Genomic DNA, 72,089 nt, shown 5'->3' with positions numbered 1-72,089 from the left:
AAAAAGACCAAAAATGTTGAGAAAAAAATATTTTTTACTTTTTGTTATAAAACATATCAAACAAGCAAAAAAAAATTCTTCATAAATTTAGACCAAAATGTATTCTGCTACATGTCTTTGGTAAAAAAAAAATCCAGTGATAGCATATACAGATAAAGACTTCTAACTCGACAGTTGTCCAGAAGACAGTCATTGTTAGTTCCCTGGTCTCCTCCTCCCATGCCCGCCTCCAGGACTTCTCCAGGGTGTCACCCATCCTCTGGAACTCCCTGCCCCAACCCATCAGATTATCACCTACTCTCCTCTCCTTTAGGCGCACCCTGAAAACCCATCTCTTCAGGGAAGCCTACCCCACCCCCTGCTAACCTGCCGATCTCCTCCACTCTTCCTACCACTCCATCCCCCACAGCTATCTCCTCCTGTACCACTATCCCCTCCCTCCTAGATTGTAAGCTCGAAAGAGCAGGGCCCTCGATCCCCTCATGTTTTGCATTTTATTGGTATTGTTCTGTCACATGTTCTGTCCCCCTTTGTAATGTACAGCGCTGAGCGAACTATTGGCGCTTTATAAATACTGTATAATAATAATAATAATAATTGACACCCTCCACAAGGAGGATAAGACACAAAAGGTCATTGCTAAAGAAGCTGGCTGTTCACAAATTGCTGTATCCAAGCATATTAATGGAAAGTTGAGTGGAAGGAAAAAGTGTGGTAGAAAAAGGTGCACAAGCAACAGGGATAACCGCAGCCTTGAGAGGATTGTGAAGCAAAGGCCATTCAAGAATTTGGGGGAAGATTCACAAGGAGCAGACTACGGCTGGTGTCAGTGCTTCCAGAGCCACCACGCACAGATGTATCCAGGACATGGGCTACAAGTGTCGCATTCCTTGTGTCAAGCCACTCCTGAACCAGAGAGCGTCTTACCTGGGCTAAGGAGAAAAAGGACTGGACTATTGCTCAGTGGTCCAAAGTCCTCTTTTCGGATTAAAGTAAATTTTGCATTTCATTTTGAAATCAAGGTCCCAGAGTCTGATGGAAGAGTACAGAGGCACAGAATCCAAGTTGCATGAGGTCCAGTGTGAAGTTTCCACAGTCAGTGATGATTTGGGGAGCCATGTCATCTGCTGGTGTTGGTCCACTGTGTTTTATCAAGTCCAAAGTCAGCGCAGCCATCTACCAGGAAATTCTAGAGCACTTTATGCTTCTCTCTGCTGACCAGCTTTATGGAGATGAGGATTTCATTTTCCAGCAGGACTTGGCACCTGCCCAAACGGCCAAAAGGACCTATACCTGGTTTAATGATCATGGTATCACTGTGCCTAATTGGCCAGCAAACTCGCCTGACCTAAACCCCATAGAGAATGTTTTCAGGAGTAAGATGAGAGACTTCAAACCCAACAATGCAGACGAGATGAAGGCTGCTATCAAAGCAACCATAACAGCTCAGCAGTGCCACAGGCTGATCGCCTCCATGCCACATTGATGCCTGATTGGCCAGCAAACTTGCTTGACCTAAACCCCATAGATAACCTGTGGGCTATTGTCAGGAGGAAGATGAGGGACACCAAACCCAACAATGCAGACGAGATGAAGGCCACTATCAAAGCAACCATAACACCTCAGCCGTGCCACAGGCTGATCGCCTCCACGCCACATTGATGCCTGATTGCCCAGCAAACTGGCTTGACCTAAACCCCATAGAGAACCTGTGGGCTATTGTCAGGAGCAAGATGAGAGACACCAAACCCAACAATGCAGACAAGATGAAGGCCGCTATCAAAGCAACCATAACACCTCAGCCATGCCACAAGCTGATTGCCTCCACGCCACATTATTATTATTATACAGTATTTATATAGCGCCAAAGGGTTTGCTCTGCGCTGTTCAATAGCGGGGGGGACAGAACATGAGACAAGACAGTAACAATACAATACACGAGGGGTTAGAGGGCCCTGCTCTTTCGAGTTTACAATCTAGGAGGGAGGGGAAAGTGGTACAGGAGGAAATGGCTGTAGGGGATGGAGTGGTGGGGGGAGTGGAGGAGGTCAGTTGTTAGGTGAGGGTGGGGTAGGCTTCCCTGAAGAGGTGGGTTTTTAGGGTGCGCCTGAAGGTGAGAAGCGTAGGTGACAGTCTGATGGATGCAGTAATTCATGCAAAAGGAGCCCCAAACAAGTATTGAGTGCCTACTGTACTGTACATGGACATACTTTTCAGTAAGCTAACATTTCTGTATTAAAAATCTTTTTTTTTTTATTGGTCTTATGCAATCAAATTTTCTGAGGTGCTGAATTTTGGGTTTTCACTCGCTGTAAGCCATAATCATCAAAATTAAAATAAAGAAATGCTTGAAATACATCACTCTGTGTGTAACGAATCTATATAATATATGCGTCTCGCTTTTTGAATTGAAACAATTAAGTACTGTTCGTGATACTTTTTTAATTTGCACCAACATACAATTTTCAGGGCAAGCTTTTGGGGTACGTCCCCTTCTTCAAGGTCCAAGCAGTACTTTTTGATTTTAATTACAGAAATAAATGACTTTTTTGAGGATATTCTAATTTATTGAGGTGCACCTGTATACATATGTAAAAAAAATGAAAGCTGTTTATGACACACAACACGAGCAACCAAAACATCAATCAATTAAGATTTTCTTCTGCTTTTAATAAAAGGGATTGAATGCTTTGTAGCGTGTGAAGTACATTATTGCCTAATCGCTGAAACCACTAGACAGAAAAAATGATCCATCCAAGAAAAAAAATAACTTTATAAAGCATCAGAGATGAGATTTTACGTTACTATGTTTACCACACAACAGAATTGATGGGAACGCATGGCCATTAAGAGCCACGCTCGTGGCAAGATTATAGACCTCTCGCTACGCCTCCAACATCTTAATGCATTTTCTTTATCAGACTCGTTTCTTGTTTTATTTACGTAATGAAAGCAGACAAGCTTTTGACATTTGCAGCCTGTCTTTCTCTTCAGTATCCCCTCTGGCCAATTTAATCACCATTTTCTAAAGCGCCAATCTCATTTTTTATCTTCTGCACAGTTTTTTTTTTTTTTTTAAATCAATTTATTTTCTGCCTCGCAAAGTAGGAGTAATGCTGCCGAGATACGTACGCTGCCGTGGCTCACTTCTCTCATTAAGCCCTGGGTTCACACTGATGCGGTGCGGAATTTGCAGAGTTTTCAGTGCGAATTCCGCACCGCATCACAATCGCATCCCGTTCGCACTGACCGATGCGGGTGTGTATGTTAACGACAACCCCACTTCAGTCTGCGAAACGCGGTGCGATGTGCAGAATCGGATCACATAGGTGTGAACATCCGATTCTAGTGCAGACCAAAAAAGGGTCCTGCACCTTTTTGGTTCGGGTGTAGTGCAAATAGAGCCATACAAAATGTACGGCTCCTATCGCACCGCACACAAATCACGTGATTGGCACAGGAATGCAGTGCGGTTTCTGTGCGAATGACATGGGATTACCTGCACCGCTGCAGTGTGAACCAGGGATTAAGCTGCTAGCTTCCTGGCATTCATAAAGATTTACTGGCTACAGCACGTCCTGGGACAGATACAAAGACCAAGAATTCTATCTTTACTAGGGACACGCTTGTTCCATGTCGGTGACTCAAACTATGGAAGACTGAGTCAAGCAATTGGCATTTTCAACAATGGCAGTTCTGTATTTCAGTGCTGTGAGGAAGAACAAAAAAGAAAAAAGAAGCGCACCAACCTTGCGCATTACCTCAGTAACCAAAATTTATTAAATAAAAGAATGGTACTCACAAACAGCGAATAAAAACAGGCATGTCAGTCCTCAAAGGGACTTTAAAGGCAAGATGCAAATGCGAATCCCATCATGGAGGAAGCCACTCAGTACATCTGACGCGTTTCGAAGGACAAGCCTTCTTCCTCAGAATGAGTACCATTCTTTTATTTAATAAATTTTGGTTACTGAGGTAATGCGCAAGGTTGGTGCGCTTCTTTTTTCTTTTTTGTTCTTCCTCACAGTTCTGTTTGGGCTTCCCCAGCCTTGGTGTGGAGCTGCACGACCTTAACTATTTCGGTGGTCCCCTCCTTGCCTTTTTGGAGTCTGATTCCATCTACTTACCACCAGTCTGGGTCCCGGAGCGCAGGAGATATCGCATTTAGTTCTGTATTTCATTCAGATTTCATTAAAGTGATTGTAAACCTCAGACATGAAATATGAACAAAGCATATTGCTCTATGGTGTGTACTTGTTTCAATCCAGAGCACTAAGTGTCATTGCCCTCTGCTGCTTTGTTCCTCTTCTATTATTATTTATTATTTATTACATCGAGTTTATATAGCGCCAAAGGGTTTGCTCAGCGCTGTACAATAGGGGGGACAATACATGACACAGTACAACAAAAATAGACAGCGTACGAGGGGTAAGAGGGCCCTACTCTTTCAAGCTTACAATCTAGGAGGGAGGGGGTAGTGGAACAATAGGAAGTGGCTGAGGGGAATGAAGTGGCTGAGGGGGATGAAGTGGTGGGAGGAATGAGGGAGGATGGCCGTCAGGTGAGGGTGGGGTAGGCTTCCCTGAAGAGATGGGTTTTGAGGGAGCGCCTGAATGTGGGGAGGGAAGGCGACAGTCGGGTGGATTGGGGCAGTGAGTTCCAGAGGATAGGGGAGGACCTGGAGAAGTCCTGCAGTCGTGCATGGGAGGAGGAGACCAGGGAGCAGGATAGAAGGAGGTCCTGTGAGGAGCGAAGGGTACGGGTTGGGTGGTACTTGGGGATCAGGTTGGTGAGGTAGTCAGGGGCAGTGTTATGAACGGCTTTGTAGGTCAGGATTAGAAGTTTAAATTTGATGCGTTGGGCAATCGGGAGCCAGTGGAGGGAGAGGCAGAGGGGGTGGCAGAGGTGGAGCGGGTGGTGAGGTGGATGAGACTGGCCGCTGAGTTCAGGGTGGTCTGGAGCGGGGAGAGCCTGCACTTGGGTAGGCCAATGAGAAGAGAGTTGCAGTAGTCAAGGCGTGAGATGATGAGGGAGTGTACAAGAAGTTTGGTGGTGTCTGGGGTGAGGAAGGAGCGTATCTTGGCAATATTGCGGAGATGGAGCCTGCAGGTGTTTGCAAGTGATTTGACATGAGGGAGGAAGGAGAGGTTCGAGTCAAGAATGACGCCAAGGACTTTGGCTTGCGGGGCGGGAATGATAGTGGTGTTAGTGGTGGTGATGGATAGGCTGGGGGGGGGTGTGGGCAGGGGGAAAGACGAGGAGTTCGGTTTTGTCTTCTATCTATATGAGTCACTTCTGGCAGATTTTCCTGACACCAAGAGATAAAAGGTGACAGTGGAGGGAGCTCCAGGACACAGTCTGCGATTAAAAGCCTCAGCTCTGTTCTTGTATGCTGTGTAAAGGGGGGGGGTATCCCTTCCCTCCAATCAGCTCTCCTCACTGAGTGTAACTTCAGCTCCCAACCCCCTTCTTTCTGAAAGCTCAGACAAGCTGTATAAATTCTCCACTTTGAAGGGATGTAGAGGAGAGAAACTGCAGAGGAACAGGTACAACTTATGCAGGAGGATTTGTTTCATCTCTGTATATCGCCTGAAGCTAGTCACTGCACTGGGTATATGTAAGGGTTTACAAACCATTTTACATTAATGACTGCCAATTTGTTATGGATACTGTGTGAAAAAGTGAAAGCGGAACTAAACCCTCCTTACTTTTACAGGCAAGGAAGCAGCCATCATAGCCTTTGTTCGGTCTGCAGTTGCCATGATGCTGCACATGTAATCAGATAGAACACCAGCCACATGATGACAATTTGATGATTTAATGATGAGTTGGGTTGAGGGAACCAGCAACCGTGACAGTTATCAATCACGACATGCCTTGAATGTAACTGTTTTGGGAAACAGTTAAAGAGTAACTCCACTTTTGTTGAGAAAAAAAACATTCCCCCTTTGGGTGACCTATGTACATTGCAAGGATTTTACCAAACCTTGTTGCAGATTCCTACCTTTTGTTATTCTAAAGAAAGAGCTATTTGTTTGTCTGTGTCCATGTACAAAATGAATGTGAATGGGAGTGACTTCATAATTATCAATCAGCTGTAGCACCTGCAGGGCTCTAATGAAGAAAGTGGCAGGGTCTGCATCCCTTTAGACATCATTTTCCATAGGAAGTATCTTACCAAAAAAGACATTTTTGTTGCAGGGGATGCCTGAAATCTGACTTGGTGCAGGCTTCTGGGAAAATCAGTGAGCCAATCACAAATGTTATTTTTTTTTTATTTACAATTTTTTTTCCATGAAAGTGGAGTTACCGTTTAAAGCAGACTTATATTCACTTTCTCTGCAGCTCTGTGATGTCCCAGAGCTCCCAGCTGACATCTTTGGCCAGTCTGCTTGCTGGTATCGATCCCTGGCTGTGTTCACTAGCTGGGCTGCTGTAATGTCACCTTGGCATTGCTGAAATTCAGACAGGCAGGTAGGCAACTTTGGTAGGCAAAGCTGATTCCTTTAAGGGGTTTGTGACGCCGGGAGGAGGAGCGTGCTTTAGGGTCATATGACCGCTGTGATTGGCTGTCACAGCGGTCACACGATTGGAACTGTCCTAATTGGAAGTAGTGATCGGGACCTTTCCGTGAGGTGCTGGTAACTGTGACGGAAGCACGTAGGGCGCTTGTTTGTTTACTTTTGTTATGCAAATATGCAGCCACTCGGCGTCAATGCCCAGCCGGCAAGAGGGCCATTGCTAAATGGTTAGCACTTCTGCCTGGCTAGGGCCGTCGGTTCGAATCCCAACCACGACACCACCTGTCTGGAGTTGGCATGTTCTCCCTGTGCCTGCGTGGATTTCCTCTGGGTACTCCGGTTTCCTCCCACACTCCAAAGACATGCTGGTAGGTTATTTGGATCCTGTCTAAATTGTCCCTAGTATGTGTATGTATGAATATGAGTTAGGGACCTTAGATTGTACACCCCTTGAGGGTTAGGGACCTTAGATTGTACGCCCCTTGAGGGTTAGGGACCTTAGATTGTATGCCCCTTGAGGGTTAGGGACCTTAGACTGTACGCCCCTTGAGGGTTAGGGACCTTAGATTGTACGCCCCTTGAGGGTTAGGGACCTTAGATTGTACTCCCCTTGAGGGTTAGGGACCTTAGATTGTATGCCCTTTGAGGGTTAGGGACCTTAGATTGTACGCCCCTTGAGGGTTAGGGACCTTAGATTGTACACCCCTTGAGGGTTAGGGACCTTAGATTGTATGCCCCTTGAGGGTTAGGGACCTTAGATTGTACGCCCCTTGAGGGTTAGGGACCTTAGATTGTACGCCCCTTGAGGGTTAGGGACCTTAGATTGTACGCCCCTTGAGGGTTAGGGACCTTAGATTGTACGCCCCTTGAGGGTTAGGGACCTTGGATTGTACGCCCCTTGAGGGTTAGGGACCTTAGATTGTACGCCCCTTGAGGGTTAGGGACCTTAGATTGTACACCCCTTGAGGGTTAGGGACCTTAGATTGTACGCCCCTTGAGGGTTAGGGACCTTAGATTGTACGCCCCTTGAGGGTTAGGGACCTTAGATTGTACGCCCCTTGATCTGATGGGCGTGAGGAAGATTGTTAGAGTAATGCACATTCTCTTGCAGTTGTATCGCTCAATAGTGTAAAGATGGCTGAAGTCAGGGAAGGTCGATCTCCTGTGTCACACACAGTTCTTAGTGGTCCTGTCAATGGCAGCACAGGCAGCAGGAGAGGTAACTATACTCTTGCCTCTTTACAAGGGCCATTTTGATGTGGATTTTCACATTGGCGACGGGGTCCCTTGAAGACTAAGGCCTTACGGTTTGTGTTGCGGCAGTAAAGGTCTTATCAGAGGAGCAGGTGGGGGATGACTTACAGGAAATGCTTAAAACGATGGTGAGCACTCCTCTCTCTGTTCATAATATTATAATAAGCAGGAATTGTCTCATCTGGATGCAAAACCCGACCACAGATACAATCCAGTGAGTAATACTCATGCCTCTGCCTTTACTGCGCTCATTACTCAATATTTAAATGTATTTCCAGCCATCCGTAGAGACAACAAAAGGAAATTATGCCCTGCGCGTCTGAAACGGGAGCCCATATTTCCTCCGTTCATCTTTAAATCGTTATATAAATGAAGCTCGAACCAGATCACTTAGGCAGACAGATGATTTTGGCATTAGTGGCAATTTGCCCGTGAATGGTAATTATGAGGAACTGGCTCTGTTTTTCACGTCATTTGATCATTTCATGCACACTGACTCTGCAAATCAATGGACTCAGGGACGTATTGGCTGTGTGTGCCGAGAATTCTCTCTCTGGAATTATTCAACTTTGGACTAATAAAGGGTCATTCTTGCAGGAGGGAGGAAGGTCCCCCATGTATATAAAACGTATTTGACAAACTGCTTCACCTTTCATGTGTCCCATTGCCTGGAGTTTTAATCCCGCAGCTAATCCATCGCAGCGAAAACCCTGCCACATCACCTCCCATGTGTCCCGCTGCATGGAGTTCTATTCCTCCCAACATTGAGCTGAGAAACAGTGACAGCTAAAGCACAAAGTATGTAGGTGAAGGACCCTGTTATGTGGGCCATTAAAGTGACACTAAACTCTGGCTTTAAAAAGAATTATATTCAAGCATGTACTTTTCACTGAAAACGTCCATTCTATTGTTCCCAGACACCTCCAAATTCCTTCTTTTTTTTTTGCTGCTGTGATGACTTCCTGTTAGAGGGTGGCCACATTTGTTCTCCATAGTCCCACTGTATGTAGGAATGTAGCCACCCTTTCTTGCTTGCTCCTGAGATGGACCACAAGTTATATGCACTGTATGTAGACACTGTCCGGGATCCTGACCGCCTACACCGGCCGACATATAACCTGTTCCCCGGCCTGCAGGATCTGGAGCGGCCCTGTCCGGAGGCTTCTGTGTGGATCCAAGGAGCAGTGTGATCCGACCAGACCAGTATCTCCTTACCATTGAGGGACCACCTGGGTACTACCAAGCAGCGCCTACATGAGACCTCGGCTACATGTGACCTGTACATGCGCATTGAGATTGCGCTTCTGGTAAGTGGGCAATCTATCTACCCCTCGATATTGGATTGGATTACACCAACGTTTTTGGACGTTTTTTCATAATTGAACTGCTTACCACATCTGATATTATTGCATTGGACAATCATCTTTTCTCATGAGACATTTTAACATAAAAGTTATATGCACTGCTCATTCCAAACAAGTGAAGATGAGAAAAGGATAAATTTGAGAGCTCATGGAGGATGTTACAACAATTTAATGAAAAATAGATTACAGGGGCATTAAGTATTGGATGTGTATGAGTTATTTTTGGAGAATAAGGAGAACGTTTAATGTCACTGTAGCCTCCCTAGTTATCTGATTATGTCAGTATTTCTGTGCTCAAAGCGGTACATTTTTTTGCATGGAATTATTTTTTTTTTTATTGTAGGCCTGTAATTTTTAGGCATAACTTACTGAAATCTGTCCGAACAAGAGTAAACATCCCGGGTATGTTAAAATTTGAAACACAAAATCATAAATTATAATTTAAAAAAAAATAATAATATAATAATAATACATTTAATTCAATAATATAATCAAATCAAAAACACTGAAATGTGAAATAGAGCGGCAAGTTCGCACATCGCTGAGCAAAGTCGCAGAATCGTTTTCAGTGTCTGATGAGGAATTTCCCCCATGAATCATTATCACTCAATTCTGCAAGTGGTACTGATTTACTCTCGCTGTTCTCTAGCCGGTCTAAAACCGCGTCTGATCTAAAGGGACGCTTTTTGGACGCCATGGACGTTTCTCAGTTTCCAGGCAGAAAGAACAGAAAATTGCAGGCAGGGCGCCGGACAAAGCACTCGGGACAAAATGTATGTGAAATGGTTTGATACAGTAATGGTATACTATGTGATTTTAGTGTATTTAGTGAATGTCACTTTTTAACATTTTTAAATTTCCCGCCGGTTCTGTCCCCCGTACGTCCCGACGTTGCAGGGAACGGAACCTGGAAGACGGCTGCCGGCATCGGCCAGAGGAGATGGCCGGGGACACTGCAGGGGGGACATCGCGGGAGCGCAGGACAAGGTAAGTGCAGGAGGGATCCCGGAGCAACGCTGCAGTGTATTCCCAAGTGTAGCTCAGGGTTACCGCTTTTGGTGCTGAAACTTTACCCCGAGCTACACTCGGATATACCTCCAATGTTCTGCATGCAGCTCCCCCCCCCAAAAAAAATACTTATTTGATCCCAGTTGCAATGTACACAAAAGCATCTGCTCTCTCGGCTCTCTCTCTCCTCAATGGACAGAGAGTCAGCAGCGGGAAACATTGGCTCATATCCAGAGGTTGTCTTTGGGAAATAGACGTATGAGTGCTGCCAGCATTGCTGCAGAGGGTGAAGGGGTGGGGGGTCAGCCTGTCAGTGGTCAGATCATACGCCGCACACTGCATCGAATTGGTCTGCATGGCTGTCGTCCCAGAAGGAAGCCTATTCTAAAGATGATGCACAAGAAATCCTGCAAACAGTTTGCTGAAGACAAGCAGACTAAGGACACGGATTACTGGAACCATGTCCTATGGTCTGATGACACCAAGATAAACTGAATTGGTTCAGATGGTGTCAAGCGTGTGTGGCGGAATTATGGTTGCCCTCAAAGGGTCAGTTGTATCTGTAAGACTGGATGTCCAGACCATCCCATCCCTCCCTTACATCAGATGTCCACCATCAGAAGTCAAGAGTCCCCCACCCTCCCTTACATCACAGTGCCCCCCCCCCCCTTACCTTGTGCTGCTGCTGGGAAGAAGCTGGGGGCGAAGCTGGGAAGCAGAAAGTGCAGGGTCTGGAGGAGGACTAGAGGAGGGCTGGAGTCAGCTGCCAGAGTCTGCTGAATGCCAAGACCAGGGGAGGTGGAGATGAGGGAATACTGTGGCTGCAAAGAGAGGTGCAGGATTTATAGGAGGAGTTCTGTCCTCTCTGCTGCTGAGAAGAAGCTGAGGGTGGAGCTGGGAAGCAGAAAGTGCAGGGTCTGGAGGAGGACTAGAGTACGGCTAGAGTCAGATGCCAGAGCCTGCTGAAAGCTGAGACCAAGGGAGGCAGAGACGAGGGGGTGCTGTGGCTGCACAGAGAGGCACAGATTCAGTAGGAGGAGTTCTGTCCTCCTCTCTGATGCTGAGGAGAAGCTGGGGGCGGAGCTGGGAAGCAGAAAGTGCAGTGTCTATAGGAGGACTAGAGGTTGGCTGGAGTCAGCTGCCAGTGTCTGCTGAATGCTGAGACCAGGGGAGGTGGAGATGAGGGAGTGATGTGGCTGCACAGAGAGGTGCAGGATTTGTAGGAGGAGTTCTGTCCTCCTCTTTGCTGTCGACTGCTGAGATGAGGTGAGGAGACAAGAGGGGGTGCCGCAGCTACAGGAAAGGTGTGAAGGCCACATGAAATGGCCTTTATTGCATTTCCAGGCAGAAAAATCTATAATTGAGCTACTACCGCTATCCAGTAAATATTGTAAGTATATGAAAAGTAAAAACTCCATTGATTTTGCAGGCAGGTTTTTTTGAGTGGAACTCCTTATCACATAACTCTGTACAGTACAACTTTCTTTTCAGGGAATGGCATTGGTGGAGCTAGAACTAGAGAACACGCTGGTGGAAATTTCCGGTACTCTGATTCAGGACTATTCACAAGGTGAAGAGAAATGGCAACCATATGGGTTTAGCAAGCTAGTTTTTCCGCAGAAGAATGCTAGAATGAAAATTCAAAACATGTAGCTGGCAGGAGTTGGGTTTCAAAGGGTTAGTTCACATTTACTAAAAAACTGTCTATGCGGGTAAGGGGTACCTGCAAATAAAAAAAAACTGTGCATTTTTGACCGAAACTGGATAATGCCCTTGTTATAGGTGTATGTCCTTTACGTACCTCCTGAAACCTGGTAAAAAAACTCCCAGGGATGGCATCATTCCACTCTGCCTTGTTGCTAAGATGTTGCTAAGACACTCCCAGGCATTACTGCTCACCCCCTCACCTCCACCAGCATCACAGTTGCGAGCTCTCAAACCCTAACCCTCTGTCACAGCACTGCCATCTCTCTCACCATTATAGCTCATTCGACTGGTAATGTCAAAGCAATGTCGTATCAACAAGGCAGTGTGGGATGATGCCATCTGTGGGAGTTTTTCAGTCAAGCATTGGCAGGTACGTAAATGGCCTACATCTATAGCAAGGGTGGTATTTTTTAATTTTGGTCAAAGCTGCACAGTTTGTTTTTATCCACAAGGCACACAAAGGCATTTTTTGGTGAAAATGAATGAACTCTATAAGATCCCAATCCCATCATCAAGGGTTCTAGTGACCACCAGATACTCCAAGATCAGGGGCGGACTGACCATTTGGAAACTCGGGAACTGCCCGAGGGACCAGGGTCAGTAGGGGGCCCCATGAGATGCCCCTGGTACCTTTTTCATAGGCTTTTTTGAGTTTGTGCAAGGACACAGGGGCCCCATGATCCCCTATTGCCCGGGGGGCCCCATGAGTTGTCAGTCCGCCCCTGTCCTAGATATTGCACTTTAAAGCTGAACTTCACTCTCAGTCAACATTGACTATTTTTAATCCTTATGCTGCCAGCATTAGTAAATAGACAGTAGTATAGTATAATAAGTATATTTATTTGTTTTTAAACTTTTTTTTACATTTCTTTCAGTTACTTCCTGGTTTTCATGCCTAGGCAAATGATGTCATAGATCTCAGGAGTCATCAGGAGAGGTGGAAGAGTTTTCCCAGCAAAGCACATCCTCCTACCTGAGCCAAGAGCAATTGGATTCCAGGAAGCAACTACTACATGAATCATCTGCCCTTAGTCAAGTTGGCCATGGCCAGAAATGCTAGTGAGGTGTTTTTCAAAGTGAATTCTCAGCAAAATAAAGCATGGAGACATGGATGAATGGGAGAATTTGCTTTGCATATTAAAAATGAATTAAATAGCGTTTTTGATTTTGTGGTGCTCAGATACAGTGAAGTTCTACTTTAATGAATGTCTATATTTAACTCTCCTGTCGCCTTAAATATCCTCTGTCATCCTTACATCTCTGCTCGGATTTAATGGAAGATCATGTTAGGAACTCTTTAAATACATCGCGTCTTCCTTAATGAACGACATGCTATAACTTATTTTTAAGACAGCATTCAAAGTAAACAATGTATTATTTTTGTTACTATACTTACATTTGTCATTTTCATTCTTACAGTTGTTTTTTTTTTTTCCCCGCAGATTTAAAACTATCTGCATACACCAGCATACAGAACCTTCCACATTTTTCTTGTGTGCCACTTTGATGCTTACTAGGCACCATTGTGAGCACCCCCACTTCATCGCTGTGCGAACAATTAATTTAAGATGGAAAACTTGAAAAAAAAAAAAACTAGCAGGTAAAACACAAAAAACGGGGAGGCCGCTGTTTGGTTATAAATAATGCATTGGACTTAATAGTTTTCCGCTGTACTGCTCGGTTTCATGCTGATCTTTCCAGAGCTGTTTTCCAGCAAGAACATCTTGGAGAATTGGTGCTTCAAATTATGAGAAAGAAAACAGCCATAAAAAAAGATGAATAAAAAACAAAGCATACCAAGAAACAAAAATATAACTAAAGAATAGTAAAAATGGAAACAGACATAGTAGAATTGTTGTTATTGAAAATTAATTTAAAAAGGTGCATTCATGTGAAATAAATGTTAAGGCTAGCAGATGGTTATCTCTTAGCAGCTGCACTTTCTACCACCAAGGAAGCCTCTGAATTATGAAGCTCCACCTTACACCATGGTGATGGCTTACCACATCCCTTCCTTGTCATTGTGTTCTTGCAGGATATTTAAGTTTAAGACCAGTGGTCCCCAAACTATGACCCACAGGCTGGTTGTGGACGCTCTTTGCTGTAGACTGGCATAACAATGAGAAGGCCCTGTGTGCATGGCTTTCTCATTGCAAGCCACAGTGAGGGAGTCGATGTATACAGACTGGAAGTGGTTGGCAGGTAGAGCATTCCAGAAGCCGGCAATTAAACAGGTACCATAAGGCGTAGTGATCTTCTTCCCGATGGTGCCTGTATAGTCCCAGCCATGACATCACTGAGAAGAGCAGGACTTGGAACCTGTCCACTGGTAAATCTCGCTAAACAGCAATGATGGGGGGGGGGGTCATTTCCCACTGATATAAGGGCACCATTTCTACCACTGATGACCACCGACACAGGGGCACCATTCCTCCCACTGACACGGGGTCATTGTTTACTTTTACAGCTGCTGGGGCATTTTTTACTTTTAGGGACGCAGGGGCATTTTTATGCTGAAAAAGAAAAATGAAAAAAAGGGAGAAGAAAAAAGAAGAGAAGAAAAGAAGAACAAGAAACAAGAAGACAAAAGAAAAAAGTAAAAGAAGTAAAAGGAAGAAAGAAGAAAATAGAAGAAGAAGGAAAATGAAGAAAAAGAAAGAAGAGGAAGAAAGATAAACAAGACACACCATGTGACTTGAAGACATCCAGGAAATGTAGTATGTTAAAAAAGCTTAGCATGCTGCTTGAATGGTGACTGGCTGGCTAGGGACAAGGCCCTGAGTTGTCTGTGAACAGCAATTTTCAAGTCTTGCCACAGATTCTCAATTGGATTTAGGTCTGGACTGTGACTGGGCCATGAAGATGCTTTGATCTAAACCATTCCATTGTAGCTCTGGCTGGATTTTTCGGGTCGTTGTCCTGCTGGAAGGGGAACCTCCGCCCCAGTCTCAAGTCTTTTGCAGACTCTGACAGGTTTTCTTCTAAGATTGCCCTGTATTTGGTTCCATCCATCTCTGACCAGCTTCCCTGTGCCTGCTGAAGAAAAGCATCCCCACAACATGATGCTGCCACCACCATGTTTCACAGTGGGGATGGTATGTTCAGGGTGATGAGCTGTGTTAGTTTTCTGCCACACATAGCGTTTTGCTTTTAGGCCAAAAATTTTAATTTTGTTCTCATCTGACCAGAGCCCCTTCTTCCACATGTTTTCTGTGTCCCCCACAAACTGCAAATTGGACTTCTTATGGCTTTCTTTCACTAATGGCTTTCTTCTTGCCACTCTTCCATAAAGGCCAGATTTGTGGAGTGCACAACTAATAGTTGTCCTGAGGACAGATTCTCCCACCTGAGCTGTGGATCTCAGCAGCTCCTCCAGAGTTACCATGGACCTCTTGGCTGCTTCTCTGATGAATGTTCTCCTTGCCTGGCCTGTCAGTTTAGATGGACAGACATGGTTTGGTAGGTTTACAGTTGTGGCATTTTCGGATGATGGATTGAAAAGTGCTCAGTGAGATGTTCAAAGCTTTGGATATTTTTTTATAACCTAACCCTGCTTAAAACTTCTCCACAACTTTATCCCTGACCTGTCTGGTGTGTTCCTTGGCCTTTGTGATGCCGTTTGTTCACTAATGTTATCTAACAAACCTCTGAGGGCTTCACAGAACAGCTGGATTTATACTGAGAATAAATTACACACAGGTAGACTCTATTTACTAATTAGGTGACTGAAGGCAATTGGTTCTACTAGATTTTAGCTAGAGGTATCAGAGTAAAGGGGACTGAATACAAAAGCACGCTACACTTTTCAGATATTTATTTGTAAAAAAATGTTTTTCCTTCCATTTCACAATTATGTGCCACTTTGTGTTGGTCTATCACATAAAATATCAATAAAATACATTTACATTTTTAGTTGTAACATGACAAAATGTGGAAAATTTCAAGGGGTTTGAATACTTTTTCAAGGCACTGTAGTAGCCTCGAAAATCTGGGGTCAGGGTCCAGCAGAGCAGCAGACCCACAGCAAGATGATTAAAATTCAAGAAAACTAGCTGGAAGCAATGTCAAGACCAGTTGGGTCAATACAAGAGGAATCAAAGAACAAGCACACCAAGACTTCAGAACTGAACCACATCAAAGGCACTGAAGATATGACATGGAAGGGAAGTACATGAGTATGGTGTCAGATGCATGATCCTGAATAATGTAACTACTGCGTACACTTGTGACCATGCTTACAGATGGCATACCAGCAGGTAAATGTTCTACTCATCATCATTCAGAATGCATGCTGCCAACAGCTGCGACCAAGGTCCTTCTCACTGCTTCAGCCAGCATATGTAATGCAATGTGATAAGTAAACACTTATCAGAAAGAGTACACAACATTTTTGTACTGTTGAACTGCCAAAAGTGGGTGGAGCCTGTTCCTGGAGGTTCTACCAATAGAAAACCATATTATTTATCAAACACAAAATATGGAATTTTCATCTGATGAAACTCTTTGGTAGGTAGACAGACGATGCTGAATATAGGATGCCTTTGAAATGTAATTAGGAGCCGTGGTCTATGGTGTAATATGAAAAACAGCTGGGGGATAAAGAAATTACATTTTTGGGGTGTACATGAGATATACAATACCGCCAGTTGCCATGGTTGCAAGGAAGGAACATTTTGGCAGTTTAAAAACGAATAGCTCTCTATGGATTAATAAGGAAAGTTAATCTTCTAATAGCAATAAATTACAGAATGGCATCTATAGCAACTGTATATGTTATATCAAATTATTTTTAACCTCTTGGCTCCGACAGTACATGAATATGTGGCCTCTCGGTGGCTGGGCCTGGATGCTGAGCGGCCACAAATTTTCGTACAAAAATTAAACAAACTTGTGCCGAGAGTGCGCTGCCGGCACATTTACCAAAGCCTCACAAAAAGGTCCTGATCACTACTTGCGATCGGGACCTTTCCAATCACGTGACCGCTGTGACAGCCAATCACCCTGCCCCGCCTCCAGGCATCACAAACCCCAAAAGGAGGCATCACAAACCCCTGGGAGGCGCCGGCGCCAAGGGGTTAATGAAAGTAGAGTTTTTCCTTTAAATGATGCACATTTACCAGCTTCATCTAGAAGTCAGCATTACCTGAAATGAAATCAATACATGCTAATTTTCCAATTGAATCCCGATGAGCAGAAGCCGTCTTCCCCGCAGGGGCTACCCTGCTATGTATGGAAACAGAAGCATTCAGGTGAATATCAATGTGCTAAATTCTGCTCCTTAAACATGATGTCCAATTAGTTTTACAGCAAACAGATTCAATTTAGTTTGTATCTTTAAACGTTTTCCTTGATGAATATAGAGCTTGATATGCCAAATTTTAGTTTACATTTAAAAAAAAAAAAAGATTTTGCTGCAATACTCTCATTCAATCTAGTGCCATCCCTCGCAAAAGGTCTATTCTTGGCTGCTGCCATTGGTCTTCAAGGATGATCAATGTTGGCCCAGGCAGCCACTGACATACCTCCTGGCGGTGTGTCATTGTACCAGGACTCAAGGTACTCCTGGATGTAATGATGCATGAACACAGCTACCACTGCCTATAGGGAAGAAAGGGAAGCTCCTCTAATTTCTCAGAGGACACAAAACATCGATTTTTTTCTATCGCTACCAAAAACTGATATTTCAGTTTAGCACTACTGCCAGAAAATCCATTTTCTGATTTCTTATACCCCTAAGGACTAAACATGGCCTAAAACTACAGCAAATTAACCAACAGACCTTTAGCAGTGAAATAATAATTTAACACTTATTGAACAGGCCTGTGTGATTGGTCACTGATGTCCTTTATAGAAAAGCATAAAGCCTAGTCATGCATAGCGGAACTACCTGCTCTCTCCAACTGAAGTTTGGCCACATCATCCTGTGGAGTCTGATTAATACAATCTTGTAGAATTGTTCAGAAACCACATGCTTCTCATCACTGGATTCATCCCTTAGCATAAAGAACTCGACTCTCTTCTCCCTTGTCTCTAAACTGGCAGATAAAAAATTATATTCAGTCTTCACAGGGAATTAATTAGCGTCATGACAAAGTAATTACTGGCTGGTCCACAGGTAGTTTTATAGTTAATGACCCAAGAAAGGTGAGTTTAATTAAGCCCCTTTACTCTTGGGACACGAGCTGCGACCGTTTTGTTCCCCTCATTTCCATATTCTTCATTAAAACCCTACAGACCATTAACTCATTAATAATAAGGCCTTTCTGGGTCTACAGCAAGGGTTGCCATGACCTCATCATCAAGATAAGAGCTTTGCACCTGCAAAGATATAGAAAGTCATTTTCAGCTTGATCAATGGGGACATTATGGAGGAAATTAATTGAAAGAGTTTGTAAAGCATTTTTCTGCTTCAGCGGCTGGAGCTTTCAGGCATGGTTGGCCATACTCTACATCCCAAAACGTACCTCTCCACAGAAACAAGCGACTTCCAAGGGACTATTTGTGGACCAAAGTCAAAAGGCATTTGTGTAGCAATAATGACATCAAGTATCCCATTGGCCTAAAGGAGACATACTGGATCAACGTGTAGCTCTAAAACATCCCCGTGGAAGCTGGAAAATACTGTAGTAGACAACTCTACTCCAGTGATCTCCACTAACTTCCAGGTCCTTTGCCGAGCTGCTGCTCTGCTGTATTGTGAACACAGGAGGTCGCCCACTCAGCTTGGACACTGCTCAGAGAATGCTTTGTTTTCTCAATCGGAACAGCAGGGCAGCCTTTTTGCAAGGGACCCAGAAGCCAATGGGGATCACTGGAGTAGTGGTCTCTACTACATGGATTTCCAGCTTCTAGGGCCTTTCAGCCTTTCCCAACTTCTCCACCACAGAAGAACCTTTAAAATAACTTTCGGGTCTGAGGGAACCCTTGCTAAAAATTACTATAGTATTCAAGATACATAAGTGTGATGGTCAGTGGGAAGAATGCTCCTTACACTTGGGGTCAGTGGGAAGAATTAGGTAAAAAAAATCAATGGTGTCAGAGGGAACTTATCTGAGCGGCAGAAAGTGCTTGTTGCTCAAGGAACCCCTAACAACTTCTGGAGGAACCTCATGGCTCCATTGAACCCTGGTTGGGAAACCATGTTCTAGATGGATCCCACAGGTATGGTATAAACATAGTTATATTGGTCCTGGCTGGACCAATGTAACTATGTAAAAATATCCATACCTGGAATTCTTCCTTAAACATTTGACATCAACATCCATCACTTTTCTCTAAATAAAATTAAAATAAATCCTCTTGCACTGCCAGTAACCACCCTCAGTTTATGAATTGCAGCAAGCACCTAGTAGTGTTCCCACAAATAAATGATTAATAAAAAATATGATGCTGCGCTACTTGCTGGTTATTTATTTATGCAATACTTTGGATATTTTTATTGGTCAGTCATTTTTTTGCACGTTTTAGGTGTGTGTGTGTGTGGTGTGTGTGTTTTCTATTTTCTTTATTTATTTGTATTTTTTTTATTATTTTTTATTTATTTGTAGTTTTTTATTGTGCGTGTGTGTGTTTTCTATTTTCTTTATTTATTTGTATTTTTTTGGTGATTTTTTTAACTGTTTTATTCATTTACTTCACTGCAGGTTTAATATGTTTATGTGAATAATTATTTGTCACTATTATTACTTGTTGGTTTAGTGCCCTGTGGGGTGTTTACTATCTAAGCTTTTGAGTAGCGCAGCATCATATTTATTGGTCATCACCATTCTCTGTTTCCTCAAAAATATGAATTAATGGGGTTGATTTACTAAAACTGGAGAGTGCAAAATCTGGTGCAGCTGTGCGTGGGAGCCAATCAGCTTCTAACTTCAGCTTGTTCAATTAAGCTTTGACAAAAAAAACCTGGAAGCTGATTGGTTTCTATGCAAAGCTGCACCAGATTTTGCATTCTCTGGATTTAGTGATCTCAATGTGAATCCAAGTCCCAAAACAAAAAAAAAAAGTAAAATACTGCAGCTTTTATCCTTTTATTTTCACTTGGTGATCCTGCCACTAACATACCTTCTGTCCTAAAATGACAATGCTCATCACTCGTACTAGATCTGTGCCACCCTAAGCCTGAAAGTACATTATGACTACAGAAAGTGTAACCCTCCCCTCTTCTCCATAACACAGGGGTGTTCTGTAGTTCTAATATACTTCCTGATAACATTATTTGAGAAAAGAGTGCACAGGATAGCACTGGATTTCTGAGCAGATGTATAGGTATTTTCTGCACTTATTAACCAGCTATAACAAAACACTTTCAACAATTAATTTAACAGGTCAAAAGGGGGCAAGTAAAAGACGCACATTGGTAAGGTTAAAATACATTTAGGTTACTAAGAAAAAGCAGAACGTAGTATTTAGGACAGCAAGGTTGTGAAACCTCCAGAGAAGGTGTGACGGGAGTCACTTTGAGTGGGGGGCCCATGGAAACCAGCTCACTTTGGAGAGGTGGTGAGACCCCTGTCTCAGCTCCCCATATCCCTCTTATGTGTAAATCATCCTGTGCCTGTTAGGGGTACAGGGTGATCTGTCCTAATATTGTGTGGGGGTTGTTTGTTTAATGTCATGTGGTTGCATCCCATTGTTCTATTGTGTCTGGTTTGGGAGCAAACTAATATGGGATGTTTGTGTTTATGTGTATTAGCTTAGTGGGGGGGGGGGTCTCCAGCAGCCCACCCTCCTGATGGGACTGTCTGCTGGTGTGAAGTTTGAATACCTGTTTGTCCTTTGTTACTAAATGTAGATTGCCCCACCCTGTGTCATTATGCAGGGAGGGGGGACTGTCCCCCGAGTGTATATATCTTGTATCTGTGTTCAAGTAGACTAGTCTACCTCCTTGTTTACTTCAAGACTGGTGTTGTCTAGTCTTGTATGGTCTGCTGTGGAGTCTGTGGTCGGTGTTTGGACAGGGAAGAGCAGTCTGGGGTCGGTTCTGTTACAGAAGGCATGATGACATCACAAGAAATTGTACAAGAAGTGCGGCAGAGGAGCTCGACTGCAGTGGTGAATCACAGCGTTTCTCTTTTGGAATAGATACTGAATTACATGATGGCACATTCAAGAAAGTAAAAAAAAGCTTAGGAACAAGTGGAAGTGGGATGAATAGATTGCAACGGGGGGGTTTATGAATTTTGCTGAAGTTGGGCTTTAGGGCATTATACAAAAACCAGATAGGGACTGCCTGAGGAGGAAAATATATTTACTGTCCAGTTCTAAAAATTGTGTTTTGCTATAAAAGCTGTAAAAATGAGTTATAGTCATCTACAAGAACGGCTTCTAGCAGATATGTAAAGGAACAAAATGTAAAGAATTACCTACATTTACATAGCTACTTAGTAGAACGTGTATGCATTGATTTATCAGATTGTCATTAGGGGACGAGAAGGAATTTTCTCCCTCATAGTAGAAAACTGGGCCTTGCTTTCTAACGGTTTTTTTTTTTTTTTTTTTACCTTCCTCTGGAATTTAGAAGTATACTTTCATGGAATATTTTTTTTCAGGCTGGTAACTCCACCATCCATTAATCAGTGCGTAAAAGAATTGCTGTCTGGCCTTAGTCATTTCCATATTGCAGGTCCCCGAGCACAGTACACGTTTGCATATTAATGAGACGATGCCCTCGGGACCATTTCATTAAACATATATTGCAAGTAATTATTCCCTTAAACTCAGCCAAGCCATTTAAAATTACCTTCCATTGCTGCTTGCGTTTCCCATTTGCATAAAATATTGTGAGAGCAATCCATGAGACCGCAGGACGCATTCAATGACAAAAAGTTATGCGGGAACAGGGAAAGGGGTGGCTTTATGGGATGTGTTATCTCTTCCTGTAAAAGTCTATTTGACGAATTTTACGCTATGTTCCTGCAACATACATTTTGTGCATTCTACAATGTCCTATTAGACTAGATTCATTTTATTTCATCCTTTTCATGATGTTCACTTCAATGACTCCTGGATTCAGCCACTTCTATAAAATGTATCCAAGTGCATAGAACACACGTGTCAAACACAAGGCCCGCATGCCGAATTCAACCAGCCTGGCCAGCTGTAGACTAACAGACTGAAAGGAAGCAAATAGGAGAAGTTCATTGTTAGGGTTTACAAATTTGAAGGGGGGCAATATGTACTGGCAGCAGTATCTCATGCATGAGACGCCCAGGAATATTCCAGGACGGTTTGCACTGAACTTTTATTCTGCAAGGCAGCAAACAAAGCAGGAGAACTTTGGACACTGTAGCAAAAGCCAAACAAACATCTGATCAGTCAAGCTGCTAGCTAAACTCAGGTCAGCTCCTAGCTAACAGGGCATCTCCAATGGATTCCCCAAAACAAACAGGGCATGTATCTTTAGTGTTGTGTCAGCAGTCAACCTTTTTTTACCCAGCAGCAGGCTACCAGAGCAGACAGTGGGAGAGAAAGCCATAAACATAAATATATATATGTAACACCCTGCATAAATATAGAGTGCAGGAGGTTAAATGGACACAAGATGGTAGCATCCTGCATACTCCGCCAAAACTTCACTGTCTATTGTGGAGATGAAAAACTACATTTCCAAGAGGAGCTGGCTGATGGACAGGGGTTAGAAAAATACCAAAGCCCGGGAACTGGATAGGGAGGTGGGCAGTGTGAGCTGGAGAGGAAAGCCGTGTGGGACGCTGGAGGTCCAGGTTGGGCCAGAACCAGAGTGAGAGAGTGAAGGAGGGAAGAAAAGCTGGAGACCGCTGGCAAGCTGGACTGGCAACCTAGCAAATGAGCGGACTGGAGGAATCCGGAGAACACAAGGGGCCCCCATCTGAAGAGAGACTATACACTACCTGAACACAACCACAGACTCCAGCTCCATACCCCAAATTATCTACATTACAAAAGACAGTGCTAAACTCAGTTACTCTTTTCTCCGCTTAGTATTCCTCATTCTACAAGTTACAAGTGTTATGGCCTAGATTGTTTGGCCCATCTTGCCTTGCGGCCTACTGATCATTAGACACTCTCAACATAGTAAATCACAAGAGCCCAGTGCAATATCTGCACACTGCGGGTCAAGCTGCCTTGGTGCCTCAGACTCAGTTTGCACCACACACCAGGGAACCTTCCCATTTTACTACAGAAGTGTGTTCTCCCCCCCCCCCTTTTTCTCAGTCTCGCCTTATTCTATGGTTTCATCCCAGGAGTGTTTAGAAGACACCATCCTAATTCAGCATCATTTAAGGAAGCAGCTGGTCTTACTTTATGTTCACCTTCTTTGGAGAACTCCTAACCTTGTAACTAGAGAGATTTGAAGCTTTATGTGCACCAACCAGGGTCCCAACAGGCGCACAAAAGATTGAACAGTACAGTTTAAAAGGAGATTGATCCAACCTTTTGCAGAGCTCTTCCTCTTTCAGAATTGAACCCAGCCACGGGTACCTGAGGGCCCAAAATGAGCTAGTCAATTTGATTGTTCACCATTCTGCTCACTTGGGAAAAAACATCTCAGGGCTGAGGTTACTGTTTGAATTCAGAATTGCAGGACATACAAAAGAACTGATTTGAGTATGCTATGTTGCAACCCTTGTTTGTGTTTATTATTGCGTTTGTTATTTCTTGCACATATCCTCTTGTCATCCTAATGTGCTTAATTTTACTGGGCTAACCATTTAAACTCAAAGAGAACATAATCAAAGTGTCAGTTCACTCTAAGCTGTGTGTGAGTCTGTTTTTGGTAAAAGGCCAGAGGGTTTTTCTAGCCAAAGGTATAAGATGGTTCAGCAGGGGTTGGGCTTCCAAACAGGCTCAGGGAGACAGGGAACCCAAAAACAACTCAGAAAAGGTACACAAACTCAACCATGTCCTCCCAAAAACAGATCCACCAATGGCACCAATTGCATGAAATAGTACGTGTGGCCAAATTTCAGTAACAGTGAGAGGGTCTTATAAAGGCATTAAAAGGCATTAAGCCCACAATGCAGAACTGAGGAATCCACAGCTGCTTACCTCTGCATCTCCTATAAACATCTCACTTCCGCCCCACTTCAGCTCTGACCTCTGAACACAACTCCATCCACTCCACTCATCTTCTCCCCTACTCTTTAAAAGTTCCACCATCTTCCACTTATCTAACTTTTGTTGCGGTATTAAGCTGAAGCACTCAGTTGGCTCTAGTACGACTGCACACACTGTAGGTGGCTTCGCCTCTCTCACATTCTGGGATAATCCGGGGGGGGGGGCATCGGCATTCGGGCACCAGGGGAAAAAAGGAGATCACAGAGGGTGCAGCGTACCACTTGACCCCCCCGCACACCCAAGACTGCACTGCACCCGGGCACTTGCATCTCCCTTGCCCCTTTCCTGCACTCAGTGGGATTCTGCTCAGGAGATCTAATCTGTGGGAGCCACTGGGAGACAAGCTATCTGTCAGGGCTCCCAGGTGTGACCAGAGATGTGTGACTGACGCAGGGAAACGCAGACCTCAGATATGTTATAAACAATATAATTTATTAACACTAACAATACAAACATAAACGCAGTGCAATACTAAACATAATACAGTGCAAACAAACCCAACCAAACCACCCACAGATAACAGTACATACAAGCAAGCGTCGTCAGGCAGGCCGGGTCAATATCAATAGGGCAGGTAGGTACAGGGGGAGCAAGCGGAGATTGGTCAGGGTCACAAGCCAGGGATCAGAACAGGTAGCAAGCAGCGTGGTACAGAGGGTCAGACAGAGGGATGGTCAGGAGCGAGCCGGGATCAGAGCAGGAGAAATCAGCAGCGGTTCAGAAACAGGATGCAGGACAGAAACAGGATACAGGGCCCAGGACAAACACACACCAAGGCAGAGTCTGTGGGTCTGGCCATCCCTTAAATACCCCAGCATAATCAGTTACAGGTGTTAGCTGGCTGCAAAGTTGAGTCTCTGATTGCTGGGAACACCCGCTGGCCAGCCCTGGTACTGCAGATCAAAAGGCAGGCGAGTCCCACCATAGCTGGCCAGTCCATTCCTGACACTATCACATGTAAACACAGAAGCCAGACTTCTGTGTTAGTAAGTGATAGTTGTGAGCAGGGAGCAGAGGGCCTGACCAGAGGTGGCGGAACTGAGTTCCACCAGGTTCCAGCTAAAAAAAAAAGCCATATATATATATATATATATATGCCTGTGTGCAGGTGAGACTAATATTGAGGTCTGGCTACAAGGTAAGTTGTGCATCTAGAAATAGGCGCTTTACCCAACCCAAAGCTCTCAGGCGCCAGGACCCAGAAAAGAACTTTGTAAGGTTTTGAGAAAACAAAACGCTCACATCAGCCACAAACCCTGGAGCCCCTTACCATGTGTATGTGAGAAACCTAGATAATAAAAATATAAGTCCACATTCCTGCCAGACAGTGCCTCACAAATCCTTAAAATTTATTTAAATTCATCCCAAATAGTATTACTTTTGGCCACATGGTTACAGGGCACTACAGATAAGTTCATGTCTTATTAAAACCATTATTTCAACTTTCAGTTTGTACGTGGTAAAAAGAATTCAAATAATTAGACAAGTTCAATCAATAAAGAAATAATCTGTGCTATGGAGGAAAACACTGGTGAATTTACGGGAATTCTTATATACTTGCAGGAAGTTTTTTTTCTACAAGTATCTGTAAATATGGCTTCACGGTGGCACCATTAACACTTTATGGCTTTTCTGGATTCCAAAATGATTAAGTACCCGTCCATGGTGTCCACAGGATGCAGAGACATTAAATCTTCCAGTGGATGAGAAAATTAATTTATGTTTCATAATGATATTGATGCAGTTTCTGACAGGTCAGTGAATCATCTTCTGTGGAGCTGAAAAATGCAAATGTACTAGATGGAAGAGCAAGTCCGGGAATAAAACTGTAGTAAAGGTGGATTATGAAGAGTCACTCTGCTCAGAGTGGCAATATATGCTCAATCCCGTCACATATATTTATTCAGATTTGGGTGGTTTTTGGCTGATGGAGTCATTTAATGGTTTCCTACAGAAAACCAATCATAATATCACTCAAAGTATAACTAATTCTACAGCCTTTATTAAAATGTTGGATAAAGTAGGAAAGCGTCTTAATCCCGTCAGGTAAATTGCTATATGTCTTGCTTTGCTGGGTTTTTTTTTGCCTTCCTCTGGATCATCTGTGGGTAGAGGATTATAACTTTTTTTTTTTTTAATGGTTAAACTGGATGGACTTTTGTCTTATTTTCAGCCAGACTAACTATGTTCCATTTGTGAGATTTCTTTTCACTGCCTGTTCTATAGACATAACAGTAGAAGGGAACCGTGCCAAATTGAGACAAATCTCCTCAAGGGAACAAGTGTCCACATTAGATGATATCCTCTCTATTGCTATCCTGGTGACAACTAAAGATGCAGAATTTTCCCTCACTTTCAGTCCTGGACAAACAGAGATCATGAACTTCCCCAGAAAGGACACAACCAACATTAGTGATTATAAATCCTATTTCTTTTAAATAACAAACAGGTTTATACTTACCTGCTCTGTGGAATAGAATTGCACCGAGTGGCCTCGAACCTCCTCTTCTCCAAGCCCCCGCCTGCGCTCCTGGCCCCTCCCCTCCCCCGAGTGGCCCAATAGAAAGGCGCTCTCTATGGGGGCACCCGTGAGGGCTTGTTTCTGTCTGTTTCTACTGACACAGAGAGCAGGACTTGGCACCGCCCCTAGCTCCCTGGTCACTGGCTTTGATTGACAGCAGCGGGAGCCAATGGCTTCAGCAAAGCCTGTGAGACCAGGAGGTGAAGGGAGAGAAGAGCTACAAACGGGCACAGCAATGGATTAATTGAGGGCTCAGGTAAGTAAAAGGGTGGGGGGTGGTGAGGGGGAATACCGATGCCTAAATATTTGTTACCTTACCTGCAAGGAATGCAATACGGTAAAGAAAAAATATTTTGGCTTTACAACCGCTGTTAAAACCCAACTGTAATTCAAACTCCTCCCCACGCTCACTTTAAAAAAAATAAATAAATGTAGGCTTTAGATACAGTTTAAAGCTCAACTCCGGGCTGGGTAATTTTCATAGCTTTAGAGGGCTTAGCAGGGTATTGGCAAGTTAATGTCACTTTTCTTCAAAACAGCTTAAAAAAAAAGTTCCAACCCTCCGCCCACATCAGCACTGCGGGTATGACAGCAGTCATTGTTGGTACTGTGTGCCCACCTCTCCCACCCCTATTTACACTTGGCAAGCACAGTGTGTGATGACTAAGTGGTTGCGAATGGCCAAGGCTAGATAGGGGCAGACATGTAATCAGCATTGGTGTCTACCGTACCTGCAGCGCTGATCTCTGCAGGGGGTGGAAGTACAGCAGGAGCTGTAATATCTTGGGAAACTAGAAGAACTCTTTTTAAGTTGTTTGAAGAAAGCTGTCAAATTTCCGAGCAGCAAAGATAACTACCTGCTAAGCCTTCTTAGGCTATGATAATGATGGTACCCAGTGTTGGGCTTTAAAGTAGATGTACAGTAAAGCCACGATCAGAAAATCGTACAAAAAAATAGCGATCGTATGATAATCTGATCATTAGTACACAGTTTCGTCTGAAAGGGACAAGCATGAAAACTTTTCCTATACGATACCAGATCGTACAATGTACGTTTATTCAGTACAGTTTTGGTATGAAAATACAATACAAAGACAATACATGACATCACTTACGAGTTTTTATTCTGTCCTACGAGAATTTTTGCAACTTTAGTAACTTCTTCATTATCGATATGAGACTAGCATGCAAAAAAAAAATCCTATCTTCATCCGATATTCTCATCGTGTGTAAGGAGCTATAAACCTAATTGGATGACATTTTAGTTTGCTAAACAATGTGCATCAAACCATTGCCATGTTTTTTTCCCCATAAAATACTTGTTACCTTAATTCCTCCTTTTTTACATCTCAGTGCTGCCAATCTCATCCAACCAGCTCCCTGACAGTGGACTTCACCACACAACCGTGTACACGTACATTTTTCTGCCAATTCCCCCTCTCCCCCCATCCTTTCAGCTCACACTATAGTCCCCAATACGTGTCTGTGCTGCCAATTAGACGGTTCGTTTCATTCCGAATCGAAATCTGGACAAAATTTTCCTTATTCAGAGATTCAGATGAATCCGAGTGTCCAAATTACAATAGTAACGAATTTAAATGAATCCGAAATAACGAAATGAAATTTCATCGGAAATATAAACATATTGCTGAATATTGCTGATTTCCTTCAAAGTCAATATGTATTAGTGTTAAAATATAGCCGTCTTTTGAAATTCGAATTTCCAAAAAGAATAGAATAGAAAATAATAGAATAGAGTAGAAAAGAATAGAATAGAAATAAATAGAAGAGATTAAAATAGAAATAAATATAGTCATCTTCTGAAATTTTAATTTTAAATAAGAATAAAATAGAATAAAACAGAATAGAATAGAAAAATATAGACTAAAACAGATTAGAATGGAATAGAATAGAATACAGTAAAAGAGAACATAATGGAATAGAATAGAAAATAAAATAGAATAAAATAAAATAGAAACTAAAGGAATAGAATAGCAAAAAATGCAATAGAATAGAAAATAAAGGAATAGAAAAGAACAGCATAGAACCAAAGAGGTTATCTACATACAGTATACAGGGACCATTGATAAACAATCTCACTACACATGTGTAAATAAAGATATATGTATATCATACATGTACAGGGCAAAGGTGCATTTTGCCGCCCTTCCCAGTGACACCTGCCATGATCACACCGGGTCCAGGTGTCGCACAGGTGGGACAACAGAGCAGGGTATACATGGCGGGGAGTCGTCACATCAGAGCAGTTGTGGAAGTGATCAGCGGCTTCATACACTTATACCAGTTCCACATTGAAGATTGGCTTTATAAAAGTACACATTCTCTGGGCCGCTATTGCGGTAGGGGGGTGTTAAAAACAAGTCTGCAGCACCGTTAAAAATCCGAATCCCCAGCAAGTGGCTGGGGATTCAGATTTTACTGTCCCCTCTATCCCGGCGCCCTGAGGCGGCTGCCTATGCTGCCTTATGGTTGCAACAGCCCTGCACGTGTAAAGGATCGCACACAAAAAGAAAAGGGACATGTAATATAAATAACCTATGTATACCCATGATCACCATAATTCCAAAATTCCCTACTTTTTTTAAGATTATTTGTGCAGGGAAATGCTGTTCTTGTTTTTAAGTATTTAAGGATTACAAAATATATATAAAAAAAACTGTATAAAAAAAATACCAAAAGAAAAACAAACCCCCCAGGAACACGTACCCCCATCCATTTATTACAGAAAAGGTAGTTTAAAATTATGAATTTTATTTTGTCCTGAACTAAAATGTAGCTATGAAATGGACGAGGTCAATAGGATATTAAGAATGTCGAGAATTGAAAACAGAAGTGCATTATGGGGAAAGAAACATAAAAAAAACAAAAATGTATATTTAATGTAAAGAAAGGCCTGAACATTTCTAACGGGAAAATAGGAAAGGGAGCAGGAATGGAAAGGGGGGGGGTAAAGACATTGGGGGGGTGAAGAAAAAAAGGGGTGTGGGATGGAGATGAAGGGGAAAATAGGAAAGGGAATAGGAATGGAAAGGGGTGGGTAAAGAAATGGGAGGGGGGGAGGAAAAAAGGGGTGTGGGGTGGAGCTGAATGGGAAAATTGGAAAGGGAATAGGAATGGAAAGGGGGGGTAAAGAAATTTGGGGGGTGAAGAAAAAAAAGGAGTGCGGGGTGGAGATGAAGGGGAAATAGGAAAGGGAATAGGAATGGAAAGGGGGGGTAAAGAAATTGGGGGGGTGAAGGAAAAAAGGGGTGCGGGGTGGAGATAAAGGGGAAATAGAAAAAGTAATAGGAATGGAAAGGGGGGTAAAGAAATTGGGGGGGGTGAAGGAAAAGAGGGGTGGGGGGAGAAGATGAAAGGGCAAAGGGGAGAGGAGGGGGAATGAAACAAAAAAGAGAGTGTGGGGGGGAGAAGGGAAAAATAAGAAAGGGAGAAGGGGGAAGAGGAAGGGGGATGGAAAAGGGGGAAGCGGGGAGTGGAAAGGGTGGGGGATGAAGGAAAAAAGGGGTGGGGGTGGAGATGAAGGGGAAAATATAAAAGGGGAGAGGAGGGGCCCAGAGATAAGATGAAAACAGAAAAGAGGAGAGGGAATGAAATAAAAGCGAGAATGGGGCCAGGGGAGAAAGTGAAAACAGGAAAGGGGAGAAGAGGGGGGAATAAAATGAAAGAGAGAATGGGGCTCAGGGAGAAGGGGAAAATAGAAAAAGGGAGAGAAGGGGAAAGGGGGGGGCGGTAATGAAGAAAAGAGGGGAGGGAGTGGGGATGAAAGGATATTCATTTAATTGTTTCACAGGTATGGTGAGTGGTAATGAAGTTGTGGGCGGTAATATTTGTTACGTTTTCATCCCATACACACACTCTGTATGATTAACTGCATTATTTATAGGCTATGTCGCAGATGGCGGTAACACGCAATTTAAAACATACAGAAAGTGTTCTTTATCACTCGCCACCGATTTTGCGTTCGGGCAAACTAGGCTGCATTAATGTCACAGTCATGTGGTGACCAATCACAACAATGTCCATGACCCAAGCTGGTTCCCAGCCCATAGTTTGCAGAACACTGATCTAGGAAGTTGCTTTATTTTAAATTGAACTCCTAATCACACTTTGGGGTCCCCTTTAGGAATAGAACCCATCCTACAATTTTATTATTAAAGAAAATCAAGAGCAATATCTTTTTCAAATACACTTAAGTGGGTATTAATCTCGGAGTTAAGTTGGAATACATTAACCTTCAAGGTAAATTAACCAATTAAGAAAATGACTTACAAAGCCGACATCTACCTGTCTTTGTTACCAATACAGTGCAGCTTACGCTACGTGGCGAGAATACAGATGTATATACAAGTCGGGATGGATGGTAAAACCACGTATATTGTCCAGGACTATGAATGCGCATTTTATTCCTCGCCATAAATTGCGTCTGGGTTTAGAAAGGAGGAGGAGGAATTGAATCAACAGTGGCAAAGTAAATAATTGTCATCTATGGAAGGCAGCTCTAGAGTAGGGGGGCCAAATGATTTGTGTCTCACTGCAGGCATTAACAGTTGAAACGCCCGTAAATTCTGGTCCTTTCATGTCCGTTTGGCAATCAGCGCTCTCTATTTATTGCTCACGTTTTATTAATTTTCATGAGACCTTGGATTTTACATTTTACAGTCAGAGGCATAGACTTTATTGTTTCCCAATTCCATGATGTCGGTAACACACCCAAATTTTAATATCCAACATTAATTCACCCTTCCTAACCGCTTACAATATAGGGCAGCTATACCCTAACCCAATCAGCGAAAAGACTGTCTCCAATGAGGCTGAGTTTGGAAGAGAGGATGGAAGAAGGAAAAGGGAAAGAAAAGGGAAGGAAAGAAAAAGAAAAAGGAAAGAAAGGAAAAGGAAAAAGGGAAAAGGAAAGGAAGGAAGGAAAAGGAAAAAGGGAAAGGAATGAAAGGAAAAGGAAGGAAAAAGGGAAAAGGAAAGGAAGGAAGGAAAAGGAAAAAGGGAAAGGAAAGAAAGGAAAAGGAAGGGAAAAGGGAAAAGGAAAGGAAGGAAGGAAAAGGAAAAAGGGAAAAGAAAAGGAAAAGGGAAAGAGAAAGGGAAAGGAAAAGAGAAAGGGAAAGGAAACAGAAAAGAGAAAGGGAAAGGAAAAGGGAAAGAGAAAGGAAAAGGGAAAGGGAAAGGAAAAGGGAAAGAAAAAGGAAAAGGGAAAGGGAAAGAGAAAGGGAAAGAGAAAGGAAAAGGGAAAGAAAAAGGAAAAGGGAAAGAGAAAGAGAAAGGGAAAGGAAAAGGGAAAGGGAAAGGAAAAGGGAAAGAGAAAGGAAAAGGGAAAGGGAAAGAGAAAGGAAAACGGAAAGGGAAAGGAAAAGGGAAAGAGAAAGGGAAAGGAAAAGAGAAAGGAAAAGGGAAAGGGAAAGGAAAAGGGAAAGAGAAAGGGAAAGGAAAAGAGAAAGGAAAAGGGAAAGGGAAAGAAAAAGGGAAAGTAAAAGGGAAAGGTCGCTTGGCTCTTCTGTGCAGCAGAACCCGCTCCTCGGTCCTACCTCTCCAGTGGTGTCCTCATCACCTCATCATCTTTAGTGTGGGCACCCGGCTGTGACAGCTTGCGGCTTCACAGCCGGGAGCCCACTGCGCATGCGCGAGAAGCGCTGCGCTTTGTGAATGGCACCGTAGTCTTCTGAGACCTGTCACGTGTCCCAGAAGACTTCGGGGAGAGAGGCAATCGCAGCGGAAGTGGGAGCGGGTACCTGTCAAATTCGGGTACCCGCCCCCTCCCCCTGCTCCCCAAAAGTCTGCAGTCTCTGGTGATCTCCTGTAGTATGTCCGCAGTCTCTGGTGATCTCCTGTACTGTGTCCGCAGTCTCTGGTCATCTCCTGTACTATGTCCGCAGTCTCTGCTCATCTTCTGTACTGTGTCCGCAGTCTCTGGTAATCTCCTGTACTATGTCCACAGTCTCTGGTCATCTCCTGTAGTATGTCCGCAGTCTCTCGTCATCTCTTGTACCATGCCCGCAGTCTCTCGTCATCTCCTGTACTATGTCCACAGTCTCTGGTCATCTCCTGTAGTATGTCCGCAGTCTCTGGTCATCTAGTGTACTATGTCCGCAGTCTCTGGTCATCTCTGACCACCACCTCCTCACGTTCTCCATCTCCCCTTCCCCTAACTCCCCCCCCCCAGAGCGCCAAACCATCACCAGCCGCAACCTCCGCAACCTGAACCCGGCCCCCCTCCACTCAGCTGCCGACCGCCTACACGACAGCATCCTTCCACTGTCTTGTCCTGACCTAGCCACTAACACGTACAACGACTCACTATCAGCTACCCTAGACTCTCTGGCACCCCTAACCACACGCTACATCAAACCCAGACCGCTCCAACCATGGCAGAATGACCACACTAAATGCCTCAAACGTCGCAGTCGTGCGCTGGAGAGACTATGGCGCAAAACCAGGTCCCCCCGTTCATTCTCCCTCTACAAATCTGCCTTCCTCACTTACACCTCCTCCCTCCACGCCGCCAAGCAGGCTTACTTCGTAAACCTGATTAACACCCTCTCCTCCTGCCCTCGCCGACTCTTCTCCACCTTCAACTCCCTGCTCTCTCCCCCCCCTCCTCCACTCAGTACCTCACTCACCGCCCACGAGATTGCCACTCATTTCCACAACAAAATTGATGCAATCCGTCAGGACATAGTCAACTCGCAATCTACCTCCCCACCTAGCCTCCCCCCCCTATCTCCCCCTCATCTCTTCCCTCCTCTGACCTCGCAACCGCACTGCCCCCCTCCACACCCAAGACCCCGCTTACCGTAACCCCACCAGCTCTGCACTCCTTCAGCCCCGCTACCACTGAGGAATTCACCAGGGTCTTCTCAGAAGCCCGCCTCACTACCTGCCCCCTAGACCCTATCCCCTCTCGACTCCTCCAGTCACCCCCCTCTTCCCTCATCTGCTCCCTCACCCACATCTTCAATCTCTCCCTCTCTACCGGCGTATTCCCCTCCCCCCTAAAGCATGCGCACATCACCCCCATACTCAAAAAGCCCTCCCTGGACCCCTCTGACCCAAACAACCTCAGACCAATTTCCCTGCTGCCACTCACTTCCAAACTCCTGGAGCGCTTAGTCTACAACCGCCTAAGCGCCCACCTAACTGACAACAACCTCCTTGATCCACTACAGTCCGGCTTCCGTCCCCTACACTCCACCGAAACCGCCCTCCTCAAAATCACCAACGACCTACTAACCGCCAAAGCCAAAGGCGACTACTCTGTCCTCCTCCTCCTGGACCTCTCCGCGGCCTTCGACACAGTTGACCACCCCCTCCTCCTTAATAAACTATTCTCCCTTGGCATCAGAGATACCGCTCTCTCCTGGTTCTCCTCTTACCTATCCCGACGCTCCTTCAGCGTTTCCTACAATGGTGCCACCTCCCCTTCCCTCCCCCTCTCTGTTGGGGTCCCCCAGGGCTCTGTCCTTGGACCCCTTCTCTTCTCCATCTACACCTCCTCCCTTGGCAAACTCATACACTCCCACGGCTTCAACTACCATCTCTATGCTGATGACACTCAAATTTACCTCTCCACCCCTCACCTCACCGCCACTTTCTCCGCCCGCATCACTCACCTCCTAAACGACATCTCTGACTGGATGTCGTTCCATTTCCTCAAACTCAACCTCTCCAAAACCGAGCTTCTCGTCTTCCCTCCTGCCCGCGCCCCCCCCCCATCCTATCCATCACTACTAACATCACCACCATCAATCCCGCCCCGCAAGCCAAAGTCCTTGGGGTCATTCTGGACTCTAACCTCTCCTTCCAACCTCATGTCAAATCACTGACAAACACATGCAGGCTCCACCTCCGGAACATCGCCAAAATACGCTCCTTCCTTACCCCAGACACCGCTAAACTACTTGTGCACTCCCTGATTATCTCACGCCTTGACTACTGCAACTCCCTCCTCACTGGCCTACCCCAGTGCAGGCTCTCCCCGCTTCAGACCATCCTCAACTCAGCGGCTAGACTCATCCACCTCACCACCCGCTCCACCTCTGCCACCCCCCTCTGCCTCTCCCTCCACTGGCTCCCTATCGCCCAACGCATCAAATTCAAACTACTCACTCTGACCTACAAAGCCATTCACAACACTGCCCCTAACTACCTCACCAACCTGATTCCCAAGTACCACCCTACCCGTACCCTTCGCTCTTCACAGGACCTCCTTCTATCTTGCTCCCTGGTCTCCTCCTCACACGCACGTCTGCAAGACTTCTCCAGGTCCTCCCCCATCCTCTGGAACTCACTACCCCAATCCATCAGACTGTCACCTTCCCTCCTCACCTTCAGGCACTCCCTGAAAACCCACCTCTTCAGGGAAGCCTACCCCACCCTCACCTAACTGCTGCTCTCCTTCATTCCTCCTACCACTCCATCCCCCACAGCCACTTCCTCCTGTACCACTACCCCCTCCCTCCTAGATTGTAAGCTCGAAAGAGTAGGGCCCTCTTACCCCTCGTGTGCTGTTCGTAGTTGCTGTAATGTTTCATGTATTGTCCCCCCCTCTATTGTACAGCGCTGAGCAAACCCTTTGGCGCTATATAAACTCAATGTAATGTAATGTAATGTAATCTCCTGTACTGGGTCCGCAGTCTCTGGTAATCTCCTGTACTGTGTCCGCAGTCTCTGGTCATCTCTTGTACTGTGTCCGCAGTCTCTGGTCATCTCCTGTACTATGCCTGCAGTTTCTGGACATCTCCTGTACTATGACCGCAGTCTCTGGTCATCTCCTGTAGTATGTCCGCAGTCTCTGGTCATCTCCTGTACTATGACCGCAGTCTCTGGTCATCTCCTGTACTATGTCTGCAGTCTCTGGTAATCTCCTGTACTATGTCTGCAGTCTCTGGCCATCTCCTGCACTATGTCTGCAGTCTCTGGCCCTCTCCTGTACTATGTCTGCAGTCCATTGGTTCAGAATATTTTTTTTCTTGTTTTCCTCCTCTAAAACCTAGGTGCGTCTTATGGTTAGGTGCGTCTTATGGAGCAAAAAATACGGTATTTATATAAGCCTTATTACAGGATTTCTTTGTGGAACCAACCTGACTGGTGGAACTGAGATTTCCTTCATTATTTATGTGGATGCTGGGACAGTGGGAACCTGTTTTATCCTAGGTGACTGAGAAAATTCAATGACAGAATCAAGCTAAAAGTCTATTTTTCTCAAGATGGTAACCCTTAATTTTATTCCGGCTCATCAATAATTCCTGTTTTATGCCGGATTCCCGGTTGGTGCGAGTAGGGAGCCATCACTTACCCTGACAACTCTATGGTGGGGGGATTGACAAAGAATTATGGACGAAATCCCACATGAGTTGTAAAAGGCTTAATAGGACTTAATATCTGTAATCAGAAATGAAATCACAGCCACCCAGAGAAAATTCCTCTTCTTGTTATGTTTCACCAAGGATTCCTGTATATCCTGCCTTTGTTTTCTCCCTAAAGACATGTTGTGCCTTGATGGAAGCCCTCGCCTGCTATGTAAAGGAGCAGAAAATAGAAGAGAGGATGAAAGTTATCCGGCTACAATATTATTTTGATGTGCTCGAGCAAGTGATGGTTTAATTCAACCTTATTACTGCGTAAACAGTCAACAATGAAAATTAAAGCAGACCTTGCAAATTACATTCTAACAGCACAATCCTTTGCTCCTTCGGCTAAGTAAAGCAAGTGAAATATGTAAAATCGTTGCCACTGAAGGAAAAATACATATCTCACTAGCTGCATATAGGTTGCTGACTGCAGCTCAACAATCCACTACGCTGATCTTTTAATACTTTCCAGAGATCAAGGTCATGTTGCCTGTGTGATGTTACCAGCCTCTATAGCCCCGGCTGCACTGCAAGTACATCAAGGCTTATAAGACTTTATTGCCTGTAAGGGAAAGAGAGATCAGCTAGTAATCAATATGGACAGAGCAATGGCTAAATGGTTAGCAGTCTAGCGGCTCTGGGTCCTGGATACAAATCCCTCCTGTTCTCCCCGTGTCTAGGCTTCAATTTCCTCCAACGACCAAAAAAGCCTTCATACACTATTCAAAACTAATATACTATTTGGCTTCCATCCACGATGACCCTAGCGTGTATGATTGTAAGGACATTGCACTGTGAATGCCTTTAGGGGACAATGACTGATGTGAATGGGCCCACGCAATCTGTAAAACACTAAACTAATGGAACCGTACCCTATAAAGCACTGGAAATATATAGCTGCTCTGTATGTGGCCTTTAACTACTCAGAGATGCCATTTTCAGAATTTAACACTACACACAAACTGCGAGGTAGGTATGGACTGGAGACACACGAGGAATGCTGCTATGTAATTAAAATAAGTGGCAAAAGGATTGATAACGACGATAATGCATAAAACTGTTCTCCAGGCAATAAAAAAAACACAATTCTTTCCCACTGCGCCCCCTTTAGCTAAGCTATAGTCTTTATCAGAGCTAGGCCAGGGCAAAGGGAGAGCTGGGGTAGGAGCCCCTCCTGCCTCTGCATCACCCGGCCATGTCCTGCCCTGTGAAGGAATGAGCTGTCAAACTGAAAGCTCAGTCCAACAGATTATGCTGGGAGATTGGCTCTCTCTCCAGGTAACCAGCAGCTCTCTGCTTGACTTCAATGCAAAATCGGGGCCCATTGACTTCAATGCAAAAACGCCCCCTATTGACTTCAATGCAAAAGCTTCTTTATTCAAGTTTTTTTATTTAATATTTGATTTATGTATTACAGGTACTTATGTAGCGTCGTCAATATACGCAGCACTTCACACATACATATTGTACATTTACATCGGTCCCGAACCCTCAAGGGGCGTACAATCTAAGGTCCCGAGCCCTCAAGGGGCGTACAATCTAAGGTCCCTAACCCTCAAGGAGTGTACAATCTAAGGTCCCTCACCCTCAAGGGGTGTACAAAGAATCAAAGGTCCCTAACCCTCAAGGGGCGTACAATCTAAGGTCCATAACCCTCAAGGGGCGTACAATTTTAAGGTCCATAACCCACAAGGGGCGTACAATCTAAGGTCCATAACCGTCAAGGGGCGTACAATCTAAGGTCCCTAACCCTCAAGGGGTGTACAATCTAAGGTCCATAACCCTCAAGGGGCGTACAATCTAAGGTCCATAACCCTCAAGGGGCGTACAATCTAAGGTCCCTAACCATCAAGAAGTGTACAATCTAAGGTCCCTGACCCTCAAGGGGTGTACAATCTAAGGTCCCTAACCATCAAGAAGTGTACAATCTAAGGTCCCTAACCCTCGAGGGGCGTACAATCTAAGGTCCCTAACCCTCAAGGGGTGTACAATCTAAGGTCCCTAACCCTCAAGGGGCGTACAATCTAAGGTCCCTAATCCTCAAGGGGTGTACAATCTAAGGTCCCTAACCCTCAAGGGGCGTACAGTCTATGGTCCCTAACCCTCAAGGGGCGTACAATCTAAGGTCCCTAACCCTCAAGGGGTGTACAATCTAAGGTCCCTAACCCTCAAGGGGCGTACAATCTAAGGTCCCTAACCCTCAAGGGGCGTACAATCTAAGGTCTCTAACCCTCAAGGGGCATACAATCTAAGGTCCCTAACCCTCAAGGGGTGTACAATCTAAGGTCCCTAACCCTCAAGGGGCGTACAATCTAAGGTCTCTAACCCTCAAGGGGCGTACAATCTAAGGTCCCTTACCCTCAAGGGGCATACAATCTAAGGTCCCTAACTCACATTCATACATACACATTCTAGGGCCGAATACACAGGGGCCATTTACCCTACCAGCATGTCTTTGGAGTGTGGGAGGAAACCAGAGTACCCAGAGGAAACCCACGCAGCCACAGGGAGAATATATATTTCATTTTATTTTCTGTCCAATTTTTGTGAAAGTGATTTTACGTTACTGGATTGTATTTTTTAAATTCATATTCATTTAAATTCACAAAAATAATTAAAAAGCCGAATATAATTCAATAATATATAAAAAATATTTTTTTATAAAAAACTGTTCGCTTTTGGTTTTGGTTTTTGGCCAAGTACATCCTGAATTTTCAGTTTCTGTTCAGAATTTTTTAAAATCGGTGCACCACTAAAAAACAGTCAATGTTAACTGAGAGAGTGAAGGAAAAAAAACCTTCAGCCTTTAGAACCCTTTTAACTGTATCTGAGCAACACTAAATATGCTATTTATTTTATTTTTAAGTGATTGAGAGATCGCTTTTGAAAAACACCACCCGCATTACTTCCTGGAATCCATCTACCCTTAGCCCAAGCATGCAGGCAGGATGGTGTATTGAGCTTTGAAAGCCCCCCCCTCCCCCCTCCAGAGGATAGAAAAAAAGACTCCTGGGATGCATGACATCATTTTGGCCTAGGCCAGGAACCAGGAGGCAACTAAAGAAATGGGGAAAAAAATGAGTTTAAAACAAGTACACTTTTTATACCTTCCTATCTATTTACTAATGTTAGCAGAATAAGGATCAAAGATAGTTATTGTTGATTGCGAGAGTAAAGTGCTGCTTTAAGAGGTATGTATAATGACAGTCACATTTTCTTTAAAACAATACCCTGTACACTATTGTATCTGCTCAGGGTTGCTTACGGTATGACGTTATTGAACGGGTGTTCGGTGGTGTGATTTATGCAGCACGCCTGCCCTGCTTCTGTCTGTTGATACTGGATTTCCTTGTAATGTCAGACATCTATAAACCTCCCTTAACCACATCAGATCCTTATATTGCCCCACTGTCTAGGAGACGTCTGCTGCCAGCGTTTTTCTGTGAGTAACGGTCTGCAAAAGGTCACAACAGGCTTACAGTAACACGTCAATACTGTACAGAACGGCTATCTGACAACACATTTTATTCAAGGATTTTTTTCACGCTAAAAAAGAGGGCATTAAAGTGTTACTAAACCCAGGACCCTGCATTCACTATATCCGGTCTCCCCGGACCCCGCATTCACTATATCCGCTCTCCCCGGACCCCGCATTCACTATATCCGCTCTCCCCGGACCCCGCATTCACTATATCCGGTCTCCCCGGACCCCGCATTCACTATATCCGGTCTCCCCGGACCCCGCATTCACTATATCCGCTCTCCCCGGACCCCGCATTCACTATATCTGGTCTCCCCGGACCCCGCATTCAGTATATCCGCTCTCCCCAGACCATGCATTCACTATATCTGCTCTCACCGGACCCCGCATTCACTATATCTGGTCTCCCCGGACCCCGCATTCACTATATCCGCTCTCACCGGACCCTGCATTCACTATAACCGCTCTCCCCGGACCCCGCATTCACTATATCCGCTCTCCCCGGACCCCGCATTCACTATATCCGGTCTCCCCGGACCCCGCATTCACTATATCCGCTCTCCCCGGACCCCGCATTCACTATATCTGGTCTCCCCGGACCCCGCATTCAGTATATCCGCTCTCCCCGGACCATGCATTCACTATATCTGCTCTCCCCGGACCCCGCATTCACTATATCCGCTCTCACCGGACCCTGCATTCACTATATCCGCTCTCACCGGACCCTGCATTCACCATATCCGCTCTCCCCGGACCCCACATTCACTATATCCGCTCTCCCCGGACCCCGCATTCATTATATCTGCTCTCCCCGGACCCCGCATTCACTATATCCGCTCTCCCCGGACCCCGCATTCACTATATCCGCTCTCCCCAGACCCTGCATTCACTATATCTGGTCTCCCGGGCCCCACATTCACTATATCCGCTCTCCCTAGACCCCACATTCACTATATCTGGTCTTCCCGGACCCCGCATTCACTATATCCACTCTCCCCGGACCCTGCATTCACTATATCCGCTCTCCCCGGACCCTGCATTCACTATATCTGGTCTCCCCGGACCCTGCATTCACTATATCTGGTCTCCCCAGACCCTGCTTTCACTATATCTGGTCTCCCAGGCCCCGCATTCACTATATCCGCTCTCCCCGAACCCCGCATTCACTATATCCGCTCTCCCTGGACCCTGCATTCACTATATCCGCTCTCCCTAGACCCCACATTCACTATATCTGGTCTTCCCGGACCCCGCATTCACTATATCCGCTCTCACCGGACCCCACATTCACCATATCCGCTCTCCCCGGACCCCGCATTCACTATATCTGGTCTCCCCAGACCCTGCATTCACTATATCTGGTCTCCCGGGCCCCGCATTCACTATATCCGCTCTCCCTGGACCCCACATTCACTATATCCGCTCTCCCCAGACCCTGCATTCACTATATCCGGTCTCCCTGGACCCCGCATTCACTATATCCGCTCTCCCCGGACCGTGCATTCACTATATCTGCTCTCCCCGGACCCCGCATTCACTATATCCGCTCTCCCCGGACCCTGCATTCACTATATCCGCTCTCCCTGGACCCCACATTCACTATATCCGCTCTCCCCGGACCCCGCATTCACTATATCTGCTCTCCCCAGACCCTGCATTCACTATATCCGGTCTCCCTGGACCCCGCATTCACTATATCCGCTCTCCCCGGACCGTGCATTCACTATATCCGCTCTCCCCGGACCCCGCATTCACTATATCCGCTCTCCCAGGATGCTAATTAACTATATCCGCTTTAATCCCTCTCCACTCCATCCAAAACTTAAAAATAATTTTGCCTTTAGTTATACTTTAACATATTAAAGCCTATGTGGGATTTTGAGAATTGGGTTTATATCTATTTTAAAACAGCTTTTAACTTACAGTGTCAAAAATTCTGCACCATATTTGCTGCGTCAGCTTTGAACCAAAAGCATCGCAATATTGAAGGAACGTTTCTATAGATCACTACCTGCTTCTGTTCTGTAGATGTGACAATCACACTCTTGATTTCAAGTCCAATGAGCAGGCAGGTTTGAAGTGAAATAGGCAGCTGAGGTGCTAAAATAGGAAATATTGGTGTTACTTGTGTATGAATCACAACTCAGACTTCATCCACACATTGGCTTCAATGGAACGAACTGTGCATGTTAATTGCCATCATGTGCTCTCTGCAGACTGCAAATCCCATAGTCCATCATGGGTGTGAGTTTGAGAGGGTGGCTACATTCCTACATACAGTGGGACCATGAAGAACTAACGTAGCCACCCTCTAACACAGTGTTTCTCAACCTCCCTAATGCCGCGACCCTTTAATACAGTTCCTCATGTTGTGGTGACCCCCAACCATAAAATTATTTTCGTTGCTACTTCATAACTGTAATTTTGCTACTATTATGAATCGTAATGTAAATATCTGATATGCAGGATGGATTTTCAGTGTTATTAAGTTATTAAGATTAAGTTCCCACGGTACAGATTTTCTTTTGCAGTAGTTGGTGATTTTACAGTACATGATTTTACATTCCTAGATGGTAAGCTGGAAAGAGCAGGGCCCTCGATCCCCTCATGTTTTGCATTGTATTGGTATTGTTCTGTCACATGTTCTGTCCCCCTTTGTAATGTACAGCGCTGAGCGAACTATCGGCGCTTTATAAATACTGTATAATAATAATAATAATTTACCCAGTAATTATAATTCATGAAGTGTCGTTTTACCTCCAATACTGCTGCTTTCAACACAGTAGCTGCTTTTAACAGAGTAGCTGCTTTCAACACAGTAGCTGCTTTTAACAGAGTAGCTGCTTTCAACACAGTAGCTGCTTTTAACAGAGTAGCTGCTTTCAACACAGTAACTGCTTTTAACAGAGTAGCTGCTTTCAACACAGTAGCTGCTCTTTACACACGTGTGACTGGTCCACATAAGTACATTATGGCGCCAACCCTGTCACATACACCTGTATTTGTACAGGGTGTATGTGGAGTTGGCGTGATGATGTCATCACGCAGGGTACTCGTATGTGGGCGTATCTGCATGTGGGCGGACCCGCCTGGAGACGGATAGAGGAGCGATGTCTCAGTTCCTAAGACCATCGGAAATATGTGTTTTCCGATGGTCTTAGGCGACCCCTGTGAAAGGGTCGTTCGACCCCCAAAAGGGTCGCAACCCACAAGTTGAGAACCGCTGCTCTAACAGGAAGTTAAATTACAGCAGCAAAAGAATTAAGCGATTTGCAGGAGGCTGAGAGCAATAGACGGGACTTTTTTGAGTTGAAATATATACGCGAATAGTTTGGTGTCCCTTTAATGACATTGCTACGGTAAGCTCACAGAGTATGGGTTTAGATGTGCTTTAAGAAAGGAACAAGTGATTAAAAATTGATTGGTGACTACAGTAGAAAACATCTGTAGGCTTGTACCTTGACCTGCAGGGTCTCTTACCGGGGTGATATTTTAGTTGACTAAAGAAATAGAATGGCTGTCACCTTTATCCAGGATATAACTGCAAGATCGGGAAATGGCTTCATGTCTGACAGTAGCCTCTGACCTCTGCAGATACCTCCTGGTCAAATGACTTCAGGAGAGGAATCAATCACAGTTGCTTTCCTTTGTTAAAGTGTATTTCCAAGCATTACTCACACATCTTATCTCCCCCTCGGGATTATATCTCAACAATATGTTTTCTTTTACCTTGTTTCTGTAGCAAAAGAAAAAGACTTTATTACTCCCTGTGACATCATCCCCAGGCTTGTAGAAAGTCTTGCAAGGGAAGCTGTTGGGAGGAGGGATCAGTGGGATGCCCTAGGTCAGTGGTGGGCAACCTTTTTTTTCAACTGAGCCAAATCTCGCCAAAACCACGATTGAAATTTATTTTGAGAGCCACATTTTTAAAACTGAAAATACATCCCCCATATAGTAATTCATCCCCCATAGTAATTCATCCCCCATAGTAATTCATCCCCCATATAGTAATTCATCCCCCATAGTAATTCATCCCCCATATAGTAATTCATCCCCCATATAGTAATTCATCCCCCATAGTAATTCATCCCCCATAGTAATTCATCCCCCATATAGTAATTCATCCCCCATAGTAATTCATCCCCCATATAGTAATTCATCCCCCATATAGTAATTCATCCCCCATAGTAATTCATCCCCCATAGTAATTCATCCCCCATATAGTAATTCATCCCCCATAGTAATTCATCCCCCATATAGTAATTCATCCCCCATAGTAATTCATCCCCCATATAGTAATTCATCCCCCATAGTAATTCATCCCCAATATAGTAATTCATCCCCCATATAGTAATTCATCCCCCCTATAGTAATTCATCCCCCCTATAGTAATTCATCCCCCCCACAGTAATTCATCCCCCATAGTAATTCATCCCCCATAGTAATTCATCCCCCATATAGTAATTCATCCCCCATAGTAATTCATCCCCCATAGCAATTCACCCCCCCTATAGTAATTTATCCCCCATATAGTAATTCATCCCCCATATAGTAATTCATCCCCCATATAGTAATTCATCCCCCATAGTAATTCATCCCCCATAGCAATTCATCCCCCCTATAGTAATTCATTCCCCATATTCTGTCAATTCACTTACCTTTGCTCCGCGCGTTCTTCTCGCCGTGTTCCCGCGCCGTTCTGGTCTTCAGGGCGGACTGTGAGAGGAGAGGAGTTCGTCACGCTGCCCCGCCTACATCCTGGCTGCCCCGCCTACATCCTGACAGCTGCAGAGTCCTGACTTTTGGGGCGGCCGCCCGAGAGGAGGGAGGGGAGCGGGCGCCCGGCACACAGAAGAGCCGCATTTAAGTTTGTAAAGAGCCGCATGTGGCTCGCGAGCCGCGGCTTGCCGACCACTGCCCTAGGTCATTTTCTATTGACGTAGACATGACCCCAGAGCCACATCTCCCAAGAACCCCTTCCCAGACACAGTGAGCGGACAAGCTTTTGGGAGTCATATCGCATTTGGTGAGCCTCTTTCGTATATACATTGTTTATGCTTGGAAGTCAAGGCAGCAGCATTGTTTTGTGGGAAAGAAATGAAAGCATATCTACAGTCAAAATATAAAATCATACATATTTGTTTCCACCTTGTATTTCAATCATTTCTGGCCTACTCCTATTATTCTCAATGATCTTGAAGTTTGTAAAATCACTTTGTGAAGATCTCTGCACAAGTAGCCAGGGCTGCTGTTAGAAATCACAGGGCCACATACAGACCCCCTAACCAAGCCCCCCGAAGATGATATTTTGACTAAAAATACACTAAAATCATTATTAGCGGACACAAACATAACATATCGCTGTGTGTAGGCATCCTAAGCAATGCTACGGGGGTGCACTAGCTGTATGAACACCTAATATGACAGGCAAGTGAATGCAGGTGTACGGCCTCCAAACAATGACATTGTGTATTCGGGGCCACTCACCAGCACCTACACATTTATCAAATTAGGACCTGCAGCTGTATTCATACAGCTACTGCATGGGTGTCAAAGTAGTGGCCCTCCAGCTGTTGCCAAACTACAAGTCCCATGAGGCATTGCAAGATTGACAGTTACAAGCATGACTCCGAAAGGTAGAGGCATGATGGGACTTGTAGTTTCGCAACAGCTGGAGGGCTGCCAGTTTGACACCCCTGAGCTGCTGCATCCTCATAGAGTAACAGACGGCTTCAGCCACACAAACAAACCTATCATTCACACTGTATGGGCCAGAGAACTGAATAAGCCCTTTATTTTTTTCATTATTTTTTACAAGTTTTTTAAATTATTATTTTTTTATTTTAAAATTATTTTTTACAATTTGTTATTTTTTTTACATTTTTTAAAAATGAATTTTTTACAATTTTTTAAAAAAAAATTTTACAATTTTTAAAAATAATTTTTAATATTAAAAAATATGTTTTACAATGTTACTATTGGGTGATATATTAGGGGTCTCACCTTTGAGACAGAGAAAGGAAATGGGGACACAGATTTTTCAATAGTTGTCTATATCAGCTGCACTGAACATGAACATGAATGAACAGAAGACAGAGGCTCTTGTTCATTTGAAAAGTGAAGCATGGTAGACATAGTTTACTATGCTTCAGTTATGAATGGACGTAGGAGTGATCGATTGATCACTCACTGTGTTCATTCGCTAAAGGAAGGGGCTGGTAAATGACACATTTATTGGCCCCTTCCACTGTTCTCCATCCTGAACATCCCCCTGTGTACCTGCAGCAGGCGACGGTAAAGGGAAGCCAGCAGTGGTGTGGGCAAGCTGGGCATACAGGGGAGCACACAGCAGGTGAATAGGATGTGGGCAGGACAGGGAGAGTGATCAGTGCAGCAGGGGGCAATTACAGGAACAATGTCCTGTGTGTCTCTCCCTGCAGCAGCTGAAAGCCGGCGGGAGGGAGAGAGTGGGAAACCGGCTTTCAGCTGAGGCAAGGAGAGACACACAGGGCATCATTCCTGTATTTGCCCTGCACCACCCCGATTCCCTTCCCTGACCTGCCTTCAACTGATTCCCCCTGCTGTTTGGACCCCACTGTGTGCCTGGCCCCCTACAGAAAGACCGGTGGTACCCCATTATCAACGGCCCTACATTAACTTCTTTGATTTCTGTGACACGTATTGCCCTGTGAGAAGACACTGCTGTATCACACATTTCACAGAGCCTGCCTTCTGAACTACAAAGATGCTGACAGGAGGGGTTTCAGGAGGCGGAGCCAGTACTGGAATCCCAGCTTCCATGCAGCAAGATACCATGGGATATGTAGTCCTTAGGAGCTAAAAGAACAACATTGGTTGGGTTTCTAGTGCAGCTTCTTGAGTGTTTGTGTTGTCAGCCCAAAGAGGAAGTTAGGTGCAGACTGGATTTCGACAGATCACAGGCATATTTCTGTACTTTTGCTTACTTTACTAGCATTTTGTAAGGTGATAAAACATGGGGAAATGTCCAGTTATACTAGGCATGAGTGTTTCCTCAGTGCTCAGGCAGAAGCATATTCATGCCACAGTCCTTGCAAGCAACAATAATTCTGTGAATGATCTTGCAATGACCATCACTGGTTTACCCTGAAAAACAGCTGTAATGAATTTCACTCTACATCTACTCTGCATAAATGTCACATCGCTCCATTGCTATCGCTACGTACCCCACTGCTGCCAGTTTGTCTTGAAATTTTATTAAAATTTGACATAATCTTATGACAGATGAGCCATCCAAAGCATTTCCCTGGATAGACTACGTGGCGTAAATGAGAGAGGGTGGAAAGTTTTTAAAATCGACTCACCGTTGACTCTAGCCGAGCGTAGGACACTGAAAATGATTAGCTTGTCAAGCCAAAAATGACGGTCCTTGCTCGAGGGAGCATTATGGGGACACTGAGGACAAGCAGTGGTGTGTTTCATAGGGATGCAAGACAATCTAGGACAAAGTTTTCTCTTTACACCACATAGAATTTCCTCATTTTTTTTTTTTTAGAAAACCTACACATTGACATGAAATGAAACACATTTCATAAATGAAGATTGGGGCCAACCCCATAAAAGGGAAGCTCACATTTATTATATTATCTGTGAACTATTTGCTTTGCTTACCTAATTACTTGTAAAGATAAAACTCTACATACTGCATGCAAGGTCAAAAGGAACAAACCTCTTTTCTAGGTCCTACTTATTTACATTTTTTTTTATCACTTGAGCTCCGAAATGTTTTACCCCCTTCATAACTAGGTCATTTTTTCCTATTTAGAACTGCACTTAACCTGGTAATTGTGTGGTCATGCGACGCTGTACCCAAACGAAATGTATAATAATAATAATATAATACGTGTATATTGATTGGTTTGCATGAAAGTTATAGCATCTACAAGCTATGTTATATATATTGGAATTTTTATTTATTTTTTTACACTACTAATGGTGGTGATCAACGACTTATAATGGGATGGCGATAGTGCGGCTGTCAATCACTAACTGCCACTGACATCTCCAGTGACACTAATACAGTAATCAGCGCTGATATTATACACTGTCACCTTAGGTTCACATCTGTGCGGGTGGTGCCTCTGCGGATCTGCAGGAAAATCTGTGCAGCCGCACCACCTGCACAGAGAAATGCGGACCCGCGGACGGGTGCCATTAGTTCTAATGGCATGCCGCCCGCACTGGAAAACGCAACTGTACTGGGAACCGAGGTTCCCGTTAGGGCTGCGTTTTCAAAAGAAGCGCAGGGACTTCTTCCCTGTATGTCACGGACACGGGAGTACATTCAAATGAATGGGCTCTCGTGCCCGTGCAAAACACGGCCTACACGGCCGCATATATGTGAACAGGGGGTCACTGTACTAATGACATTGACTGGGAAGGGGTTAACATCTAGGATAATTAAGGGATTAAATGTGTGCCTACTAATGTTTAATGTGTGTATTATATGCTGCTTTTACTAACAGATATCTTTGTTTCTTATCCCTGCTTTGCAGGGATGAGAAGCAGAGAGATTGTTTCCTCTGAAAAGAGCTCTGTGTTGATTTTCAACACAGGGCTCTGGGCTGTGATTGGACTCCACCGATCAGCAGGTCCCAGCTATGAATCATTGGCAGGCACCTGCTGACAGAGTGTACAATCACAGCAGGTGTTGGCAGGGGGGTGCGCAGCCATGCGCCCCAAACCAGGAAGCAGGTAGCGACATATGGGTACGTCACTTTGCATGCACAAACCTTCTGTTTGAAGTACACAGTGGGCAGTCAGGAAGTGGTTAATCCAGCCACAGAGTTACTCAAAATGATATATATATGTCATATTTATAAATATACTTAAATGCAGTGTTGAGAAATTTCCGTCAGGTAAACTGTATACTTTTTTGCAGATGCCTATGTTTTTATGAACTGTATAAAATTGCTGTTTGTCTCACCATATCCTTTCACACTCTGATTTCTGAATGGGAGGGGAATTCTTCATAACCACCTGGTGCGACTAGGGGACAGTAAAAGCATGCAGTTGCGCCCCAGTTGTGCTGCCGACTGGCTGTATACCAGAGCAAGGACGTGCAGCCGTTCAGAGCTGTACACATGCCGTGGCAAAAGATTAAACCCCCTTTTCAAATTAGCTTCCAGTACCACCTGCAAATATGACACAGGAGGGCCTGTATGGTGCACAAGGAGGGTGATGGGTGCAGCGGGGCTCAGTTACTGGAATCAACCCCCTGTATGGCTCTCTCTGCAGTAGCTGTAAGCTGGCGGAAGGGAGAGGAAAAGAAGCCAGCTTTCAGCTGCCAATGACCCTCCCTGCCCAAATATGATTCACCTGCCTAAGCCCCCCTGCTGGCCTGGGACCCGTACAAGAGGACCGGTGGAACCCCTTATCCATGGCCCTGTTTACACCCCCCCCTCCTTTTCTTCCTTTATCTTGCCCTGTTGGACCTACACAATATCTCCCTTTCAACGCTTTCTTTTCCATTGCCGCCTCTCAAATACTTACTGCAATCTGCAACTGGGCACCCGCTTTTGTATAACAATCATAGTAGTACCGCACCCAGAGTATTTTTCCTATACTAACTTTGAGTTCATGATATTTTTCTACTCTCAACCATTGTGAACATAAGTAGAGAAGTACTTATTCTGCTATATTTGCTCCACTGATGGAACTATTCACTATCCCTAAGGGGTTGCCTTCTTACTGGTTTGTTTTGTAAGTATCTGCTGTACTTGTGTATGTTTTCTGTACATACTTGGTACTATTCAAACCGACAATAAGCCTTTTCTAAAAGAAAAAAGCGATTTACCGGAGATTGTGTTTTCAAAGGCGAAGCAAGGTCTGTCGCACTTGAGAATGAGGGCTTTATGTATGAAAATCTTAATGCGGGGAATGCCAGAAATTTGACTTGCGACTCAAAACGTCTGAATCAATCACCGAAATGAACATGTAATGTCAATGAATTAACCGCTTGCCGCCCTGCCACTGTGTATATACGTGTGCAGGGCGGCAGTGGAGCGCAAAACCACGTTTAAAAACGGGTTCCGCGTTCCCGACACTTTCGCCGGCAGGGGGCGCGCGCGCGCGCGCTCCCGCCGACCCGCGGGTGACACTATTTGATCCAGGAGGGATCAATCATTAGATTTCAGCCAGTGATTTCTGGCTGAAATCACATGATCGGTCCCTGTCCTATCCTGTCCTGTGTTGACATACACACAGGGCAGGATATGATGTCATTCTTCTCTGCCTGGACACATTCCGTTCCAGACAGAGAAGAAGACATCCAAAAAGTGAGTACACAAGCACTACACTACAGTTAGAACACTCTAGGACACATTTAACCCCCTGATCGCCCCCCCCTCCAGTTAACCCTTCACTGCCCTGTCACCAGTGTTACTGATCAGTGAAGCGTTTTTTACTGATCAGTGTCGCTGGCGACTTCCGATAGAGTTAGCGCCCCTCCCAGATAGCGCCAGATTGCCCGCCAGTACACCAGTAATCCCGTTTAACCCCTTGATCGCCCCCTCCAGTTAAACCCTTCACTGCCTGTCACCCAGTGTCACTGATCAGTGAACCAATTTTTACAGATCACTGTATCAGTGTCGCTGGCGACTTCCGATAGAGTTAGCGCCCCTCCCAGATAGCGCCAGATTGCCCGCCAGTACACCAGTAATCCCGTTTAACCCCTTGATCGCCCCCCCCCCCCCCCCCCAGTTAAACCCTTCACTGCCCTGTCACCCAGTGTCACTGATCAGTGAACCAATTTTTACTGATCACTGTATCAGTGTCGCTGGCGACTTCCGATAGAGTTAGCGCCCCTCCCAGATAGCGCCAGTTTGCCCGCCAGTACACCAGTAATCCCATTTAACCCCTTGATCGCCCCCCCCCCCCCAGTTAACCCCTGCACTGCCCTGTCACCCAGTGTCACTGATCAGTGAACCAATTTTTACTGATCACTGTATCAGTGTCGCTGGCGACTTCCGATAGAGTTAGCGCCCCTCCCAGATAGCGCCAGATTGCCCGCCAGTACACCAGTAATCCCGTTTAACCCCTTGATCACCCCCCCCCCTCCAGTTAACCCCTTCACTGCCCTGTCACCAGTGTCACTGATCAGTGAACCAATTTTTACTGATCACTGTATCAGTGTCGCTGGCGACTTCCGATAGTGTTAGCGCCCCTCCCAGATAGGGCCAGTTTGCCCGCCAGTACACCAGTAATCCTGTTTAACCCCTTGATCACTCCCCCCCAGTTAACTCCTTCACTGCCCTGTCACCAGTGTCACTGATCAGTGAACCAATTTTTACTGATCACTGTATCAGTGTCGCTGGCGACTTCCGATAGTGTTAGCGCCCCTCCCAGATAGCGCCAGATTGCCCGCTAGTACACCAGTAATCCCATTTAACCCATTAATCTCCCCCCCCCCAGTTAACCCATTCACTGCCCTGTCACCAGTGTCACTGATCAGTGAACCGATTTTTACTGATCACTGTATCAGTGTCGCTGGCGACTTCCGATAGAGTTAGCGCCCCTCCCAGATAGCGCCAGATTGCCCGCCAGTACACCAGTAATCCCGTTTAACCCCTTGATCACCCCCCCCCCCTCCAGTTAACCCCTTCACTGCCCTGTCACCAGTGTCACTGATCAGTGAACCAATTTTTACTGATCACTGTATCAGTGTCGCTGGCGACTTCCGATAGTGTTAGCGCCCCTCCCAGATAGCGCCAGTTTACCCGCTAGTGCACCAGAAATCCCATTTAACCCCTTGATCGCCCCCCCCCAGTTAACCCCTTCACTGCCCTGTCACCAGTGTCATTGATTACAGTGAACAGATTTTTACTGATCACTGTATTAGTGTCACTGGTGACTTCCGATAGTGTTAGCGCCCCTCCTAGATAGCGCCAGTTTGCCTGCTAATGCACGGGATTTTTTTTACCAAAAGCATGTAGCAGAATACATTTTGGCTTAAATTTATGACTAACTTTGAGTTTACGATATATTTTTTATAGCTGAAAGTAGAAAATATTGTTTTTTTTCAAAATTTTTGTGGTTTTTTTGTTTATAGAGCAAAAAATAAAAAGCGCACAGGTGATCAAATACCACCAAAAGAAAGCTCTATTTGTGTGAAAAAAAGGACGTAAATTTCGTTTGGGTATAGCATTGCATGACCGCGCAATTATCATTTGAATTAGTGCAGCGCTGTATAGCAAAAAAAAGGCATAAATTACAGCATCTATACGATAGTTTGTAGACGCTATAACTTTCACACAAAGCAATCAATATACACTTATTGGGATTTTTTTTACCAAAAACATGTAGCAGAATACATTTTGGCTTAAATTTATGACTAACTTTGAGTTTACGATATATTTTTTATAGCTGAAAGTAGAAAATATTGTTTTTTTTCAAAATGTTCGTGGTTTTTTTGTTTATAGCGCAAAAAATAAAAAGCGCACAGGTGATCAAATACCACCAAAAGAAAGCTCTATTTGTGTGAAAAAAAGGACGTAAATTGTGTTTGGGTATAGCATTGCATGACCGCGCAATTATCATTTGAATTAGTGCAGCGCCAAACAGCAAAAAAAGGCCTGGTCATTAAGGGGGGTAAATCCTCTGGGGCTCAAGTGGTTAAACACACCTTTGGACACATCATTAAATGGTGCATGAACTTCCCTAACCTTCTTGTGTTGTCTTTCTTTAAGTGGAAAATGTTAAATGAAGAATTAAAAAAAAGAAATATAATATTAGGTTTCTGAGAGCATGCGGTTTTATAATGCACCTATTCATTACATGTCAAGTGTGCAGGCTTTCAGACAAGCAAATAGGGAAAACAAGGGAGGCGCCACTAAGTGTAGTATTCGTATGCGGTTTATAAGCAAAGGTAAGTTTCACTCACAAGAGAGATGAACAGCTGCTTTTTCTGCTGAGCGTGCTACGCTGATCCCGCCATGGCCTCACCCCTCTTGGAAGTACATTCACAAAATATTAAAGGCTTCAATTCGACTTGGAAGCAGTCTAAAGTTTTTCATCACCTCAAATCGCAACAAATTGACGTGGTATGTTTGCAGGAAACCACGTTTTCTCAGTCTTCTGCCCCACGGTATCTTTCGCCTCATTATCCTACTTTTTACATGGCCTCAGCTCCTGAGAAATGCAGGAGTGTGTTGATAGCTTTCAAACGCAATCTCACCTTCATCTGTGCTCGGAATATAGCTGACCCAATGGGCAGGTGCTTGCTCCTGCAGGGCACCCTCTGGGACCAGGAGGTTACCTTTGTCTCTTACTATGCCCCCAATCGCTTTCAGCATAAATTTTTTTCTCATCTTTGCACCATCATTTCCCGACACTCCGAGGGTCGTCTTCTTCTTTTGGGAGATCCAAATGTTACCTTGGATTCCGCCAATGCCCGGGGGGCAGCCCCTTCTCACGACTTAGTGCTAGAGGAACTTATGCGCTCTCTCCTGCAGATGGCGGGGCTGGTGGACATTTGGAGGGAGCTTCACACATCTGAGCGCGACTTTACGTTCTACTCAAATCCACATGACAGTTTTTGCAGAATTGACCACATATTTATGCATGTCCAACAGCTTCCCTTGGTCAGGCAGACAGCTATCCCCTCCTCGCCCTTGTCAGACCATGATTCCTTGGTTCTACTCCTTGCCCTCTCAGGGTCGGTACGGCACCCCTTTCACTGGCGCATTAATGATTCTTTATTGACCACTCAGGTTACTTGCCAACAAATAGAATCTTTCTTACGTAAATACTTTGCTGAAAACTTGGGATTTGTCTCTTCGGCAGTGCCCCTGTGGAATGCACATAAAGCCATGGTGTGGAATCACATTATACAGCTGGCGGCGGCTCGGAAGTGGAAGCGCCATCTTTTGGATCTTCACTCTCTACTGGCCTTTGCAGATGCTCGTTGGAAGTCGCTCCCATCCGTGGTCCATAAACGCACGTGGGACGCTCTGGCTGCAGAGTTGGACATACTTGCTTCTTCGGAGGCTGAACGGACCCTGCGTTAGACCAAACATAAATTTTATTCTTGTGCTAATAAGCCGGGTCCGATGCTGGCCGGGAAACCCAATTCTGTGGTGAAACCCCATCATCTGACCCGGTTGCGACTTCCTGCGGGAGCCTGTACTTCCAATCCCCAGCAAATTGTTTCCCGTTTTGTGGACTTCCTTTCACACCTTTACACTAAACCAGATTCCTTCCCTGTAGCTCAGGCAGAGGTGTTCTTTCAAGATCTCCAAATTCCTGGATTGTCCGAAGCGGCGCAGATGGTCCTCAACGCCAGTGTAACTGTATCGGAAGTGCTTCAATCTATCAAATCTCTACGGTCCGCCGTGGCCCTGGGTCCTGACAGCTTTTCAGGTCTCTATTATAAGATATTTGCGACCCTGTTGGCGCCCTTTTTGTGTGATTATTTCAATGAGCTACGACAGGGCACTTTGCCCTCTCCGGATGTGCTCAGGGCTCATATCTCAATGATTCCTAAGGCAACAGACGATGTGCAGGAACCACAAGCCTTTCGGCCCATTTCTCTTCTTAATGAAGATCTGAAGATGTTGGGCAAGATCCTCAGTCTTCGTATCAATAAATATTTGCGTAGTCTGGTCCACAGGGACCAAGTAGGTTTCGTCCTCGGGAGGCAGGTGGATGATAACGTTCGTAAAGTGGTCCACCTTATATACCTTCTACAACAGCGGAAAATCCCGGGATTCTTACTGTCCTTAGACATATATAAAGCTTTTGATTCTCTATCCTGGGAATATCTGTGGTTTGTGCTGTCTCGTTGGGGCTTTGGGGACTCTATTCTCTCTTGGATTCAAGCCTTGTATTCTTCCCCTTTGGCTTCAGTTAAATACGTTGGGTATTGCTCAGATCCCTTTTCTATTTGGCAAGGGATGAGACAGGGCTGCCCCCTGTCCCCGGCATTCTTTGTTCTGGCACTTGAGCCACTGACTTTAGCGCTGCTGGCTGATTGTAATATATCGGGTGTCCATATGCGGGAAAAGAATTTAAGTTGAACCTTTTTTGGATGATGCCCTCTTGACTCTCTGTAATCTCCTGATGACGCTCCCAAATTTGCAACAGGTTCTTGCGCGTTTCTCCTTGACTTCGGGTCTCCATATTAATTTAGATAAGACTGTCACTCTCAATATTACTTTGACCTTAGATTTGGTTTCGTGCCTACAATCCCACTTCCCTTACAAATGGGCTTCTTCTTCACTTGAATACCTAGGCATACGCTTGACCCCCACCTATGGCTCTTTGTTTGCTGCGAATTATTATGCATTGCTTTGCTCTGTGTCCTCTCTTATGCATTCCTGGCAATTTCCGCACCTGTCTTGGATAGAACGGGTTTATTCAGTGAAAATGACCATCCTGCCTAAATTGTTGTACTTTTTTCACACTCTCCTAGTGTGGGTTCCTCATTTCCTTCAGTTGATTCAGGCGAGGATTATGCGATTTATCTTGGCCGAAAGGTGCCTCAGAGTCTTCAGAAATACACTTTTTGTCCATAGACTTCAGGGAGGTCTTGGGGTGCCTAATGTAACTAAGTATTATCAGGCAATCAGATTGCCCCACTGTCTATGTTGCATGCTTCCTCTGATGTTCTTCTCAGGGTCCTGCTGGAACTTCCTAATTGTGCCCCTATTGCGACATCGATGCTTCTATGGCTCACCCCTGAACTACACCCTATGCCACTGAGTCCGATTTTGCTCCATGGCCTACAAGTGTGGCACTCGGTATGCTACTCCAGTGGTGTCAGGGCTCCCAGGTATGACCAGAGGTGTGTGACTGAAGCAGGGAAACGCAGACTTCAGATATGTGATTAACAATGTAATTTATTAACACTAACAATACAAACATAAACGCAGTGCAATACTAAACATAATACAGTGCAAACAAACCCAGCCAACCACCCACAGATAACAGCACATACAAGCAAGCGTCGTCAGGCAGGCCGAGTCAATATCAATTGGGCAGGTAGGTACAGGGGGAGCAAGCGGAGAATGGTCGGGGTCACAGGCCAGGTTCAGCAGGTAGCAAGCAGCGTAGTACAGAGGGTCAGGCAGAGGGATGGTCAGGGTCACAAGCCAGGGATCAGAACAGGTAGCAAAGGAACAGAAACAGGATGCAGGACAGATACAGGGCCCAGGACAAACACAACACCAAGGCAGAGTCTGCAAGTCTGGCCATCCCTTAAATACACCAGTATCATCAGTTCCAGGTGTTAGCTGGCTGAAAGGTTGAGTCTCTGATTGCTGGGAGCACCCGCTGGCCAGCCCTGGTACTGCAGATCAAAAGGCAGGTGAGTCCCACCATTGCTGGCCAGTCCATTCCTGACAGTACCCCCCCCTCAAGGAGCGGCCTCAGGACGCTCCAAACAGTCCTAGCTGGGAAAAATGTTCCACCGCCCGGGTCTGGTAACTGGCGGGATATCAAAGACTGGCACACCGGGCAGGACTCCGGGCAGCGGTACACCGGGCAGAGGCACATCGGGCTGGACTCCGGGCAGAGGCACACCGGGCAGAGCCACACCGGGCAGAGGCACATCGGGCTGGACTCCGGGCAGAGGCACATCGGGCTGGACTCCGGGCTGGACTCCGGGCAGAGGCACATCGGGCTGGACTCCGGGCAGAGGCACATCGGGCTGGACTCCGGGCAGAGGCACATCGGGCTGGACTCCGGGCAGAGGCACATCGGGCTGGACTCCGGGCAGAGGCACATCGGGCTGGACTCCGGGCAGAGGCACATCGGGCTGGACGCCGGGCAGAGGCACATCGGGCTGGACGCCGGGCAGAGGCACATCGGGCTGGACGCCGGGCAGAGGCACACCGGGCAGAGGCACATCGGGCTGGACGCCGGGCAGAGGCACATCGGGCAGGACTCCGGGCAGAGGCACATCGGGCTACCAGGCGGAGCGGCAGGCACCGGGCCCCCGGGCGGGGCGACAGGCACCGGGCCCCCGGGCGGGGCGACAGGCACCGGGCCCCCGGGCGGGGCGACAGGCCTCGGGCCCCCGGGCGGGGCGACAGGCATCGGGCCCCCGGGCGGGGCGACAGGCATCGGGCCCCCAGGCGGAACTACAGGTCTCGGGCCCTCAGGCGGAGCGGCGGGTGCCGGACCCCCAGATGGAGCGACAGGCCTCGGGCCCCCAGGCGGGGCGACAGGCATCGGACCCCCAGGCGGGGCGACAGGCATCGGGCCCCCAGGCGGGGAGACAGGCATCGGGCCCCCAGGCGGGGAGACAGGCATCGGGCCCCCAGGCGGGGCGGCGGGCGCCGGACCCCCAGGCGGCACTACAGGCCTCGGGCCCTCAGGCGGAGCGGCGGGCGCCGGACCCCCGGGTGGAGCGACAGGTCTCGGGCCCTCAGGCGGAGCGACAGGTCTCGGGCCCCCAGGCGGAGCAGCGGGCACCGAGTCACCAGGCACGACAGTGGGCTCCGAGTCAACTGGCATGACCGCTGGCACTAGGTCAGACATTGGATCGTCTGGCTGGACAGCGGGCATCGGGTCACCAGGCATCAGGTCATTTGGCTCGACAGCGGGCACCGTGTCATCTGGCAAGGCAGTGGGCTCCGAGTCAACTGGTATGACCGCGGGCACTGGGTCAGACATTGGATCGTCTGACCGGACAGCGGGCATCGGGTCACCAGGCATCAGGTCATTTGGCTCGACCGCGGGCACCGCGTCACCTGGCAAGGCAGTGGGCTCCGAGTCAACTGGTATGACCGCGGGCACTGGGTCAGACATTGGATCGTCTGACTGGACAGCGGGCATCGGGTCACCAGGCATCAAGTCATTTGGCTTGACAGCGAGCACCGCGTCATCTGGCAAGGCAGTGGGTTCCGAGTCAACTGGCATGACCGCGGGCACTGGGGCAGACATTGAATCGTCTGGCTGGACAGCGGGCATCGGGTCACCAGGCATCAGGTCATTTGGCTCGACAGCGGGCACCGCGTCATCTGGCAAGGCAGTGGGCTCCGAGTCAACAGGCACGACAGTGGGCACCGGGTCATCAGGTACCGGATTGTCTGGCTCGACAGCAGGCATCGGGTCACCAGGTATGACAGCAGGCACTGGGTCAACAGGCATCAGGTCATTTGGCTTGCCAGCGGGCACCGCGTCATCTGGCAAGGCAGTGGGCACCGAGTCACCAGGTACGACAGCGGGCTCTGAGTCAATTGGCACGACAGCGGGCACCGGATCAGGTACCGGATCATCTGGATCAACAGCGGGCATCGAGTCAACTGGCCTAATAGGATCGTCAGGCTGGATCAGTTCATCATGCTGGGTAGAGGCATCAGGCTGAATGCCGGCGTCCAGCTGAGTAGAGGCTTCAGGCCGAGTAGAGGCATCAGGCCGAGTAGAGGCATCAGGCCGAGTAGAGGCATCAGGCCGAGTAGAGGCTTCAGGCCGAGTAGAGGCTTCAGGCCGAGTAGAGGCATCAGGCCGAGTAGAGGCTTCAGGCCGAGTAGAGGCATCAGGCCGAGTAGAGGCATCAGGCCGAGTAGAGGCATCAGGCTGAAGAGAGGCATCAGGCTGCGTACCGGCATCAGGCTGAAGAGAGGCATCAGGCTGCGTACAGGCATCAGGCCGAGTACAGGCATCAGGCTGAGTAGAGGCTTCAGGCTGAGTAGAGGCTTCAGGCTGAACCACGGAAGGCAGGCTCACCGGTTTGGATACTGGTAGGATGGTATTGGTTGGAAAGAATTTTTGCTTTTTTCTGGTTTTAACTACTGGAGCACTGCAAGTAAACGCAGGTCTGCAAACGAATGGAGCAGCTGGAGACAGAGAAGAACTGGAGGATGGAACAGGAGAGGGAGCAGTTGCTACAGAGGGCTTTTTTACAGGGTTAAAGGCAGGATAGGTGCAGCGAGTGGGAACAGGGTACTGACATGCGGTAGATAGCCAAGTATACTGGGCTGTAACTGGAGGAGCTGGTGGGAATACAGGAGTAGAGTTAGAAGCAGGACTGGGTTTTTGTAAGCTGACTGAGGCTGGGTGCAACAAGTCTGTCCATGTCTGTAGTATGGGTTGAACAAAGCTGAGTTTACACAAAGCCTGTCTGGTCAATGACTGCACTGCGTTTATACAATCTCTTAGTGTCTGTGGTGAACATGTGGAATAACGCTCCAGAAAGTAACCCACATCATCCTCTAATAACCATACCAGGGACTCTACCTGGTCTGCACTAAATGGTGGCAAAAATTCATCCCTGCATTCGGGGGAACCAGATGAAACCAACTCTGCACAAACCTCAATCAAAGGCTGCACCTCAGAGAACTCTGTGCCCTGATCTACTAGAACATGAGCGAGCCGTATACATTCTAGCAGTTCATCCCGGGGATACTCCTTCAGAGTTTGATAAGCATACTCCCTGTCATCAAACACTAGCAGATATAAATACGCAACCTCATCCAGATCCATCCTTCCCATCAACAAGCCAAGATGGCTTCCCTGTGCAGCCACTTCTGGTCAGGATTGGCCTTGGTGTAATGTCAGGGCTCCCAGGTATGACCAGAGGTGTGTGACTGAAGCAGGGAAACGCAGACTTCAGATATGTGATTAACAATGTAATTTATTAACACTAACAATACAAACATAAACGCAGTGCAATACTAAACATAATACAGTGCAAACAAACCCAACCAACCACCCACAGATAACAGTACATACAAGCAAGCGTCGTCAGGCAGGCCGAGTCAATATCAATTGGGCAGGTAGGTACAGGGGGAGCAAGCGGAGAATGGTCGGGGTCACAGGCCAGGTTCAGCAGGTAGCAAGCAGCGTAGTACAGAGGGTCAGGCAGAGGGATGGTCAGGGTCACAAGCCAGGGATCAGAACAGGTAGCAAAGGAACAGAAACAGGATGCAGGACAGATACAGGGCCCAGGACAAACACAACACCAAGGCAGAGTCTGCAAGTCTGGCCATCCCTTAAATACACCAGTATCATCAGTTCCAGGTGTTAGCTGGCTGAAAGGTTGAGTCTCTGATTGCTGGGAGCACCCGCTGGCCAGCCCTGGTACTGCAGATCAAAAGGCAGGTGAGTCCCACCATTGCTGGCCAGTCCATTCCTGACAAGTGGCTTGATGTCACCTTCCCTATCTTGGCACCCAATTATTAACAATCCTCTCTTCCCGCCGGGTTTAGATCAACCATGGGCGTTCTCTTGGTGGGTGGCCAATAGTTTTTTGCAAGTTCAACACTTTTTGACTTATCGGTCCTTCCCCACCTGGAATTCTCTTCGGGAGTCACGGGATGTCCCTCAGGAGGAATTATTTCATTACCTTCAATTGCAGCATTGGCTGACCTCACTGAGGGGCACTTCTGCTTTCCCTTATCAGAAATCTGCCTTTGACCAGCTTTGCCACCAGCGTCCGGGCACCCCGGGCCTTATTTCCCTTCTTTATGCATCTTTGAATAGACGCTCGATGCGTACTTCTCTCTCATATGTCGCTTAGTGGGAGTGCGACCTGGGGGTGGTCGTGGATCTGGAGGACTGGAATAAGACCTGGTCACTTATAGCTAAATGTTAATTTAATACAACCATGCTGGAGGCGGCATGCAAAGTATTGTTTCGTTTGGCCCAGGCGAACCCTGCCTGCAGTGATTGCTGCTTTTGGGTTGTGGTCATCGTGGAGATGTGTTGCATATATGGTGGTCATGCCCGAAACTGATTCGTTTTTGGTCTTGTGTATTTGGCCTCCTTTTCACTTTATTCCATCTCTCCATACCCCGGGATGCTCGGCACGCTTTGCTTCATTGTCTGTTGGCTCACCAGCAGAAGTTGGCTTCCTATTTGTTCTTGTCGGCAACTAGAACAATTGCTCAGGCATAGAAGAGCCCATCTGTCCCTCTTCAGGAGGTACGGGACCGTATGACCACTCTGATGCTCCATGAACAGATGTCGAGTATCTGTAACGACTCCCAACGGAAATTTTTGAAAATATGGGAGCCGTGGTTGACATGTTTTACTGGACATGTTTTATAGCAAAAAGTCAAAAATATTTTTCAAAATTGTTGGTCTTTTTTTGTTTATAGCACAAAAAATGAAAACCAAACAGGCGATCAAATACCACCGAAAGAAAGCTCTATTTGTGGGGGGAAAAAAGGACATAAATTTAATTTATGTATTGTCCCCCCCTCTATTGTACAGCGCTGAGCAAACCCTTTGGCGCTATATAAACTTGATGTAATGTAATGTAATGTAATTTATGTACAGTGTTGCATGACTGCGTAATTGTCAGCTTAAGTAAGGCAGCGCCGTATTGGAAAAAAGTGGCCTGGTCAGGAAGGGGGGAAATCCTTAGGAGGGCAATTGGTTAATTTATAATAACAATAAAAGACAAAATGGCATGTTGTGACAATTTTCTTTAAAGGTGGGCACTACAGACTAATCCATTGCAGAGGTCATTGTGCTTGAACAACTGCCCTGTCCTGACACCTCCATTGTGTACTGCATGTGAGAAGTCTTACACTGTAGAGTGAATTTATGCCGAATAAAGGTTACAATTATAAAGTGCAATAACTGATTTTGCGCTAGGAATAATCATCGAGTCTTAATGCAGACGTTTTCTTATCCCGTAAGCTCGTCGCTGCCGTTACTCAATGTCACGCCATTATCGGACCTGGTTTTATAGCGCCATTATACACTAAATAGTTTTCTGCGTGTAGGTACCATTAAAAGTCAGGATGATGAGAGCAGAATCACATTCCCGCGGTGATGCCAGTGAATGCTGAGCTCAGCAAATCTTCACAGAATGCAAAGATGTCCCCTACGCATTTATCTAATAGCTCAACACTTTTAAGGACGAGTATTTTACTGCAGCGTGGATCAATAGGTCTCAGTGCCCACATTACATGTCTGTTCATCGCTAAGACTCCTAAAGCCTGTATTAACTGAAGGTGGCTGTGGACTTTAAATGGCAGTTGGATGTTAAAGCTCAACTTTGTGGCAACTGTTATTTTTAAGTGGTGCCCCAGCCACAGAATAAATAGAAATACTTACTTCCTCCCAAGCGTTGTCACCTGCAGTAGCGTAATCCTGGTACTAGATGTACCCAATCTTCCAGGTTGAAGGACGCCCATTGCAGTAGTCTGAGGACATACAGCGAGTGCAAGGCATCATGGGCTGACTACCAGATTCACCACAATACCCTGCAACTACGGTCTAATGGTCCAGAGATTGGGGATGATGTCATAAAGTCACCGCCGCTTACAGATGTGCACGATGAACAAACTTGTTTCGGATTCGTTTGTTAAGTAAATCGTTTCATTTCATCATATTCATTATGTTAGCATGATTTGTTTTTGGAATTAATTTTGTATATTTGGATTTATTTCGTGTATTTGTTGTTCGGAATCGATTCGTATTTTTCGGACGTTATTTCGGAAGATTGGCTCTATTCATTGTAACGTGTTCATTACTTGTGCACTTCGAGTCATCCGTGCTAGTCCAATCCACAAAGAGAAATATAATGAGTTGACTGGATGATATTGACTGGAGTAACGAAAGTAACAAAATTAATTTCGGATTCATTGGTTATGTTATGATTGGGAGATTCTGATGGATCCACCTCCATCCATCCCAAACACAATATGTAGGAGTCATCCTATTTCACTTTTATACCTTACTGTATTTATTGCAATAAGTTTACATTTCATATGTAGTGTTTCTCTTATAATAAAATGAAAAATGTTCACGTAAATTAAAAAACGAAATGGATCCGAATCAATTTGAATCATTTGTTATGCCGTTACGTTACTTTGGATGCTTAAAACATTTACAAAAGGCCCAAACTATTGCATCCTGTTATCTGAATGAAACGAATGAATACGAATGAATTCATTGTTTGTAATAATTTATTTCAGATTTGTTGAAATCCGTTGCTATTGTAATTCAGATGCATCCAAATCTCCGAATAACGAAAACTTTGTCTGAATTTTGATTTGTAACATAATGAATGTCTATCGCTGCTGTCTATGCCATCAAGGACCACCCACCTCCACGGAGGACTGCACATCATGTGACCATCCACATCCACGGAGGACTGCACATCATGTGACCATCCTGACACCAGTGTTCAATTGCTCACTGCCAAGTCTGTACGTCATATGGGCCTAACAAAAGGCAGTGGGGGATTTACACACACTCCCAATGGCTGATGTGTGTACATCTGACAGCCTGTTGAGTGGAAGCATTCAGGGGGCTGTGCTGCCGCCCGACTGATTCTACACACCCCCAGTAAAAGCACCCCTACGTGTATCCTGGGGTCCACTTGTCCATCTGTGGGACTGGGACCAGCATAGCAGGAGAGGGGAGGGAGAAGAGCGGACATACATCCACTCTCCTCCCCTTCTTGTTGCTGACCCAGAAGCGACAATGTAAAACTTCACTTCCTAGTAGCTCACGGTCACCGATATCATAGTTCCTCTCCGCTGGGGTCAGCTTCCGTGAGAAGAACGCTACCGGGTGTACCATTGTGTAAAAAGGCTGTTTGATCCTGACAGCTCCGTTCCTCCCCTTCTTCAAGCGACCACCTCTTATCTCCTGATAAGACAGACTGAACCGTACGCATTTTCCACATGCTCAATTTGATGTGTATTGCCAGAGAGGTTTTTTTTTCTTGGGAGAGTGCATGTGATCAGCACAGGGCCAATCAGCACTGTCCAGACAGAGGTCAGGGGTTTTGCTTCCTCCTAGAGCAGAAAGAAAACTCCTCTTACAAGCTTTAGCTAGTGTTGGGCTGAACACTGATATGATCTACAAGACTGCTCTAACTGCTGATGAGAAAAGGCATTTAGTGGTTTATATTTACTAAAATATTTGCACTTCCATGTTCTGTGTACTTTGGGAGACCAGATATAGTGTATGCAGGGTCCAGGGAGAGTGGATATAGTGAATGCAGGGTCCGGGGAGAGCGGATATAGTGAATGCAGGGTCCGGGGAGAGCAGATATAGTGAATGCAGAGTCCGGGGAGAGCAGACATAGTGAATGCGGGTTCGGAGAGTGGATATAGTGAATGTAGGGTCCGAGGAGAGCGGATATAGTGAATGCGGGGTCCGGGGAGAGCGGATATAGCGAATGCAGGGTCCAGGGAGAGCAGATATTGTGAATGCAGGGTCCGGGGAGAGCGGACATAGTGAATGCAGGGTCCGGGGAGAGCGGATATAGTGAATGCAGGGTCCGGGGAGACCGGATATAGTGAATGTGGGGTCGGGGAGTGGATATAGTGAATGCAGGGTCCGAGGAGACCGGATATAGTGAATGCAGGGTCCGGGGAGAGCAGATATAGTGAGTGCAGGGTCTGGAGAGAGTGGATATAGTGAATGCAGGGTCTGGGGAGAGCGGATATAGTGAATGCAGGGTCTGGAGAGAGTGGATATAGTGAATGCAGGGTCTGGGGAGACCGGATATAGTAAATGCGGGGTCAGGGGAGAGCGGATATAGTGGATGCAGGGTCCGGGGAGACCGAATATAGTGAATGCAGGATCCGGGGAGAGGGTTATAGTGGATGCAGGGTCCGGTGAGACCAGATATAGTGCATGCGGGGTCCGGGGAGAGCGGATATAGTGAATGCAGGGTCCGGGGGGGGGCGGATATAGTGAATGCAGAGTCTGGGAGTTTAGTAACACTTTAATGGTGAAAGTGGGAGGAATGGTGCCTCGTCATTGGTGTCACTTGGAACAATAATGTCTCAAGGGCCGGACAGAGGCAAACACAAGGCCGCATTTAGCCCCCAGGCCACAGCTTGGAGACCACTGTTCTCCTGCGTCTGCTTTCAGAAAATATATCATGTTTTCGGGGTTTTATGCAATCTTCAAGCCTAAAATTATTTTTTAAACACGTGCAAAAAAACCCTGCAAAAACTGCTCTGGCAGTGAAGAGGTTAAAAAAAGCAAATGCTACGGGGGGGCTCTAGTGTGGAGCCCAGAGTTTTAAAAAGAAAGTAAAAATAATCCTCTATATACTCTCTATATCATAAACTTCCCCTGTGCTGTTCTTATATTGAGGCAAATGTATCCATATATAATAATAGAAAAGTATACAACTGAAAGCCTGACCTAACAGCGGAAAGGTCTGGACCCCCCCCCCCCTTCTTGAAGCAATCAATAAAGCACTGTACTGGTATAAAATTCTATTCCCAGCTCAGAGTCTCATCTCTTTACTATTCTCATTCTGCCTGTCATTTTGTTCAGCAAAGATATTTGAAGAGGAAAAATGATCTGCAAATGTTTTGACCTGTGATTTTCTGGAACATTTAGAATCTGGCATAAAAAATTCTGAATTTTCTGTTTTGGAAGTAGCAGTTAGGAGGCAGAATTCTGCACACACAAATCTCAGCGAGAATACATGATATGAAAGGTTGTATTATGACTCAGTTTCAATGTCTAAGAATTTTTAGGAGTGGGCTGCTTTTAATATACAGTATATAGTTATCACATCCAAATTAGTAAATAACTAGTATTAAAAATAAACAACATAGCGGATTTTCAAGGTACCCACACATTACAACATGTAAAATCAAAGTATGATATTTATTAATCATCCATTAAACAATACTTCAGAGATATGCATTGAAAGAACGCATTCCACTGCTGCATTAGAATATCTAACAATACATTGATGGGTGGAGTCATATGACCAGCAAAGTGAAACAATGAATATCAGATAGATATACACTATATTGCCAAAAGTATTGGGCCTTCTGCCTTTCCACACACATGACCTTTAATGGCCCCCCAGTCTTGGTCCGTAGGGTTCAATATTGAGTTGGCCCCGCCCTTTGCAGCTATAACAGCTTCAACTCTTCTGGGAAGGCCGTCCACAGGGTTTAGGAGGGTGTCTATGGGAAGGTTGGACCATTCTTCCAGAAGCACATTTGTCAGGTCAGGCACTGATGTCGGGGAAGGAGGCCTCCACTCTAATTCATCCCAATGGTATTCTATGGGGGTTGAAGTCAGGGGTTAAGGACTGTGCAGGCCAGTCAAGTTCCTCCACCTCAAACTGGCTCCTCCATGTCTTTATGGACCTTGCTTTGTGCACTGGTGCGCAGTAATGTTGGAACAGGAAGGAGCCATCCCAAAACTCTAACAACAAAGTTGGGAACATGAAATTGTCCAAAATGTCTTGGTATGCTGATGCCTTAAGAGTTCCCTTCACTGGAACTAGAGGGCCAAGCCCAACCCCTGAAAAACAACCCCACACCATAATCCCCCTCCACCAAACTTTACACTTGGCACAATGAAGTCAGGCAAGTACCGTTCTCCTGGCAATCACCAAACCCAGACATGTCCATCAGTTTGCAAGACAGAGAAGCATGATTGGTCACTCCAGAGAACACATCTCCTCTGCTCTAGAGTCCAGTGGCGGCATGCTTTACACCACGGCATCCGACGCTTTGCATTGCACTTGGTGATGTAAGGCTTGGATGCAGCTGTTTGGCCATGGGAACCCATTCCATGAAGCTCTCTACGCACTGTTGTTGGGCTCATCTGAAGGCCACACCAAGTTCGGAGGTCTTTAGCTATTGACTCTGCAGACTATTGGCGACTTCTGCGCACTGTGCGCTTCAGCATGCGCTGACCCCGCCCTGTCATGTGACGTGGCCTACCACTTGGTGGCTGAGTGGCTGTTGTTCCCAGTTGCTTCCACTTTGTTATAATCCCACTAACAGTTGAGTGTGGAATATTTAGACGCCAGGAAATGTCACAGAAGGACTTATTGCACAGGTGGCCACCTATCACGGGACCACGCTTGGAGTCACTGAGCTCCTGAGAGCGACCCATTCTTTCACCAATGTTTGTAGAAGCAGTCTGCATGCCTAGGGGCTTGATTGTATACACCTGTGACCATGGAGGGGATTGGAACACCTGAATCACATGATATGGAGGGGATTGGAACACCTGAATCACATGATTTGGAGGGCAGGGCCAATACTTTTGGCAATAAAGTGTATACTAGTAGGGAGTCATTGTGAGTGATATTTTTAAGTAATTTTAATGGAACAGTAGCATTCTATGCATTATGGTAAACCTTATGAGTGCAACTCTTCCCCCCCCCCCCGTTTATACCTCACTGAGCCTGATCCTGATCCAGTGGTGTGCCTAAGAGCCACATCACTGTTCTCTCTCTCACCTCATTGGTTCAGAAGCAGCAGCAGAAGTCAATCACAGTCAGTGAGAGAGAGTGGGGGCAGGACCCACCTGCATTACGTGTATTAAAAAAAAAAAAGACAGCAAGACCAACTTTTTATTAGTTGATATAAAATTTTTAGATAAATATTTATGTGTGTGTAAAGGGGAAGGATGCAGACTTTGATGTAAAGGGGGACACTGCAGACTGTGATGTAAAGGAGAAATCTGATGTAAGGGCGCCTCTGGTCACCAGAGACCACCTTACACAAGGGTCCCCGGAGTTCTCCTTTACATCAGAATCAGCAGAGTTCCCTCTTACAGCGCAAGGGGGACACTGCGGATTGTGATGTAAAGGGGAACTCTGATGGTAGGTGGTCTCTGGTCATCAAAGCATCACAGTCAGCAGAGTCCCCCTTTACATCAGGGTCCTCAGTGTTCCCTCTTACACTTGCACTGTGGGGGGGTCTGGTGACCACAGCCCTCCTCACATCTCCTGATCGGGTTGTTGACCCCACACCTACTCTATAACAAAAAAAAATTTTCACTATGAGAGCCGTTTTAAGTTTTCGTAACGTACCAGGGGGTACATGGTAACGATTGGCAGCTGTACAGCTTGTGATTCTGCCAGTAACACACTTCCTGTTATAGGGTGCTAGGGTGACCACTGACAACACTCATTCCCTATACTTTATTTTTGAAGAACAGTGTTGCCACTTCATCTCCATTCTATAGTGCTCCTTAGTGCAGAAAAGAGAATTAGGCAAGCCTGATACATTTTATGAGATTTTAGATCAATGCATACGAAGTTACAAAAACTCTGTTTCTGGTGGGATCAACAAGTGTTTTTTGTACGTTCAGAAGATTTTCTTAGCCTAGAAAAAGAAAACTAACAAAGCTACCTGTCAGGACCTGGATCTGAACCTACAACTTCTGCTGTGTCTGGCTGTATTTCTTCTTGGTGAGCCACCTAAGATGCTGGATAGCTCCCTGCCTGATTCCTTAGACCAGCGTTTTTCAATCACTGTGCCGCGGCACACTAGTGTGCCGTGAGATATTGTCTGGTGTGCCGTGGGAAAAATTGCAATTTCATCCGTAACATGTGGCCTCGGCTCACAAATAGACCAATCATTAGAACAGCAATGGGCAAACTACGGCCCGGCGGACCTTTTAATCCGACCCGCGGAGCGTGATACTGTCAGGATGATCTGTCCCCCTCGACGTATCTGCGCATGTGCCGGAGATCGCCGATCGGCTGCTAATGCCTGAAACTGGCACATGCGCAGATACGTCGAGGGGGACAGATCCTCACAGGAGACAGATTTTCATGCTACGCCGGAACGGCGAGAGGAACGCGCGGAGCAAAGGTAAGTGAATTGACACAGGGGGGGCTTGGGGACTTAATATGGGGGATGAATTAATATGGGGGATGAATTACTATGGGGGATGAATTACTATATGGGGGATGAATTACTATATGGGGGATGAATTACTATTGGGGATGAATTACTATAGGGGGGATGAATTACTATGGGGGATGAATTACTATATGGGGGATGAATTACTATGGGGGATGAATTACTATATGGAGGATTAATTACTATAGGGGGGATGAATTACTATGGGGATGAATTACTATATGGGGGATGAATTACTATGGGGGATGAATTACTATATGGGGGATTAATTACTATGGGGGATTAATTACTATATGGGGGATTAATCACTATGGGGGGTGAATTACTATATGGGGGATTAATTACTATGGGGGATGAATTACTATGGGGGATGAATTACTATATGGGGGATGTATTACTATGGGGGATGAATTACTATATGGGGGATGAATTACTATGGGGGATGAATTACTATGGGGGATGAATTACTATATGGGGGATTAATTACTATGGGGGATGAATTACTATATGGGGGATGAATTACTATGGGGGATGAATTACTATATGGGGGATTAATTACTATGCTTACTATGGGGGAATATTACTATACTTACTATGGATGACACATACACATCATTCATCTACTCTTGGTCCGGCCCCCGGGTCCAATTATAAAATACTTTATTATTTCATAATAAAGTAATTATAAAATAATTTCTTTGTGTTTGATTCCTATTCAAGAGAATTACTTTATATATAGTCAATATAGGCACAGAGGTAAATTTTTTTAACATTTTCTAATGGTGGTGTGCCTCGTGATTTTTTTCATGAAAAAAGTGTGCCTGTAAGGGACCGCCCGGCGGTACTACTAGCACTCCACTGAATAGGCGTCCCCAGCGCACGGAGTCTAAGTCCCAGGGTGCTTGTTCACCAGGGCCCCTGATGGTGGGGATGGACTTGGAGCTCCCTGAGACCAGGTCGTGACTACCGGGTGCGTCCGTCAGTGGTAGTAGTATGCGCAAGGGGCTCCCACGGGGAAGAGTCTGATGTGAGGAGGTCAGAAGACCCCACTGCACGGGATGGATGGATGGATGAGCAGGGTCAGACGGGCCGGGTTGGTAACAGAGAGGGCGGCAAGGTACAAGGCAGCGGGCATAGAATGGTCGGGTCACACGCCAGGTCAGCAACAGCAGGTCAAATCCAATAGGGGGCATTCAGGAGAGAGGTCAGGCAAAGCAAGGGTCAGAACAGGAGAAAACAGCAAGGTCAGGTACAATCCGGGTCAATAACTTACAGGGTACAGGTTCACAGGATTCAGAATGCAGGAAAGACCAGAAGGCACTGAATGACAGCTCAGGGTCGTTTAAATATCCCGCCCTGCGCTGCCATTGGTGCCCAGCGGGCGGCCGCGGCTTCTACTGCGCATGCGCGAACTCGAACGCCGCGGCCGGCCCGGAATCAGTGCTCGAGTCCCTGCGCCGGGCGGCATACTGCGCCTGCGCCGGGACCAACGCGGCGGGGATCGAGGGGATCCCTGACATTGCCCCCCCCCTACGGGCAACCTCCGGATGCCCACCCGATCTCTCCACCACGGGTGATCGCGAAAGAACCTCCGGACAAGTCTGGGTGCATGGACATTATGGGCTGGTTCCCAAGAATTGTCCTCAGGACCATAGCCCTTCCATTTGATAAGGAATTGGGTCTGGCCTCCCCTCCTTCGACACTTCAGGATAGTTTCAACCTCAAATTCTTCTTCTCCTTCGACCGTTACCGCTTCCGGGGGTCTAGATTCCCGGTCAGGGAAGGCGTCTGGGACCACAGGCTTCAGAAGGGATACATGAAAGACCGGGTGGATCTTGAGCGTGTCAGGGAGGGCGAGTTCATAGGCTACTTCGTTAACCATCCGTTTAATGCAGAAGGGGCCTATGAATTTGGGTCCCAACTTCTTTGACGGGCAAAGCATCTTTAGATTGGACGTCGCCAGCCAAACCTTCTCCCCAGGCCGCAATACCAGATCTCCTCTCCGTTTCCTGTTGAATGCTTTCCTGTAGTTTTCCTGGGCCCGACTGATGGCCACTTGAAGCTTCTTATTGTTCGCAGCGAAGAACGTTACCACATCTTGTGTTGCTGGTACTGGGCATTCCGACACCAAATCCGGGAGGAAGACTGGGTGAAAGCCATAGTTGGCGAAGAACGGGGACTGCCCTGTGGCTGAGTGGCGGGCGTTGTTATACGCAAATTCTGCTAAAGGAAGAAGTGGCAGCCAGTCATCTTGAGTAAACGAGGTATAGCATCTTAAATATTGCTCTAAGGTCTGATTGGTCCTTTCGGTTTGACCGTTAGTTTGAGGGTGGAACGCAGAAGAGAGAGATAATTTGATGTCCAGGGCTTTGCACAGTGCTCTCCAGAATCTGGACGTGAACTGGACCCCTCGGTCCGAGACAATGTCTTCGGGGACCCCATGCAACCTGACTACCTCACGAATGAAGACTCGCGCGGTCTCGGCCGCCGAGGGGGTCTTCTTCAACGGGATGAAGTGGGACATCTTGGACAAGCGGTCCACGACTACCAGGATTGCCGTGTGGTCTCGGGATGGCGGAAGCTCGACTATAAAGTCCAGTGAGATCTTTTGCCAAGGCCGTTCAGGAATAGGTAAGGGTCGCAGCAGACCCCAAACCTTGTTTCTTGAGGGCTTGTTCTTCTGGCAGGTGACACAGGACCTGACATAGCCCTTACAATCTTTAGCCATGTCTGGCCACCAGAATGAGCGTCGGAGAAGTTCCAGGGTCTTTTCTGGGCCAAAGTGCCCCGCCATTGGGTGGTCGTGGCAATGCCCCAAGACCAGGGTTCGAGCTTCTTCCGGCACCACAATTCGATCTTCCCTCCATAGGAGTCCCCCCTTGTTCTGGAGCGGCCCTCCGCCTGGGGTAGAGAATTTTGTGGATGCCTCCATTAGCCTGGAACGAAGGTCCGACTGAAGGACCAAGAAGTTACCCGAGGACAGGATGGTGTCAGGTACTGGGGTCTCCTTGGCGTCTTCGTACATCCGTGATAACGCATCCGGCTTAGTGTTCTTTGATCCCGGCCGGTACGTAATATGGAAGTTGAATCTTGAAAAGAATAGTGCCCATCTCGCCTGTCGCGGGCGTAGACGCTTGGCAGTTCTCAGATACTCTAAGTTCTTATGGTCAGTAAATATTAAGATAGGGTGCACCGCACCTTCCAGCAGGTACCTCCATTCCTCTAACGCCGTTTTGATCGCTAGTAGCTCACGGTCACCGATATCATAGTTCCTCTCCGCTGGGGTCAGCTTCCGTGAGAAGAACGCTACCGGGTGGAGCAGTTCCTTGGTGCCTTTTCGTTGGGAGAGGATGGAGCCTACCGCATTCTCCGATGCATCTACCTCCAAGATGTAGGGCAGAGCGGCGTCTGGGTGACCCAAAATGGGTGCCGAAGTGAACAGTTTCTTTAAGGCTTCGAAAGCTCCCTGCGCTTCTGGTGTCCATCTGAATCGGGTTCCCAGCTTGGTTAGCTGAGTAATGGGGGAGACCAGACCCGAGAAGTTCTTGATGAACTTCCGGTAAAAATTTGCAAAGCCGATGAATCGCTGGACGCCTTTCCTGTCTGTGGGTTCAGGCCAATCCAGTATTGCAGCGACCTTCTGGGGATCCATCGCGACCCCCGCGGTGGAGATAATCAGGCCCAAGAAGGCAATGCTGGATTGTTCAAAACAACATTTTTCTGCCTTGGCGTACAACCCATGCTGCCGCAACCGCCCCAATACTTTTGCTACATGTATTCTGTGTTCCCCCAGAGACGGGGAAAAAATCAGAATGTCGTCTAAATAAACGATCACAAAGACATCCAGAAAGTCCCTAAAAATATCATTTACAAAATGTTGAAACGTGGCCGGAGCATTACACAACCCGAACGGCATGACCAGATATTCAAAATGACCGAAGCGGGTACGGAAGGCCGTCTTCCACTCGTCCCCCTCCCTTATGCGAATCAAGTTGTACGCCCCCCTCAGATCCAGCTTGGTAAAAACTACTGCTGACTTTAAACTTTGGAACAGCTCAGGTACTAACGGTAGTGGGTAACGGTTTTTTATCGTGACCCTGTTCAATTCCCTGTAATCGATACATGGCCTTAAGGTTTTGTCCTTCTTTTCAACAAAGAAGATTCCCGC

Source organism: Staurois parvus, unplaced genomic scaffold (assembly GCF_062004578.1).
Source record: "Staurois parvus isolate SC_StPar_1 unplaced genomic scaffold, SC_StPar_1.0 ptg000093l, whole genome shotgun sequence".
Taxonomy (NCBI): Eukaryota; Metazoa; Chordata; class Amphibia; order Anura; family Ranidae; genus Staurois; species Staurois parvus.
This window is presented reverse-complemented; position numbering follows the sequence as displayed.